The sequence below is a fragment of the Lathyrus oleraceus genome, chromosome 7 (genome assembly GCF_024323335.1).
Source record: "Lathyrus oleraceus cultivar Zhongwan6 chromosome 7, CAAS_Psat_ZW6_1.0, whole genome shotgun sequence".
Taxonomy (NCBI): domain Eukaryota; kingdom Viridiplantae; phylum Streptophyta; class Magnoliopsida; order Fabales; family Fabaceae; genus Lathyrus; species Lathyrus oleraceus.
Window position 1 is genome coordinate 239,645,221 of NC_066585.1, and position 72,089 is coordinate 239,717,309.

General features: G+C 38.0%; 2 non-coding genes across 2 annotated transcripts; both read right to left on the bottom strand.

The window, feature by feature from the left end:
* Positions 1-25,963: 25,963 nt before the first annotated feature.
* Positions 25,964-26,070, bottom strand: LOC127108545 (small nucleolar RNA R71). Its single transcript, XR_007796076.1, has one exon. It is a non-coding gene; the product is annotated as a small nucleolar RNA R71 (small nucleolar RNA).
* An 11,826-nt stretch (positions 26,071-37,896) lies between these two features.
* On the bottom strand, positions 37,897-38,003 carry LOC127108783 (small nucleolar RNA R71). The gene has a single exon (XR_007796296.1). It is a non-coding gene; the product is annotated as a small nucleolar RNA R71 (small nucleolar RNA).
* Between the last annotated feature and the right edge of the window lie 34,086 nt (positions 38,004-72,089).

Below are 72,089 nucleotides of genomic sequence, written 5' to 3' on the forward strand. Positions count from 1 at the left end.
CGGATTCTTTGAAAATTCTGGGTCGATATCGAAAATTTCGAAGCAACTATCAGAAATTTCAAAAACAATATGTTTTATACTGTAAATGTCAAAAATTCCGGGATTTTATACCAGAAATTTTGGAATTTACGGTATTAATTATAACAATTTTACCGGAAATTTCAAAATTACCGGTGCAAAATACCATTTGGTTTCTCGGAAATTTCAGAATTTCCGGTAGTTGTAACCACTTTTTTTTACCTGAATTTCTAAAATTTATAGTGTGGATAAAAGCTTTGTTTTTTTACCGAAAATTCTGAAATTTTCGGTAGTTGCTTTTTTTATTTATAAATTTTCCTTCTTTTGCATTGAAATATAGAGGCAGGGACGCCACTAATGTAGACAAAGTTATCGATATAGCGGCATACCAAACTAGGGCTGTTGGGGCTGAGTCTTCATGGATACGGGTTGGACGAGTGGTTTCAACCGGTTCACATCGGAAATGGTTGGCTGAGTCGGGTCAGTTTTGTGCCACTCGTATTACTCGATGTTGACATGTACAATAAGTTGAGCAGCCCAGAGATGAGGTGGCGTATGAGATGGGAGATGAGGTTATTGGTGGAGATGTTGTTAGAGAGGTTGTTAAGGAGGTAGTTGAAGAGGTTGCTGAAGAGGTTGATGTGGAGGCTGCTGGAGCTAGAAAGGTTGTTGGGGTGGCTACTACGGAGGCTGCTGGAGCTGGAGAGGTTACTGGGGTGGTTGTTGATGAGGTGGATGCTGAGGTGGTATAACTAGATGCTAATGTTGCTGATTCGGTCCCATCTGTTACTGCTGATACTAAGGTTACAACTCTTTCAACCAAGCCCTCTGTGCATGCTGATAGAGGATTCCCTGGCGGACCCATTAACCGTTCGGTGCTTACCAAGTATGTAGGCCATGTAGCATTATGACTATGGCACGAAGAGGTGCATGTATTTTATGTTTAACTTTAATTTGTTTATTATTATGCCATGAAAGCTAACTACAAATGTTTTTTATATTTGTTTGTCACAGGATTGTCCCACACTAAAGGTGACTTCGCACGAGTCAAAGCTGAAGGACTTCCCGAAGATTCCGATGCCTGAGCAAGTTAGCTGGATTGTACAGGATTTAAAGCTACTTAATTTTACCAACTGCTCCCTCATCATGCTTGACACGCCGATAATTATTACTTTTGTTGAGAGATGGAGAAAGGAGACATCTTCAGTTCATCTTCCGTTTGGAGAGATGACTACCACTCTGGATGATGTCTCCTCTTTGTTCTATCTCCCATCGACGACAGATTCTGGACGAATCTTGTTCTTAGCATGCTGCTTACATGTATGACTGCTGCAAGAGATTTAGGAGTTTCTAAGGCGGAAGTGCAGAAGGAGTTTACCTTCAACAGGGACGCTCACCTTCGTATGTCTTTTCTTTGGCAGACGTACGACGAGCTTGTAGAGGCCGAGAATTATGAGCCGCTAAGGTGTACATGCTACATCTAGTAGCATATAGTCTCTTTGAGGATAATTTAGGTGTTTATATATTGATTCCCAGTACGTGTGCCTATTTAGTAGCCTCGACGTTACTAGTTGGGCTCGGGGTTGCACTACACTGACTATCTTTTATACAACACTTGGAGTGGCAGTGATATTTGAGACCAAACAACTTGCTGGTTATTTGAGTCTGTTACAGTTACGGTATCACTTACTATTTATTGTTGATTTCTTATTTAATTGTTATAAATGAAATTTCTTATTTATGATTTGTTATGTCTGTGTTTTGATATCAGTGCTGGATATACGATCATTTTCCTACCATCTGTAGCAGGAGGGTGCAACATTCCCTAGTGGGGCCTCACGGGCGAGGAGATGGAAATGGAGACAGCCACATCCAGGTGGTGTTGCAGAGTATTGGAGGAGGCTCAATACGCTGATTATAGATGATGTCATTTGGACACCATACACTAGTAATATATTCCACCGTGAGTTCGAGTAGTCTTCATTATATTCAGGTTATATGCGATGGGAGATCATGGTTGCTAGACACTTTCCTGAGAAGTGTCTGCGACGATATGGTTATGTTCAGAGTATGCCATGACCAGTTCCATATATATAATATAGTCGCCGCCACCTCCTATGGCTAATGCCGATGACCAGCATCACCTCCTAATGATTGCAGTTATTATGGATAACCTCATGGGTTTGGTGAACCCATATGGCGAGGTTTATAATGGATTAGATCGGGATGCACACATAGCCCGTGAGGGGCCTATTTAAACATCTTTTATATATTATGTATTATTTGTATATTACTCAGACATCTTCATCAGAAACTTTTTTATTAGATAATATTTTTTATCTTCCATTCATGCTACATCAACATAAACTAAGATTTTATAAACGATTACATAACTTAAAAAATGGTGATAAATAAGAAAACCTAGACACTGCCAGATGATTATGGATGTCTCATCATCTTCATTATATCTTCGACAGATCTTGAAATCTTAGCATCTAACTCGATCGACCCCTTTGTTATCCTACGGAGAAATGATTTCCACACATCCTTCACATCATCATCCGTTTTCAACTTAACAAGGTTGTATTTGACCCTCCCATCTGTATCAATTCAATCTTCATGAAACGCAACCTTTCTCACCTTTTTGTTTTCAGTATCATGCAATAATTCATTCAACTTGGACGTTAGACCGGCGAGAGATGTGGTGCCATTTGGAACCGTAACTCTATGGGAGGTGAAGCTTCATTGAACTACACTTCTGCCTTAATCAAAAATTGAGGAAGATACATTTTTTGAGATGTTTTTATCAAACAACAGGTCACCCACTATTGTTACAACTTTTCATTTACTCTGGACCATACAAAACTGTCAGTGCAATCATAACCATCCAAAACTATCGGCAAAATCCCGAGCCTTTAAAATTTTAAACAAATTACACTACCGAAAATTTCACTTTGGTTGAAAATTCCACTATTACCTAGTAAATTTCAAAATTTATGGTATTATTTGGAACATACTTGAAATTTTGAAATTTTCGTTATACCAGAAATTTAGAATACACTATCGAAATTTTGTTCGTACCAGAAATCTCATTTTTGCCTACCAAAAATTTCAAACGTAAATTTCAATTAGGGGAAGTTTTGGCAATATGAAAGTATGGGGGGGGGGGGGGGGGTTGTCAGGTTTAATTGGGGGATTGTCAAGTTTAATCCTCGTCCATGTTAAATTGATCTAACCTAAATGCACTAATATTAGCGAGGTCACCCAAAAGAGGACTTGATCACCCAAATTGGGTCTAGCCTCTCAAACTGATATTCATAACTTGTTTAGTTTAACATGCATGTTTGGTGAGATTCCCAAGGGGAAAAATATGGAAATTTCACTCATAAAGGAGGAAATTATCTCCCTTATAATGAACAAAATGTTGAACGGGTGACTCCAAGAACAAGAGGAGGGGGTGTTGAATTATGGTATTTATAATTTATGGTTAATTTAAAAGGTTTTCTTACTTAAAACAACAATTAGTGTTAGCATGATAAAGTTATAGAGAAAAGCCGCAGAAAAATGAAGGAATTGTAAAGAGTATAAAAATAAATTGGCATAAAATAAATAGAGAGAGTTAGAGAGATGTAACCAGGATTTATAGATGTTTGTCGCAACATTGGCCTATTCCTCTCCTTAAAAATAGCTCCTTGAGAGTTTTAATAATAACTTGAGCTTTTAAAGATTTTGTCCATAAACCTTTTCTACAAATGAATCGATATATTTTACAATGGATTATACCTCTAACCAAACAAGAGCTTTTCCACGGGTTGAGCTCAATAACCGAGTAGATATTTTACCAGCTAATCTCAATAACTAAATAAAACTTTTATTGGGTTGAGTAAAAGAGTTACTCATTGGTTTATCTCTAAAATCAAACATATAACGTTCACGATAATTACACTCTTGAATTAACCAAACAAGCATGACACTAGGACAATTTTTTTCTCACAAGTAGTTTTCACTCACAAGGCACTAAGGCAACTTTTGGTGAGATAAAATTATCAAAGTGAGAGAGGAGGAGAGTAATAATATTGAATGAGATAGAAAAAAATCTGAATTCTGGAGTGTTTTTAAATAAGAGATACCTCTTTTATATAGGAGAAAATGTGTCTTAAAAAGGAAACAATCCATGGGCCATCTTAATATAATAATAGATTATCACAATCGATTAATACATGATAGTAATAGGTTATTCAAGCCACAAATGGAAGATTTTGATATTTAGTTGTTGTCAATGATTAAGATACTTCTCCAATCAATTATAGTCGTTAAAAAAGAAATAATTAATTATTCATATAGGTCTAATCGATTATCTAGTTGTAAAACAACTCCTAATTGATCAGATAGTTTCCTAATCAATTACCCATGCCTTTAAAAAAGGTTTTTGATAGTTTAAACAAATAAGGTGAGGCTCCTTAAAAGTTTTAAGTGTGTGCATGTATGCGCACGTGTGTGTGTGTGTGTGTGTGTGTGTGTGTGTGTGTGTGTGTGCGCGCGCACGCGCGTGAGTTACCTTAGTAGCTTAGGAGTTACTATCCTAATTTAACAATAATCTAGTCACTCATATTGACACAACCATATGAGCTTTCACACTTCCTCTCTTTCACAACTCTAAAGCTTCAAGTTCCTTTTCCAGATACACTGATCATATAAGCACTTCACTGGAATTTTGAATCATTTACTTGACAAGGCTTGAGATATATAAAAGTTTAGACACCATCATCATAGATTTGGAAGGTTGTTACCACCGAATTCAACAAGCATCAATATTATCGTCATCAAAACACCAATATAGTGAACTACAAAAGGATCATTGGTTCAACAATATTTAATATAGCTCCATACGTGCAAACACATAGATCCATATTCTCCCCCTTTTGGATAATGACAATGAATTTCTCCGAGAGGTGGTAAAAGAGAAAACAAAACAATGGGATAAATATTGGAATGTTAAATCCCCCCACACATATGGTAGAGTATACTTTATTCCCATTGAGAGTATATTTTTCTCCCAACTTGGCATTATAAAAAAGGTAGGAAAAATATGCGATAAAAAAAGCGCAAGCACGTAGACCACATGATTTCCCAAGTAATAGAAATGAGTTACATGATAAAGAGATGAACAAGAAAAATTCAGAGTGAGACACAAATAAGCAGGGCTTAAGATCATACTTCTCCCAACGAATAGTAGCATCCAACTTTGAGATCATGAGGTAGGTAGGATTTGGAGAACCTCTTCCCATAGATTCTTTCTAGAACAAAACTCGAATACCTTTGATGCTTTCTAAACTGAGTGTAAATTTTGGAATCTACTTCTTTCTTGCTAAGATTGCTTTCAAGATATAATCATTTTCCCTAAGTAAATATTTAGACAACCTCCTTTCTGCTACCTCGGGCCTTAGAATGATAATGGACTATAGGCTTACTGCGTATGACACCATTTTTCTCCAAAACACTTAAAACTCAACCAAAGTTTTGTAAAAATAAATTCAATTGACTAAAAAAATAATAAACCACTTACTAGAGAGTCAACCCTATTTTTACAATTTTTCAACCTCTATTAAGTATACTACCTAAAAACGTCAAGATAACTTGAGAAATTATCCCCCTTTTGAAGGAACGACAAACCACTGTCAATTTTCCTTTTCTAGAAGTTGTTTGATATGAGAGTTGATCCAAATACATGACTGATGAATCCATTATAAATTTATCACCTCAACCTTCTAAGAGGTTTCATAATCACACCCGTTGAACGATATCATCCACTTGAACACCTTAAATACATTTGTGAAAACCTTGATCACATCTATTGAAAAACACCATCAACATCTTGATAAAAACCTCAGGATTGATAAATGCCACAAGGTAACCATTCTTATTGTATACTCAAGGTATACACATGCTTTTCAAAACTTTATTAAATTTTCAAGGAAGACTCCTTCAAAGCTGCAAAGCATTAATTTTTCATCTTTGTTCATGTAGACCTTCAAATTTCTTTATAAACTCCTTAGGTGAATCTATTTAAGGAAGCCTTCCTAAGATTGATGAATTTGTAATCCTAAAGAGTACATAAGCTCTCTGATGACACTCGGTCATTACGTAATATTTACGAGAAATTTTTGATAAAATAGCTGGAATAATGAGCAAAATTCATACCAAAGTGTGAATAAGTAAGCAAAAAACTAATAGGAAAAAACAAACGACTTGGAGTTCTAAAGCAGGATTTTTAGGGTTTTAGAAGCCATTAAAGACACTAATCTTCCTTGAATTTCATGCACTCTTCATATAAACCCACAGTAATTGTTATAGTCACTATAAGTATCTAGATTACTTTAGATTAGGTCTTTTGAGACAAACCTGCTTGTACCTTGTCAAACCAAATTGTTGTTTGACATTAATTGGATTCTTTTATGTTATTGTTATTATTGAATTGTTCTTGATTTTAATAGTTTTAGTGTATTGACAAATTTATAAATCTATATTAGATGAGTATGGATTATTGACTCTAAGTCTATCGATCCAATCTAGGGCAATTATTCAAATTTATAATTAACTAGGAATAGATAATTATAAGTTGTGGCTTTTGAATTAGCGAACGTAGAACACCTAGTTTAACTTTGAATTAGCCTAAAGAAATAGGGAATTATTGTGTAAATTAGTGAGTTGTACACCAAGGAATTAGGTGCGATGGTCTTGTTAATTTGCTATAGAACTTTAACATATTAGTAATTTAGTTAATACACAATTCATCAACATGTATAAGTAGGGGAGTCGAAATAAAGATCTAATCTCCTTTAATTATTGAATTTTATTATGTATGTTTTCTTGTCTTATTTCCATACCAAATCAATATTGAAAACACCCATTTTTATTTACTTTGATTTGCACTATTATTACCTTGTTAAAATTCGCAATCCCTTTGGAGATTAATTTAATTATTACTTCGACAAGACTAGTACACTTGATATAATTTTTCCATCAAGTTTTTGGTGCCATTGTCGAGGATTGTTGATAACTTTAACAAGGAAATTTAGTGCGACATTTTAATTTTTAATTTTTAATTTTTAATTTTAATTTTATTAGTATTTTTAGTTTTAATATTTTTTAATTTTTAATTTAGTAATTTTGATTTTTATTTCTACTCTTATTCTATTATGTGTAGTGCGGTGCTACAAAGGTATTATTTTTTTGTTTATGCGAGATTCAGATTCGACACTGATACCAATCGACGAAAAAATCAAAAGAACAATGTGCACAATTTATCAAGTAAAATAAGAAGCAATAAAAGTCACAAAATAGCCTAAACAAGAAAGAGAAGAGATGATAGTTCCACTACAACAAACGTTGGGGGACTATTTCAGGAGGACTGATGCTGGACAGATTTTGCCAACCCCTTGAATTTTGACATTAAGAATTATGTACTTTCAGGTTTGAAGGGTAACACGTTCAAGGGGCAACAATCAAAGATCCTTGGGAGTATATCGCAAAATTTTATGAGACATGCTTAATGTGCAAGCCAAGTGATGATATCATAGACGATCAGGTAAAATTGCGCTTGTTTAGTTTTTCCTTGATAGGTTGCGTGAAGGATTAACCACAATGTATCCCAAATATGAATATTCATACCTAGATCAATAATTGGAGGACACGTTCTTGGAGAGGTATTATTCAAATGCTCAGTTTGTGGAGAGAAAACTCACAATTTCCAATGTTGCACAGGAAGAGTCTGAGTCATCATCTGATGCATGAGAATTGTTTAAGTTGTTACTCCTTAAGTGTTCGGATCATAATATGAATTCTATAGAACATATGACACACTTAATAGATGGGTTGAGAACAAAATTAAGAATGCTTCTCGATGCCCCCAACTAGAGGTACATTGAGAGCAAAGGCTAGTGAAGAGTTAAAGACATTGATTGAAAATATGTGCCATAATGAGTATGACTCAAGTGAACGAGGGATGAAACAAAAGGTTATTCATGCAATTGATTTGAACACATCACTATTAGCTCAAATAGAAGCACTTCCAAAACAGTTAGCTGCAACCAAAATAGCCCAAGCTAATGTTAGCCAAATACTCTGTTGTGATTTTTATGGAGAGGGGCATGCAAATGGTAGTTGTACACTAGAGGTCGAGAGTGCCGAAGTTCACTATACTAATTTTTAAAAGAAAAATTCACAGTCTAACACCTATAATCTGGGTTGGAAAGATTATACAAACTTGAAGTGTAGCAACAATCACACCTTAAATGCTAATAAAGGAGTTCAATAGGTTTCGCAAACGCCTCAACACAAACCATCACCTTTAGAAGAAACCTTGGCAAACTTCATGAAAGCAACTCAATCAAGTTTTGAACAGGTGAATAAAACTCAAGAAGACATGTATAAAGCTCAGAGGGAGATGGCACAAGATCATATCATCATGAACAAAAACACTGAAGCATGAATAAAAAACTTAGAGATGCAAATCGGTCAATTGTATTGACAAATGGAAGTGTAGGTGTTTAATTGGCTGCATTATATGGTAAAACACTAATGTCTTGACTGATGTCATGACATGTATGTGTGACTACATTGTAGTTACTGCAGGACTAGCTAACACATGATTATTGAATGCTGTGACATTCATACCTGTCAACAGATACTAAGGAACAGAAGTTCTGTTAGAACTTAGTATTCATTTGCAGTCTGGTTATCAAGGAAGAACCAGACCTGGCATAAGGCCTACTGACTGAATGTCAAACTGGATGTTGTGACATTCATCATTGACAGCAGCTACTGAAGATTAGGCAGAGTGGTGTTCTGCTATACTTCAGCATATTACTTAGTTTGTTCTTCAAGAGAATAACAGAACTAACTTAAGGCCAATTGTGTAAATGTTAAGTTGGACACTTTGACATTTATTAATGTAAGTTGTTACTGTAGTATGGTCATTTTGATCATGTACAGGTCAGCAAATTTGTACAGTCTGTTTTCTGGAAAAACAGACTCAGCATATGGACCTTGATGTCAAGCTGAATGTCGTGACATTCATTCCTGACAGCATATGCTAAATTGTAGGTTGTTCAGTTTTCTGTTTCAGCTTTTTCTCAGGCTATTCTTTAGGGATTCAACAGCTGAGAGAAAATCCAGGAAATCAACAACCAAGCTACATTCAATGAACCTAACAAATAGCCTATTTGTTAGCAACCTAAATGTTGAATTTGAGGGAACTTGTGTGACCAAAAATTCAGGAAAATACAGGTGCAAAAGCCCAGGTGCTGCAATATAAAAAGGAAGGCATTCCTTCATTCAGTTTCGGGGGATTTTGAGGCGTGAAGATTTAGTGTGTCCATCATACTTCACTGCTGTATTTTGTGAGTCTAGTATTAGACGTATCTTGTAAGCCAAGCCATTATCAAGTAGATGATAGCTTTGGCATAGGGTGTTCATTGAGTTGTAAGTGTTGTGTCACTCAAAGCTTTTAAGCGAGAGTGCTGTGTATCTTGATTTAAGCTGTGAAGCATAATCAAGAGTTGTTTTTGAAGTGTGACTTCAAAGTGTCTTTAATATCACTGAGGTGATTGAGGGGGAGTGAGTAGGAACTCTGATCTTAGGTTAAGATTGAAATTGCATTGGGTAGGGATTAAGTGAGAAGTTGTAAACGGGTGAGTTTAGCTTTGAATTGATACTACTAATAGTGGATTTCCTCCCTGGCTTGGTAGCCCCCAGATGTAGGTCATGTTGGACTGAACTGGGTGAACAATTACTTGTGTTATTTACTGCACTTACTGTTAAGTTCTGCATAATCCCTGTCTGTGCAGAATTGGATGTCATAACAACCAGTGTGACATCCAAAGTCTGATAACTAGAATTTCAATTGGCATCAGAGCAGGCACCCTGCCTGTGAAGTTCTGGGTGAGATCTAGGAAAGTTACTTTCTAGTACCATGGACAAGGATTTAGGACACTCAAACAGACCACCCATGTTGGATGGATCTAATTATGATGACTGGAAGCCTCGTATGATAGCCTTCTTAAAGTCTCTAGACAGCAAAGTCTGGAGAGCTGTCAACAAGGGATGGGAACATCCAACGAGGACAGATGAAGATGGAGTCAGTGTGCAGATTCCTGAAGAAGATTGGGACAAGGAACAAGAGGCATTAGCTCTTGGAAATTCCAAAGCCTTGAATGCACTGTTCAATGGAATCACTAAGAACATCTTCAGGCTGGTGCACCATTGTGAACTAGCTAAGGAAGTCTGGGATACCCTCAAGGTAACTCATGAAGGTACTTCCAAGGTGAAGATGTCCAAACTTCAGATCTTGACAACCAAGTTTGAAAATCTGAGGATGAAAGAGGATGAGACTATTCATGACTTTCACATGAATATTATTGAAATTGCAAACACCTCTGGTGGACTAGGTGAGAAAATGACTGAAGAGAAACTTGTAAGAAAGATTCTCAGGTCCTTGCCTAAGAGGTTTGCTATGAAGGTCACAGCCATAGAGGAGGCTCAGAACATCAGCAATATGAAGGTAGATGAGCTCATTGGTTCCCTCCAAACCTTTGAAATGGGCTTAGGTGAGTATGCTGAGAAGAAGAAAAGCATAGCCTTTATATCTAATGCTGAAGAGGAGTCAGAAGAAGGATGTACTGGAGGTGATGAAAGTATATCAGAAGCCTTAGCCATGCTTGGGAGGCAATTCAACAAGTTCATGAAGAAGATTGATCAAAGAGGTAGACCTAATGTCAAGAACATCCCGTCTGACATTAAGAAAAGATCAACTTCTGAGGAGAAGTTCAACCATGGGAAGGGAATCCAGTGTCATGGTTGAGAAGGGTATGGACACGTCAGAGCTGAATGTCCTACTTACCTCAAATTGCAAAATAAGGGGCTAGCTATCACATGGTCTGAAGGAGATTCTGAAAGTGAATCTGAAGGAGAATCTGCCAAACATGTCACTGCACTAACCAGTGTTTGTGTCTCTGAAGATGACACAAGTGCAGATGAGCTGACATTTGATGAACTTGCTGCAGCATATAAGAAGCTGTGTACCACCAGTGCAGAAGTGCGTGCACAAGGAGAAAAGCAGAAGAAACTCATCAAGGAACTGGAAGATGAGAGACAGAAGCAACTGTCTGCCATAGAAGGGCTAAATGGTGAGATAGCCCTGCTGACCTCCAAGCTGAACCAGATGACCAAATCCATCAGAATGATGAATAAGGGAACTGACACCTTGGAAGAGATTCTAAAGGTGGGACAGCAGTCTGGAACCAAATCTGGGCTAGGATTTGGAAAAAGAGCTGAACACAAACGCCCAAAGGCTAGAGTTCAGAAGTTCAAGCGGATGTCAAAGTCAATGTCTCAACATCGAGGAACTAGGATGAATGATCATCAGAAGAGGAAATACCAGGATTGGAGGTGTCATCACTGTGGTAGGCTTGGACATATAAAAGCCTTCTGCTACTGGATTCATGGTTTCCCTAACAGAGCCTCGCATGTCAGACCTAAGCATAAAACACGTAAGCGATGTGTTCCCATTAAGAAGCAACAATGGTATGCTAGGATAGCACACACTGCCCTAAGGGCTTCTTCCAGAGAAGACTGGTACTTTGACAGTGGATGCTCAAGACATATGACTGGTATGGAAAATCTACTGGTAGATATTCAACCTCACATTACCAGCTATGTGACTTTTGGTGATGGTGCCAAAGGAAAAATAAGAGGTGTGGGCAAACTGGACTGTTATGGAGTGCCAAAACTGAACAATGTGTTGTTAGTAAGAGGACTAACTGCAAACCTCATCAGCATAAGTCAGCTGTGTGATCAAGGTTTTCATGTTCAGTTTACTAAGGAGCTGTGCATTGTGACAAATGGTGACAATCAGGAAGTTATGAGAGGAACCAGGTCCAAAGACAACTGTTACCTGTGGGAACCTGAACTCTCTAACTTTTCCACAACATGCTCCTCAGCCAAGGAAGAACAGGAGGTGAAGCTGTGGCATAGAAGACTTGGACATCTCCACTTACGGGGAATGAAGAAGATCATATCCAAGGAAACAGTCAGAGGAATTCCAAAGCTTCTGATTGATGAAGGAAAAGTCTGTGGAGAATGCCAGGTGGGCAAGCAAACCAAGATGTCACACCCGAAGCTGGGACATTCCACAACCTTCAGAGTTCTGGAACTGTTGCACATGGACCTAATGGGACCTATGCAGGTTGAAAGTCTTGGTGGGAAGAAGTATGCTTACGTGGTGGTTGATGACCATTCCAGATACACGTGGATAAGCTTCATCAGAGAGAAGTCAGATACATTTGATGTCTTCAAAGATCTGTGCATAAGACTTCAAAGGGAAAAGGACAGTTGTGTGGTCCGGATTAGAAGTGATCATGGTACTGAATTCAAGAATTCCAAGTTTGATGAGTTTTGCTCGTCTGAAGGAATAAGCCATGAGTTCTCCTCTCCTATAACTCCTCAGCAGAATGGAATAGTTGAAAGAAAAAATAGAACTATCCAAGAATCTGCCAGAGCAATGATTCATGCAAAGAAGCTCCCTATGCACTTTTGGGCTGAAGCAATGAATACCGCGTGCTATGTTCACAACAGAGTCACCTTGAGAAAAGGAACCTCCTCCACTCTGTATGAAATATGGAAGGGCAGAAAACCCACTGTGAAGTACTTTCATATTTTTGGAAATAAATGCTACATTCTCACAGATCGTGAACAGAGAAGGAAGCTAGATCCCAAAAGTGATGAAGGCATATTTCTGGGATACTCCACTAACAGCAGAGCCTACAGAGTGTTCAACTACATGACCAATGTCCTGATGGAATCCATAAATGTCATTGTGGATGATAAAGAGGAAGGAACCAATGTCATGGAGGATGTTGAAACATTCCTTGACAGTCCAACTGACAGTCCAGTCAAGTCTGAAGAAGTAAAGGAACCTCCTCCTGAATGTGAAGTAGAGGCACCCTCCAAAGTGCCATCTATCAGGATTCAGAAAGACCACCCTAAGGATCTTATCATAGGGGATCCCACCAGTGGTGTAACTACCAGGTCAAGAGGAATAAACTCAAATTCCTGCTTTGTTTCCAAGGTTGAACCAAAGAATGTGAAAGAAGCCCTGACTGATGAAAACTGGATCATTGCCATGCAAGAGGAACTCGAGCAGTTCACAAGGCATGAAGTATGGGAGCTAGTTCCAAGACCTGAAGGGTCCAACATCATTGGTACCAAGTGGATCTACAAAAACAAATCTGATGAGAAAGGAGTAATTACTAGAAATAAAGCAAGACTAGTAGCTCAAGGATACACTCAAGTAGAAGGGGTAGACTTTGATGAGACATTTGCTCCTGTGGCTAGACTTGAGTCCATCAGATTGCTGTTGGGGGTAGCATGCATCCTGAAGTTTAAGCTATTCCAAATGGATGTGAAGAGTGCATTCTTGAATGGCTACCTGAATGAAGAAGTTTATGTGGAACAACCCAAAGGGTTCTGTGATCCTAACCAACCTGAGCATGTATACAAGTTGAAGAAAGCCTTGTATCGGTTGAAGCAAGCACCCAGAGCTTGGTATGAAAGGTTAACCGAATTTCTGACCTCAAATGGATACAGAAAGGGTGGCATTGATAAAACCTTGTTTGTAAAGGATGAAGAAGGCAAAATCATGATAGCTCAAATCTATGTTGATGATATAGTCTTTGGTGGAATGTCAGAACAAATGGTTAAACAATTTGTTCACCAGATGCAGTCTGAGTTTGAAATGAGTCTAGTGGGAGAACTGGCCTATTTCCTTGGAATGCAAGTAAACCAAATGGAGGACTCTATGTTTCTCTCCCAAAGCAAGTATGCCAAGAACATAGTTAAGAAGTTTGGTATGGATAATGCCAGGCACAAGAGGACTCCTGCTCCTACTCATCTGAAGTTAACCAAAGATGATGGAGGGCCTAGTGTCGATCAATGCCTGTACAGAAGCATGATAGGTAGTCTACTGTATCTAACTGCAAGTAGACCTGATATTTCTTATGCAGTTGGAGTATGTGCCAGATACCAAGCAGAGCCCAAGGTGAGCCACTTGAATCAAGTCAAAAGGATTCTCAAGTACATCAATGGGACGTGTGACTATGGGATGTTGTATTCACATGGGTCTGAGCCTGTCCTATCTGGGTACTGTGATGGTGATTGGGCTGGAAGTGCTGATGACAGAAAAAGCACATCAGGTGGATGTTTCTTCTTAGGAGAAAACCTCATATCGTGGTTCAGCAAGAAGCAGAATTGTGTCTCTCTGTCCACTGCAGAGGCTGAATACATAGCTGCAGGAAGCAGTTGCTCCCAACTGGTCTGGATGAAACAGATGCTCACTGAGTACAATGTCTCTCAAAATGTCATGACATTATTCTGTGATAATCTCAGTGCCATCAATATCTCCAAGAATCCCATCCAACACAGCAGGACCAAACATATTGACATTAGGCACCACTTCATCAGAGATCTGGTGGAAGACAAGGTGATCACTTTGGAACATGTAGCCACGGATCTTCAACTGGCTGACATATTTACAAAGGCTCTGGATGATACTCAGTTTGAAAACTTAAGGAGCAAACTGGGAATATGTCTCTCTGAGACCTTATAGCAACCACTGATGTTTGGGATAAATTGTTTAATATCTCTGCCTATTAAACAATTTGTACTAGGCTATGATGGGTCAACAGATCATAGCTATGCTGCTTACAACAAGGGTGGATACAAGAGGGTAAGGAGACACCCTACAGAGAGAAGGCCAATGTACCTGCAGGAGTTCAAGGATGCTGTTCATGCAGGAGTGGTTCTGGATGTCAGAAACAAAATCATGGCATCTGATATGGTGGTACCTACTGTAAAGCAAAAGTGGGTGATCACTTGATCGAAGCTGTGAAGCAAGATCAAGTGGATGTTAACTTGGTTAAAATTGTGAAGTAAAACCAAGTCTGGAACTCTGTCATTGTGCTCTGGCTATGTTGTTGGCTTTGGCAACATTTGTGACAAAAAGGGGGAGTAATAACCACCAATACCCCTGACAAACAGAGTGGGTCTCTACAACAGACTCTCATGACAGATCTGAAGATTCCCCCCCTGCAGCTGATGTTGAAGTTTAGGTGCAACTTCTCATAAGTGTGTGCTGCTATGTGAAGTTCTTTCTTAACTTCCATGTGTGTGAGTGTGCTGCCACTCTAAGTGTATTAGCTAGTATTATTCCGCTGCTATGAACTCTGTTATGGGGATCAAAGTGTTTTAGCCAAAAATTTGCCAAAGGGGGAGTTTGTAGGTGTTTAATTGGCTGCATTATATGGTAAAACACTAATGTCTTGACTGATGTCATGACATGTATGTGTGACTACATTGTAGTTACTGCAGGACTAGCTAACACAGGATTATTGAATGCTGTGACATTCATACCTGTCAACAGATACTAAGGAACAGAAGTTCTGTTAGAACTTAGTATTCATTTGCAGTCTGGTTATCAAGGAAGAACTAGACCTGGCATAAGGCCTACTGACTGAATGTCAAACTGGATGTTGTGACATTCATCATTGACAGCAGCTACTGAAGATTAGGCAGAGTGGTGTTCTGCTATACTTCAGCATATTACTTAGTTTGTTCTTCAAGAGAATAACAGAACTAACTTAAGGCCAATTGTGTAAATGTTAAGTTGGACACTTTGACATTTATTAATGTAAGCTGTTACTGTAGTATGGTCATTTTGATCATGTACAGGTCAACAAATTTGTACAGTCTATTTTCTGGAAAAACAGACTCAGCATATGGACCTTGATGTCAAGCTGAATGTCGTGACATTCATTCCTGACAGCATATGCTAAATTGTAGGTTGTTCAGTTTTCTGTTTCAGGTTTTTCTCAGGCTATTCTTTAGGGATTCAACAGCTGAGAGAAAATCCAGGAAATCAACAACCAAGCTACATTCAATGAACCTAACAAATAGCCTATTTGTTAGCAACCTAAATGTTGAATTTGAGGGAACTTGTGTGACCAAAAATTCAGGAAAATACAAGTGCAAAAGCCCAGGTGCTGCAACATAAAAAGGAAGGCATTCCTTCATTCAGTTTCGGGGGATTTTGAGGCGTGAAGATTTAGTGTGTCCATCATACTTCACTGCTGTATTTTGTGAGTCTAGTATTAGACGTATCTTGTAAGTCAAGCCATTATCAAGTAGATAATAGCTTTGGCATAGGGTGTTCATTGAGTTGTAAGTGTTGTGTCACTCAAAGCTTTTAAGCGAGAGTGCTGTGTATCTTGATTTAAGTTGTGAAGCATAATCAAGAGTTGTTTTTGAAGTGTGACTTCAAAGTGTCTTTAATATCACTGAGGTGATTGAGGGGGAGTGAGTAGGAACTTTGATCTTAGGTTAAGATTGAAATTGCATTGGGTAGGGATTAAGTGAGAAGTTGTAAACGGGTGAGTTTAGCTTTGAATTGATACTACTAATAGTGGATTTCCTCCCTGGCTTGGTAGCCCCCAGATGTAGGTCATGTTGGACTGAACTGGGTGAACAATTACTTGTGTTATTTACTGCACTTACTGTTAAGTTCTGCATAATCCCTGTCTGTGCAGACTTGGATGTCATAACAACCAGTGTGACATCCAAAGTCTGATAACTAGAATTTCAGGAAGCCCAAGCTAGTTCAAGTGGGAGATTTATAGGTAACCCAAAAAATGAATCGTGCAAGGAAATTGAGTTAAGAAATAGAGTGGTACCTTCTGAACCAAAAGTGAGTGAAGAAAAGAATGAATATAGTGAAGTTGAAAAAAAGAGTGGAAAAGAAGTGGTAGTCGAAAATGAAGTTGAGACAAATTCTGAGGGAGAAAACGTGAAAATAATAGTGGTGATGAAGTTAAAGGTTACACCCCTTACCAATACATTGATAAAAATTCACCCTTTAGGAGAACCAAGAAACAAATCTTGACTGAACCCAATTCTGAGCTACCCGATTATATCAAGCCATCCTACCCAATTCAGAAGAAGAAGACGAAGAAAGAGATGGAAGTGGGTCAGTTTAAAAGGTTCATAGCGATGTTGAACAAAATACAGGTCGATATTCCATTTTAAGAAGCTCTCAAGTAGATGTATGTTTATGCTAAATTCATGAAAGATCTCTTATTAGGAAAACGTAAGTTGAAGCATGATAAAAATATCACTTTGGCGGAAGAGTGTAACGCTATCATTCAGAGAAAGCTTCCACAAAAACTCACTGATCCATGTAGGTTTACTATTTGGTTTTCCATTGGTTCACTAATTATTGGCCATGTTTTACGTGACTTAGGAGCTAGCATCAATCTGATGTCGCTATCTATGATGAGGAAGTTAAATTGTGGTTAGCCGAAAACAACAAAAATGGCTCTCACACGTACTAATCGATCAATCACATTCTAGTATGGAATTCTCGAAGTTGTCATTGTCATAGTAGGTGGGTTACTGTTGCTTGCATATTTTGTGATCTTAGACATTCCGGAAGATTATGAGACACCACTACTTCTTGGAAGGACATTTTTGGAAACCAATAAAGGTCTAATTAATGTTGAATTGGGTGAGTTAACTTTGGGGTTTAACAAAGAGAAAGTTGTCTTTAACATTTTTGAAGTAATGAAGCATCAAAAGGAAAGCCCAAAATGTTATCAGATAGACATGATGGACGAGTTTGTCAATGAGGTAAATTCTACAAATACACCTACACCACCAATGGATTGAGTCATTCTTAATTCAATTGAACATGTCGAGGATGAGTTTGATATAGAAGTATCTGAATGCTTACTTCAACTTCAAGCAACACAGGTTAAAGATGAAATAAGAAAGATTGGGGAATGAAGGGGGACTGGGCAAAAAAATAAACTAATAGTCCAAAAGGATCCCGAAATTAAGGAACTTACAAAGCACTTGAAATATGTATTTTTAGGTGAGAATCCATTACAACCGGTGATAATCAGAACCTCTTTGTCAGAATTGGAAGAAGAAAAGTTATTGAGAGTGCTAAAGTACAAAAAGAAAACACTCGGTTGGAGTACGAGTGATTCGTAAGGCACCAACCCAATTTATTGCATGCATACGATAAAATTGGAAGAAGAAATCAAGCATGTAGTTCAACCACAAATGATATTGAATCCGACCATGAAAGAAGTGGTTAGAAAAGAAGTATTAAAATGGCTTAAAGCATGTATAATTTATCCGATTTATGATAGTTCTTGGGTGAGTCCAATACATGCAGTACCTAATAAGGGAGGTATGGCAGTCATTAGAAATGAAAATAACGGGTTAATCCCAACTAGAATTGTGACTAGATGGAGAATGGGTATTGATTATAGGAGGTTGAACCAAGCAACACGAAAAGATCATTTTCCATTACCTTTTATGGATCAAATGTTAGATAGGTTACCAGGTCAAGCTTACTATTATTTCTTAGATGGATATTTGGGAAGCAATCAAATTGTTGTAGATCCCATAGACCAGGAATATACCACTTTCACATGCATGTTTGGAGTATTGGCATATGGCAGAATGCCATTTAGCTTATGCAACGCTCCCACTTACTTTCAAAGGTGCATGCTTTTTATCTTTTCGGATATGATCGAATTGTCTATTGAGGTATTTATGGATGACATTTCTATTTTTGGTAATAATTTTGATAATTGTCTTCCCCACCTCAATGTTTTTCTTGAGAGATGTTGATCCGCTGTCGCGCGCGGGTCAAAACGAGTGTTTTTCAAAAACGTAGTACAGCGACAATTTTAACTTGGATATCGTTCTCTCAAGGATTCTTGATTATTATTATCCAAAGGTAAATCGAATTAAGGGTGTGTGTGTTTGGTTTGGTGTTCGATTAAGAAAAAGTGATTATTAAAAGCAATTCTTGAAATAAGCTGTTATGAAATAAGTGATTATGAAATAATTCAATCTACCGATTCAGTTCCTACTATCAGCGATTAATATAATTTTAATACCCTAAGCGGATTGTCTATTCCTATTTGGATACAAACTCAATGACAAGCGTGGTGAAGTTTGTGAGATGTATGATCCTATTGTCCGAATTAAGAAAACGAGATAAGTTTTCATGGATTAAGCAAACATGATTGATCAGACACAAAAACGAATTAAGCAAACGTGACGTGTCTATGTTAGGATCATACAATCAACCAAATTGAATCAATATATTTCATGCAATCGAATTAAGCATACAAGAACACAAAATATCATTGAAAGGAATTAAACTAAAATTAACATTATAATAATCTCAAGTTTTGGAACCTGAATAACGGCATATCGAATCAGAGAGATTAGTTCTCCATGGAATTCGTACAAGCTTTCAAATTTTCGTGAATAGTGATACCGTCTACTGTTTTCGGCTGGTTAGGTCATAGGAAAAGTAGAATAAACCTAATTTGGTCAAAACATAACCCAGACCCAAACTAAATAACCCAACACAAAATATAAATCTAGTGCTGAAGGCTTCAACGGATTTTTCAACCATTCTACAGTCTGAATTAGCTTCTGACTTCTTCATGAAAATCGTAGCTCCTTCTGACTTATTCGTGCAGACTGTTAATGCTGAAAATAAACTGTGAAAAATAAATAAATGTAAAAATAAGATAAATTATAAAAACACATTAAAAGGGAAAAATAACCAAACTAAAACATGGAAATGCATAAGTATAAATATAGAAGAATGTGCATCAAAATGCACTGATCAAATGCACTGAAATAAATCTTGTTTTAAACTGGGAAAATGCCATTTTATTGTAACTGAAGGTATCGTTATGGGGCATAAAATCTCAGCGAAAGGCATAGGTGCAGATCAAGCCAAAACTGTGGTGATTGAAAAATTACACCCTCTAGTGAATGTAAAAGGAGCGAGAAATTTCTTTAGACATGTTGATTTTTACCGAAGATTTATAAAGGACTTCTCCAAGATTACGAAACCACTTTACAATTTTCTATTCAAGGAAATTGATTTTGTTTTTGATGATGATTGTATTAAATACTTCTCTATTATTAAATAAAAGCTTGTAACTACATCTGTAATCGTTACACCAAATTGGGAAATGCCCTTTGAAATGATGCGTGATTCAAGCGATTACGTGGTAGGCGCAGTTCTTGGTCAATGCCATGAGAAATTTTTTCATAAAATTTACTATGCTAGTAAAGTTTTAAACGAAAATAAGGTGAATTATACCACCATTGAAAAATAATTACTAGTAGTAGTATTCGCCTTGGAAAAGTTTTGGGCATATCTTATTGGTTCGAAAGTGGTTGTTTTTATAGATCATGCAGTGTTGAAATACCTTTTCAACAAAAGATATTCTAAGTTGAGGCTACTCCAATGGATATTATTGCTACATGAGTTTGACTTAGAACTAAGAGATAAAAAAAGGTGTTGAAAATTTTGTAGCTGATCACTTATCCAGGTTGGAGAATGGGGAAGTCACTAAGAAGGAAAAAAGTATCAATGAAGAATTCCCGAATGAACAGTTGATGGGAATTACTGAACGACATTGGTTTGCTGATATGGATAATTATAAAGCCAAAAAAAGTGTTATGGAAGAAAATACTTGGCAGCAGAAAAAACATTTCTAAAAAGAGACTAACCACTATTTGTGGGATGTGCCTTATCTGTTTAAAGTTAATGTTGACATTTTAATCTGCAAGTGTGTTGCAAGTAAATAAGCTATAGACATTATGTGGCACAACTATAGCTCAGCTTATGGAGGCTATCATAATGGTGAAAGAACATCAACAAATATACTCCAAAGTGGCTTTTGTTTGCCAACACTATTCAAGGATTGTAAGTCATATGTGCAAGAATGTCTCGAGTGCTAGAAAATAGGTAACATTTTAGAGTGAGATGAGATGCCACTTAAAGGTATAATCGAGGTTGAACCCTTTGAATGCTGTAAAATCAACTTTATCGGTACATTTCCTCCATCAAACTCTAATGTTTACATTCTGGTTTGTGTTGATTATGCCACCAAATGGGTTAAAGCAATAACTTGTATTTCATCCTCTTTTCCTTCTATACCACATCATTCCAACAAACCATTCTATACAAATATATTTCATCCTCTTTTCCTTCTTTCTACCTACCTATCAATATGGCGGAGAACCAACATCAAGAAGCGCAATTCGGAAATATTATTTTCCGAGCTGAAGATGACAACTATCAACGGGAGCAGTTCGTTCGGTTCCAACAACGCGGTGTCATATCTACCAGGTATCCAGATTTAAATTGCTTACAAGAATTAGGATTACTTCAAGGTGTGTAATGGCTACTTAGGCTTTCTGATTTAACCTTTCTTTGCACACAAAATCACCCTACTTACCCATCACTCACCTTAGAGTTTTTAAGTTCTTATTCCTACACCACTCCACCCGGTGAGAACGAATACTTAACCGGTACCGCAAATTTCTGCATGTTCAACACCGAGTACTCACTATCTCAGGAACAGTTGAGTGCCATGCTACGCTTTCCTGTAGGAGACCAAGTCCACCCAAGAATCCCTCCAAACTCAGAATGGTACACGAACGCATTCGACCTCTTTGGAAAAATATCCGGTGTGGAAACCACTAATTGGGATGCATTACTTGCTTCGCACATACACAACCCCACTATCCGGTATTTTATCCGTATTTTGCAAAACACCATTTTTGGAAGACCCAACAACAACAAAGTCAACGCAAAAGAATTATTCTTCCTCCACTGCATCTTTTCAGCCGACACAAAGGTAAACACCGCCTCTTTCTTACTTCACCATATTCGTACCCTTTGTGCTCGAGGCCGCCAACCTTTTGTGATTGGAGGATTAATAACCACCATCGCACTCGGCTTAAATCTAGGGGACCGACTTCAGAATTTGCAATCTTTGCCACCCCTGTTTATGGATATAAGCTATTGTCGCTCCAGCCGCTTAATCAAAAATAGGGTAGGCGGGAAGTATTATCTTATGGTGAATAACCAAGAAGTCCCAAGCGTTGTTTTGCCCAACATTACCCTCACCGATGTCACTAACCCCAACCGATTCATCTACGATCTGAATGCTCCCGAAGCTACCGAGCCTACACAAGCAAACTCGCCCCCAAACGAGTTTGATGAAATGGAGCAAGGTGATCAAGATCCTGAGCAACATTCGGCCCCACATAATCCTTCCGATAATGTGGCTGGTCCATCCTCCCAACGTCGTCGAAGAAGAAGGCCCGCAACAAATGATGACATCATGGATGCTATTGAACATCAAGCCCAACGACTTGATGCCATGCATGCGCAGAATAACGAAGTAATGCAACTGATGCGCCAGATGCAACAACAACAAGAAGAGAGGAATGCAATAACCGACCAGCGGTTCACCGACTTGCTTAACGGGTTTGATGACTTGGAAGTACGTCAACGATCACCGGGTCTGAGAACAAGAAGTCGCAGGCAGAATTGAGTTTGGTTTTCAATTTTTTTCCTTTTCTTTCGTTTTCTTTAAAACATTGGCGACAATGTTTCATTTAAGTGTAGGGGGAAAACTTTGTTTCAGTTATGATTATTTCTCTTTCAACATTTCCCTTTCAAGTATGTTATTTCCCTTTCATTCATATACAAAAAAAAAATATTTATTTTAAGTCGAGTCCCTAGTGTGAAAATTTTTTATTATCTACTCCCCTCAATTTTCTTGAGCCATAACAAAATTCAACACACTCGATAAGTATAAAGGTTGCTTATTTTATAAAACTTGAGTGAAATCAAGACAAAATTATTACCGCCCCAACGCTCTAAAAACCTCAACATGTTAGATCAGGCTAAGTACCTATTATACCAATTCCTCGAACTTTTAGTTTTATAGTAACCCCGAGTAGTTTATACGAGAAGTCGGCACCATCTTAATAGCAAACTACGTGGAGAGCCGATGAATATAAGTGAATGATTCCCAAAACAACATATTAAAAATTAGGAAATGCACTAATTAAGTTAGGTGATCCTTACCCGATCATTTAATCCAAAGGTTGCGGACCCTACAAAAACATAGTATGAACGATCCATTATGAGTTGGTTCAGCGGTTTCTGGTGCTGAACTTGGTAGGCCGGACTACAGTCCGATCCCCCGCAATTTGCAATGGACAAAATAACGAAGTTATCCAACTTATGTACCAGAACTTCCAGCTAAAAAGGGGATCAGAATCGCTAACCGGTTACTCCACTATGTGCGCGAAAAGATAAAGGGCTTAATATGATTTCACTAGAATGAAAACGGGTGAAATAAGAGTAAAAGAACTAGGCTAGCTATAATAGCATGACTCGAACTGGTTTGCATAAGGCGGGGTTATCTAGTGTTGTTACAGTAATTTTTAATGTCAAGATTAAGCTCAGGTTATTTCTAAATAAGATTTACTTTCAACATATTACGAATTGATGTGTGTTTGGAAATTTTATCTGGCTAATATTTTAAATCGATTTCCACATTGTATCTTGCTTGAGGACAAGCAAAAGTCTAAGTGTGGGGGAGTTTGATAACATGAAATAATATCACATTTTTGGACTTGATTTAATTAAATTATATTGTTATTTGATTCGATTTATTTTATATTATTCGATATTACTCGGTATTTTCTTTTTATTTATTTCAGGTGTCATTGTTTAAAGCATGGGTGAAAAAGAAAGAAGAGGGGTGCAAAAAGAAGACTTTGTAGGAAAGCATCTCACTAAAGCCCAGCCCACGCCAACTACAAGGAAAATGGCTTTGACGACCGCCACACTCACGTGCCGAGTGTCACGCCCTTCTACTTAGTGTTACGACCGTAACACATGGTGTGACGGACGTCACACACCCCACTCCTATTTTTTTGCTTTGACGTGCGTAACAGAAGGACGTTCTCCCCTATTTTTCCTCTTGACTCGTTGACGCTTTAGAAACCCTACTGAAGATACCTTTGAGAAAACGGTTACTTTATGGATGAATATAAATAGACCTCAAAGGATCCAATTGACGAAGGGGCTACGCCGTGCAATATTTTCCCTGCTTTCTAATTTTCCAGCATTCTATTTTCTTAGCACTTTATTTTCTTTTCTTTGGTAGCTTAATTTACTAAGTATTCAATTTATTTTCTCACAATAGTTTCTACACCGGAAACTATTGTGTAATTTTTACTGGATCTAACCTTACGTTAGATCATAGTATTTTATTTCCTTGTTTTTATTTACCTGTCTGATCAAGAATTGTGAAGAACAAATCCAACCGACTTGTGGTGGAGTGTTCGAGCATCGAAGCTAGGAACAAAACCAAGATTTCTAGTCATTTTCCAGGTTCATTAATTAATTGATTTATCGTTTTAATTTACATATGCTCTGTGCTGCTGTTTATATATACTGTCTGTTTGATATGGTCGTATTTATGCATAATTATTGTTTAGGCATGTTTAGCATGTCCGGCTAATCAACTTAGATATCGGTATGTAAAGTAAGCGGAATAAAGGAATCAAAACTGAGTTGGTTTAAATTTATTTAAAAATATAGTCACTCCTTTTTTGGTCTCAATTTACAGAGTTAATACCAAAGTTTTTGTACGAGAGTAAAAGACATAAAGAAGTTAAAATCAATAGAACGATAGTTTGAGCTTTTAACTGGACAGTGTAAATTGGACATTAACTTTAAATCAGGGCGAGAGCAATTTTTAAGGTTAATTAAATTCTAATCATTTTCAAAAACTATTTTTAAAAGTTAAATGTGAGGACGAGAGTTAAGCATTTAAGTTTAATCATATAGTCTAAGTCAACAGAGCGAGAGTTTGAGACGAGGGCGTTTAAACGGTTAGTGTTTTCTTAAAAAGAGTTTCTATAGATTCTATTGCTTTCAAAAAGTGATTTTAGATTTAACTAAATAGTGAGAGCGTACGTTAATATAAAGTCATAGTGATTCAACAGAGCGAGAGTTTGAGGAAAAGACTTTTAATTGATAGTGTCTACTGAAAGGACTTATTTTAAAATTAAGAAAAAGACCAACGAAGATTTGATTCCCTAATTACGATGAACTACATACCGATATCCGTGTTATTTGATATTTAATCTAGATCCAATTTAGTTTTACTATTCCCCCTAATCATCAAAGTATCATCCGCCTTAGCTTTACGCAGTAACCCTAGAAAAACGGTATATCGATTCATTAAGTCCCTGTGGGATCGATATCTTTTAAAACTACGCGATTAGACTGTGCACTTGCAGTTAATACCCCGATAGACTCACAAAGTCGCGATCAAGTTTTTGGCGCCGTTGTCGGGGACTTTTATTTAGTCGATATCGTAACTCTTCTGTTACGCTGTAGAGACTAAGGCAATTTTTATTTTTCCCTTGTCTTTCGTTGATTTGTATGCCACACACTCGCTCACAAGGCGAACCGTACTACTTACGAATCAACGACGTTGAACGATATCTCCGAGTCTTACGCCGAATTCGGGAGTATCGTGCTGCAAACAATCTTCCTCCAATCGAAATTCCTGATCTCAAAAATCTCCTTCCTTCGACGATACCAGAAATGGCTCGTGCTCTTCGAGATTACGCTGCTCCATCGCAAGATGAGCCGCATTCGAGTATTGCTCCACCCACAATCGAAGCAAACAACTTCGAACTTAAACCTTCGTTGTTGCAGGCAGTACAACAGAACCAATTTTCTGGAAATCCTACCAAGGATCCAAACCTTCATTTATCCGTATTTGTCCAATACGCTGATACTGTTAAAACTAATGGTGTCACTTCAGAGGCAATTCGACTTCGTCTCTTTCCTTTCTCGTTAAGAGATAAAGCTAGAAGATGGCTTCAGTCTCTTCCTTCTAACTCAGTCACCACACGAAATGAGTTGAAGAAAGTCTTTCTTGCCCGATATTTTCCTCCAAGCAAAACAGCTATGTTGAGAGCCCAGATAAATGGATTTAAGCAGAAAGATAACGAGTCTCTTTTCGAAGCATGGGAAAGATACAAGGACATGATGAGACTTTGTCCACACCATGGTTTAGAGGACTGGTTAGTAATTCATACCTTCTACAATGGTCTGTTGTACAACACAAGGTTAACAATAGACGCCGCCGCCGGTGGTGCGCTTATGGATAAACCTTACGCTGACGCTTATCAACTTATCGAGAGCATGGCCCAAAATCATTATCAGTGGGGAAGCGACCGAACAATGGTAGAGAAACCTCAAACAAAAGGGGGCATGTACGAGATAAGTAGCCTTGATCATGTTAATGCAAAAGTGGATGCTCTTGCCCAGAAAATTGAAAGTTTAAATGTATCACCTCCAGCCATTGTGGTTGCCGTAACTCAAAATTGCGAAGTCTGTGGAATTCAAGGTCACACGCCTACTGATTGTCAACTCCTAACAGGAATCCAAGCAGAGAAGGTGAACTATGCTCAAGGAAATCCTTACTCGTATACTTATAACTCAAACTGGAAGAACCATCCTAATTTTTCATATAAAAGTAACAACGCTTTATACGCACCAGGTCAAGCTCCCAGTCAAGCCCCAGCTATACCTCTTGGATATCAAAAGCCGACCCCATCTACACCTAACAATAACGTTCCTAGGAAATCCAATTTGGAAATCATGATGGAGAACTTCATAGCTTCTCAACAGCAGACCAATAAAGAGTTCTTAAACCAGAATGTACACACTAGCGAACAGATTAAACAACTAGCAAGTAAAGTGGATGCCCTGGCTACCCATAACAAAATGCTGGAAACACAAATCTCGCAAGTAGCTCAACAACAAGCGCCTACTGCTGCCCCAACTGGTACATTTCCTGGACAGCCCCAACCTAATCCGAAAGGCCACGCTCATGCAATTATATTAAGAAGTGGAACAGAGGTAGAAGGACCGTCTAACCCAAGGATTGAGAACCAAAACTCTAAAAAGTCAACTGAGGAAGATGGTAGACCTAAGGAAAAGGAAGAATGTAATAAGGAAACCTTAGAAACAAAGAACCTTATGTACCTCCTCCACCTTACAAACCACCTATCCCTTATCCTCAAAGGCTAATTAAAACCAAAGACGCGGGCCAATTTAAGAAATTTGTTGACCTACTGAAACAATTAAACGTCACCATTCCTTTTACAGAAGCTATTACACAGATGCCATCATATGCTAAGTTCTTAAAAGAAATTTTATCTGATAAAAGGAAACTTGAAGATAGTGAAACCGTTACACTCACTGCTGAGTGTAGCGCAATAATCCAGAATATGCCTCATAAACTTAAAGATCCTAGTAGTTTTTCTACACCCTGTCATATAGGAAAATTTGTCATAGATAAAGCTTTATGCGATTTAGGAGCCAGTATCAGTGTTATGCCCTTGTCCATATGCAAGAAACTTGAAATGGGAGAATTAAGACCAACTAAAATGTCTGTGCAATTAGCAGATCGTTCCGTTAGATATCCCGTAGGAATTCTTGAAAACGTTCCCGTGCGCATAGGTCAATTCTACATTCCCACCGATTTTATCATTATGGACATAAGAGAAGATGAAGTTACCCCCATTATATTGGGAAGACCATTCTTAGCAACCGCCGGTGCTATCATAGACGTAAAACAAGGACGACTCACTTTCGAAGTAGGAGAAGAGAAAATTGAGTTTATTCTTTCCAAATTCTTGAAAGCACCTGCAATAGAAGACACATGTTACTTCACGGATATCATCGATGAATGCATAAAAGAAACAGAATTAGAAAATGACGATTTGTCCGACTATCGTGTAGAAGACAGACTGAACCAATGTTTAGCAATAACATCGGATCCTACGCAATGCCTTAAGAAACCAACCCTCGACCTGAAAACACTTCCCAAAAATCTGAGATATGAATTCCTAGACTTAGAACTTGAACGACCAGTGATAGTCAATGCAGAACTAGGAGAACTTGAAACCGAAAAACTCCTGCATATCTTAAGAAAATATCCAACCGCATTAGGATACAACATCACCGATCTTAAAGGGATAAGTCCTTCTATTTGTATGCACCGCATCATGCTAGAAGAAGACTGTAAGACTTCTAGGGAACATCAGAGGAGACTAAACCCGATCCTGAGTGAGGTAGTGAAGAAGGAAGTAATGAAGTTATTAGAGGCATGTATCATATATCCTATATCCGATAGCAAATGGGTTAGTCCTGTACACGTAGTACCAAAGAAAGGAGGTATAACAGTGATCGAAAATGAAAAAGGAGAAACTATAACCAAACGAATTGAATCGGGATGGAGAATGTGCATTGACTATAGGAAGCTAAACAAAGCAACCCGAAAAGATCATTTTCCTTTACTATTCATAGACCAGATGTTAGAGCGACTAGCCAAGCATTCTCATTTCTGCTATCTAGACGGTTACTCAGGCTTCTTCCAAATACCAATTCATCCTGATGACCAAGAAAAGACAATGTTCACATGTCCTTTTGGTACCTTCGCTTATCGACGAATGCCGTTTGGCTTGTGCAATGCTCCTGCAACCTTCCAAAGGTGCATGATGGCAATATTCGCCGATTTTCTCGAAAACATCATGGAAGTCTTTATGGATGACTTTTCTATATGCGGGCAAAGTTTCGAAGAATGTCTTGAAAACCTAGAGAGAGTTCTAGAATGATGTATAAAAGTAAACCTAGTACTTAATTGGGAAAAATGTCACTTTATGGTACAAGAAGGAATTGTGTTAGGACACATCATATCAAATAGAGGAATTGAAGTAGACAAAGCCAAAATAGAAGTAATCGAAAACCTTCAACCTCCGAAAACTGTGAGAGAAATACGAAGCTTCTTAGGACATGCCGGTTTTTATCGACGATTCATTAAAGATTTCTCTAAAATAACTAAACCTTTAACCGGATTATTAATGAAAGACGTTGAATTCATCTTCGACAATAAATGTTTAGAAGCATTTCAAACACTTAAACAAGCATTGATCTCCGCGCCCATAATGCAGACCCCGGATTGGAATGAACCTTTCGAAATAATGTGTGACGCAAGTGACTACGCCGTAGGCGCTGTTTTAGGACAACGAAAGGATAAAAAACTCCACGTCATATATTATGCGAGTAGAACTCTAGATGAAGCGCAAATGAATTACGCCACGACCGAGAAAGAACTTTTAGCAGTAGTATTTGCACTAGATAAATTTTGTTCCTACCTGGTCGGAGCTAAAATAATCGTTTACACTGATCACGCTGCCATTAAGTACCTCTTAACAAAAAAGGATGCTAAACCTAGACTCCTAAGGTGGATCTTGTTGCTACAAGAATTTGATTTGGAAATCAAAGATAAAAAAGGAACTGAAAACGTAGTAGCAGATCACCTCTCTAGACTTGAAAACCTGGAACCGGAAAGAACATCGATCAACGATGATTTCTCGTACGATAAACTTATAGCTAATTTGGAAGAAAATAGAGCTGATGAACAGGTAGAGACCACATTGGCGGTATGCGTTACACCATGGTACGCCGATTTTGTCAATTATTTAGCCGCCAGAGTGGTTCCACTTGATTTATCATACCAACAAAAGAAACGATTCTTCCATGACAAAAAACATTATTACTGGGACGACCCTTTACTTTTCAAAAGAGGCCCCGATGGTATTTTCCGTCGCTGTATACCTGAAGAAGAGGTAGAAAGTATAATCCAACATTGTCATTCCGCTCCTTATGGTGGACATGCAAGTACATCCAAAATCTGCTCCAAAATCCTACAAGTCGGTCTTTATTGGCCAAACATATGGAAGGATGTGCATGCCGCTGTCAAGAAATGCGATAGGTGTCAACACACAGGAAACATATCTAGACGTGACGAGATTCCACAAAAAGGCATTTTGGAAGTAGAAATTTTCGATGTGTGGGGGATAGATTTCATGGGACCTTTTCCACCTTCTTTCGGTAACAAGTACATACTCGTAGCGGTTGATTACGTATCAAAATGGATTGAGGCTATAGCTTCTCCAACAAACGACACACGAGTAGTAATTAAACTCTTTAAGAATATAATCTTTCCAAGATTTGGTGTCCCAAGAATAGTCGTCAGTGACGGTGGATCTCATTTCATATCTAAGATAATCGAAAAATTATTATTTAAGTATGGTGTAAAACATCGAGTAGCAACACCTTACCATCCTCAAAACAGTGGACAAGTGGAAGTGTCTAACAGAGAAATTAAACAGATATTGGAAAAAACAGTCGCTACATCGAGGAAAGACTGGTCATCAAAATTACCCGAAGCTTTATGGGCATATCGAACCTCTTACAAAACTCCCATAGGAACAACCCCATTTAAGCTTATTTATGGTAAATCTTGCCACCTCCCGGTGGAGTTAGAACATAAGGCCTATTGGGCTATTAAAAATTTAAATTTGAACAATAAGGCCGCCGGTGAAAAGCGAATTCTTGATATAAACGAATTAGAGGAACTTAGACAAGACGCATACGAAAATGCCAGAATCTACAAGGAACGAACGAAAAAATGGCATGATAAACGTATATCAAGGAAAACTTTCAAACAAGGCGATGTAGTCCTATTGTTTAACTCTAGATTTAAGTTATTTCCAGGAAAGCTACGATCTAGATGGTCAGGCCCTTTCCAAGTCACTAATGTCTTTCCTAGTGGGGCTGTAGAAATTAAAGGAAAATCTATTGAATCATTTATCGTAAACGGGCAGCGTCTAAAACATTATCACTATGATGAAAACAATGAAGACTCGCAAGTCCTGCACTTAGACGTATTGTCTCCAAAATTAATAGATTAACATTTAATAGTTTTGTGTTAAGCTTGCGACATTAAACAATCGTGGGAGACAACCCACAAATTTTTATTTTTTTCTTTGATTATTCTTTTTGAAGTTTATTCAGTTTTCATTCTTCATATTCTTTACTTTAATTAAATTTTTCTTCTTTTCTTCTTTCGGCATCTGGCCAAATCCTGACTAAATTCTTGTTTTTCTTTTCTTTAGTTAACACTAACCTGATGGGACATATTGATCGCATGGGTATCAAATTCCGAGGGAGAGCTCAGAGACAAAAATTTGAAGAACTAGCTGAGAGAGAGAGAGATGCACCCAAGTTTTTATGCTGATGATTGTGCAATGACCGTTCTTGGGCTAAGAGATAGTGTCTTATATCTGCTGAGTCAAATAGGGTGGGAAACCACTCCTATTTGGAGACAATTTGTTACTTACCGAAGACTAACTCTAGAATTCCTTAGCTCCCTGATTTAATTACCAAACCATGGAAAAGGAATAAACCGAGGTTTCATTCAGTTCAGGATGTTCAATATGGAGTATCAGTATAACATTCAAGAATTTACTAACCTCTTAGGGTTCCCTACTTCTTTTGACACATTCACCATGAGCCAAGAAGACCTTTTTGAATATAGAGAGCTTAAGCATTTTTGGGGAAGTTTGACGGGAAATGACGACCCTGAGGAACATGAGTTTCTTTCTGGAAACATACATAACCCGGCTTTTTGTTATTTCCACAAGATCCTAGCACACACTCTTTTTGGGAAAAGATCAAACATTACCACAGTATCACGTGATGAACTCTTCATAATATTTTGTGCTTCCTAGAACCGTCCAGTGAATGGTGCCACTTATATGTTGGCGAGTTTTGACCTCCTTATTCAAGATGACCGTGCACCGATTCACATAGGAGGATTGATAACTATGATTGCTAATGCTATTGGATTACGCCAACCCATGCTTGATTTGAATCCTTTTTGTGGCATTGAGCCTATGAATATACTTTTCCTCTTCAACACTATGTTTATCGGAAACCTTGGACCTGAAGAGTTTTAACTATTAATTAATAACCAAGCTTTTTACCTATTCACCATGCCTAGCCCGATGACTAGTGTCCATAACCGAAATAATTGGCTTTACAACCTGGATGGAATACCTTCTCCTGTTAGATCTGTTGAAACCATCCAAGATTATGAGATTTTTGGCAACCAGATTCCTTATGCTGAGTCTGATCCATAAACACCAACTGGTTACCATGATGTTGCCTCTCCACCTCATCCTATCCCGTCCGCAGAATCGGCAGTACCTAATCTTAGACATCATATGCCCGGAATTGATTATAATACCGCTATTCAAGCCTTGATGTCAGAACAAGATGCCATTAGAGAAGAGTTAACTAAGATGGGACATGAATTTCTGGAATACATGAGTGGAATGACAAATCAATTCCACGAGTTGCTACACCGTGTCAATTCCTTTGCTCCTCCGACGAGAGATTCTACAAGTGTCAATTCCTTTGCTCCTCCGACGAGAGATTCTACAAGTGGCTAGAAGAATTAGAGTTAACTAGTTTTAGTTTTAGTTTTAGGAAATTTATAGTTTCGTTTCACATTATTTTTATCTTAGTATTTACTTTTCGCATGTTTTATTTTATTTTCAAATATTACATTATGTTTATTTTTATGAAGCTATTGGCATTAATGGTTAAATTAAATTTTATTTTGATTTATGCACTATCTAAAATTACCAGTAATGATATTTACTGTATGCTACTACTTACATGGCCTATTAGAAAAAAAATATATACACTATGGTGTAGTAGAGTAGCATTCATGGCAAATCAAACATAAAATAATAGCAAATATCATAACCAAACTAAAAAATTAAATAAATAATAAAAAGAATTAATGAAGCACCAGCATGTTGTCACGAGCGTAGTGATCGTTGCATGCCCACCAGCGTGACGAGCGTCACACAAGCTGTCACGGTCGCCACGCAACCCATGACGCCCGTAACACACTCTGTCACGAGCGTGACATCGTGTTTCCTCGTAAACGTTGTTGACCGTTAAGGTCATGACCGTTACTCCATCTCCCCATTCATCTCACCTCTTTACTCCATTCCACTCACATTCATCCACATTTATTTTTCTCTCACCCACTCCTCTTCCCAATTCCAAAACTTTTCCTATAAATACCTACAATCCATTTCTTCCTACACCACATCATTCCAACAAACCATTCTATACAAATATATTTCATCCTCTTTTCCTTCTTTCTACCTACCTATCAATATGGCGGAGAACCAACATCAAGAAGCGCAATTCGTAAATATTATTTTCCGAGCTGAAGATGACAACTATCAACGGGAGCAGTTCGTTCGGTTCCAACAACGCGGTGTCATATCTACCAGGTATCCAAATTTAAATTGCTTACAAGAATTAGGATTACTTCAAGGTGTGCAATGGCTACTTAGGCTTTCTGATTTAACCTTTCTTTGCACACAAAATCACCCTACTTACCCATCACTCACCTTAGAGTTTTTAAGTTCTTATTCCTACACCACTCCACCCGGTGAGAACGAATACTTAACCGGTACCGCAAATTTCCGCATGTTCAACACCGAGTACTCACTATCTCAGGAACAGTTGAGTGCCATGCTACGCTTTCCTGTAGGAGACCAAGTCCACCCAAGAATCCCTCCAAACTCAGAATGGAACACGAACGCATTCGACCTCTTTGGAAAAATATCCGGTGTGGAAACCACTAATTGGGATGCACTACTTGCTTCGCACATACACAACCCCATTATCCGATATTTTATCCGTATTTTGCAAAACACCATTTTTGGAAGACCCAACAACAACAAAGTCAACGCAAAAAAATTATTCTTCCTCCACTGCATCTTTTCAGTCGACACAAAGGTAAACGCCGCCTCTTTCTTACTTCACCATATTCGTACCCTTTGTGCTCGAGGCCGCCAACCTTTTGTGATTGGAGGATTAATAACCACCATCGCACTCGGCTTAAATCTAGGGGACCGACTTCAGAATTTGCAATCTTTGCCACCCCTGTTTATGGATATAAGCTATTGTCGCTCCAGCCGCTTAATCAAAAATAGGGTAGGCGGGAAGTATTATCTTATGGTGAATAACCAAGAAGTCCCAAGCGTTGTTTTGCCCAACATTGCCCTCACCGATGTCACCAACCCCAACCGATTCATTTACGATCTGAATGCTCCCGAAGCTACCGAGCCTACACAAGCAAACCCGCCCCCAGACGAGTTTGATGAAATGGAGCAAGGTGATCAAGATCCTGAGCAACATTCGGCCCCACATAATCCTTCCGATAATGTGGCTGGTCCATCCTCCCAACGTCGTCGAAGAAGAAGGCCCGCAACAAATGATGACATCATGGATGCTATTGAACATCAAGCCCAACGGCTTGATGCCATGCATGCGCAGAATAACGAAGTAATGCAACTGATGCGCCAGATGCAACAACAACAAGAAGAGAGGAATGCAATAACCGACCAGCGGTTCACCGACTTGCTTAACGGGTTTGATGACTTGGAAGTACGTCAACGATCACCGGGTCTGAGAACAAGAGGACGCAGGCAGAATTGAGTTTGGTTTCCAATTTTTTTCCTTTTCTTTCGTTTTCTTTAAAACATTGGGGACAATGTTTCATTTAAGTGTAGGGGGAAAACTTTGTTTCAGTTATGATTATTTCTCTTTCAACATTTCCCTTTCAAGTATGTTATTTCCCTTTCATTCATATACAAAAAAAAAATATTTATTTTAAGTCGAGTCCCTAGTGTGAAATTTTTTTATTATCTACTCCCCTCAATTTTCTTGAGCCATAACAAAATTCAACACACTCGATAAGTATAAAGGTTGCTTATTTTATAAAACTTGAGTGAAATCAAGACAAAATTATTACCGCCCCAACGCTCTAAAAACCTCAACATGTTAGATCAGGTTAAGTACCTATTATACCAATTCCTCGAACTTTTAGTTTTATAGTAACCCCGAGTAGTTTATACGAGAAGTCGGCACCATCTTAATAGCAAACTACGTGGAGAGCCGATGAATATAAGTGAATGATTCCCAAAACAACATATTAAAAATTAGGAAATGCACTAATTAAGTTAGGTGATCCTTACCCGATCATTTAATCCAAAGGTTGCGAACCCTACAAAAACATAGTATGAACGATCCATTATGAGTTGGTTCAGCGGTTTCTGGTGCTGAACTTGGTAGGCCGGACTACAGTCCGATCCCCCGCAATTTGCAATGGACAAAATAACGAAGTTATCCAACTTATGTACCAGAACTTCCAGCTAAAAAGGGGATCAGAATCGCTAACCGGTTACTCCACTATGTACGCGAAAAGATAAAGGGCTTAATATGATTTCACTAGAATGAAAACGGGTGAAATAAGAGTAAAAGAACTAGGCTAGCTATAATAGCATGACTCGAACTGGTTTGCATAAGGCGGGGTTATCTAGTGTTGTTACAGTAATTTTTAATGTCAAGATTAAGCTCAGGTTATTTCTAAATAAGATTTACTTTCAACATATTACGAATTGATGTGTGTTTGGAAATTTTATCTGGCTAATATTTTAAATCGATTTCCACATTGTATCTTGCTTGAGGACAAGCAAAAGTCTAAGTGTGGGGGAGTTTGATAACATGAAATAATATCACATTTTTGGACTTGATTTAATTAAATTATATTGTTATTTGATTCGATTTATTTTATATTATTCGATATTACTCGGTATTTTCTTTTTATTTATTTCAGGTGTCATTGTTTAAAGCATGGGTGAAAAAGAAAGAAGAGGGGTGCAAAAAGAAGACTTTGTAGGAAAGCATCTCACTAAAGCCCAGCCCACGCCAACTACAAGGAAAATGGCTTTGACGACCGCCACACTCACGTGCCGAGTGTCACGCCCTTCTACGTAGTGTTACGACCGTAACACATGGTGTGACGGACGTCACACACCCCACTCCTATTTTTTTGCTTTGACGTGCGTAATAGAAGGACGTTCTCCCCTATTTTTCCTCTTGACTAGTTGACGCTTTAGAAACTCTACTGAAGATACCTTTGAGAAAACGGTTACTTTATGGATGAATATAAATAGACCTCAAAGGATCCAATTGACGAAGGGGCTACGCCGTGCAATATTTTCCCTGCTTTATAATTTTCCAACATTCTATTTTCTTAGCACTATATTTTCTTTTCTTTGCTAGCTTAATTTACTAAGTATTCAATTTATTTTCTCACAATAGTTTCTACACCGGAAACTATTGTGTAATTATTACTGGATCTAACCTTACGTTAGATCATAGTATTTTATTTCCTTATTTTTATTTACCTGTCTGATCAAGAATTGTGAAGAACAAATCCAACCGACTTGTGGTGGAGTGTTCGAGCATCGAAGCTAGGAACAAAACCAAGATTTCTAGTCATTTTCCAGGTTCATTAATTAATTGATTTATCGTTTTAATTTACATATGCTCTGTGCTGCTGTTTATATATACTGTCTGTTTGATATGGTCGTATTTATGCATAATTATTGTTTAGGCATGTTTAGCATGTCCGGCTAATCAACTTAGATATCGGTATGTAAAGTAAGCGGAATAAAGGAATCAAAACTGAGTTGGTTTAAATTTATTTAAAAATATAGTCACTCCTTTTTTGGTCTCAATTTACAGAGTTAATACCAAAGTTTTTGTACGAGAGTAAAAGACATAAAGAAGTTAAAATCAATAGAACGACAGTTTGAGCTTTTAACTGGACAGTGTAAATTGGACATTAACTTTAAATCAGGGCGAGAGCAATTTTTAAGGTTAATTAAATTCTAATCATTTTCAAAAACTATTTTTAAAAGTTAAATGTGAGGACGAGAGTTAAGCATTTAAGTTTAATCATATAGTCTAAGTCAACAGAGCGAGAGTTTGAGACGAGGGCGTTTAAACGGTTAGTGTTTTCTTAAAAAGAGTTTCTATAGATTCTATTGCTTTCAAAAAGTGATTTTAGATTTAACTAAATAGTGAGAGCGTACGTTAATATAAAGTCATAGTGATTCAACAGAGCGAGAGTTTGAGGAAAAGACTTTTAATTGATAGTGTCTACTGAAAGGACTTATTTTAAAATTAAGAAAAAGACCAACGAAGATTTGATTCCCTAATTACGACGAACTACATACCGATATCCGTGTTATTTGATATTTAATCTAGATCCAATTTAGTTTTACTATTCCCCCTAATCATCAAAGTATCATCCGCCTTAGCTTTACGCAGTAACCCTAGAAAAACGGTATATCGATTCATTAAGTCCCTGTGGGATCGATATCTTTTAAAACTACGCGATTAGACTGTGCACTTGCAGTTAATACCCCGATAGACTCACAAAGTCGCGATCAAGTTTTTGGCGCCGTTGCCGGGGACTTTTATTTAGTCGATATCGTAACTCTTCTGTTACGCTGTAGAGAGTAAGGCAATTTTTATTTTTCCCTTGTCTTTCGTTGATTTGTATGCCACACACTCACTCACAAGGCGAACCGTACTACTTACGAATCAACGACGTTGAACGATATCTCCGAGTCTTACGCCGAATTCGGGAGTATCGTGCTGCAAACAATCTTCCTCCAATCGAAATTCCTGATCTCAAAAATCTCCTTCCTTCGACGATACCAGAAATGGCAGAACCAGCTCGTGCTCTTCGAGATTACGCTGCTCCATCGCAAGATGAGCCGCATTCGAGTATTGCTCCACTCGCAATCGAAGCAAACAACTTCGAACTTAAACCTTCGCTGTTGCAGGCAGTGCAACAGAACCAATTTTCTGGAAATCCTACCGAGGATCCAAACCTTCATTTATCCGTATTTGTCCAATACGCTGATACTGTTAAAGCTAATGGTGTCACTTCAGAGGCAATTCGACTTCGTCTCTTTCCTTTCTCGTTAAGAGATAAAGCTAGAAGATGGCTTCAGTCTCTTCCTTCCAACTCATTCACCACATGGAATGAGTTGAAGAAAGTCTTTCTTGCCCGATATTTTCCTCCAAGAAAAACAGCTATGTTGAGAGCCCAGATAAATGAATTTAAGCAGAAAGATAACGAGTCTCTTTTCGAAGCATGGGAAAGATACAAGGACATGATGAGACTTTGTCCACACCATGGTTTAGAGGACTGGTTAGTAATTCATACCTTCTACAATGGTCTGTTGTACAACACAAGGTTAACAATAGACGCCGCCGCCGGTGGTGCGCTTATGGATAAACCTTACGCTGACGCTTATCAACTTATCGAGAGCATGGCCCAAAATCATTATCAGTGGGGAAGCGACCGAACAATGGTAGAGAAACCTCAAACAAAAGGGGTCATGTGTGAGATAAGTAGCCTTGATCATGTTAATGCAAAAGTGGATGCTCTTGCCCAGAAAATTGAAAGTTTAAATGTATCACCTCCAGCCACTGTGGTTGCCGTAACTCAAAATTGTGAAGTCTGTGGAATTCAAGGTCACACACCTACAGATTGTCAACTCCTAACAGGAATCCAAGCAGAGCAGGTGAACTATGCTCAAGGAAATCCTTACTCGTATACCTATAACTCAAACTAGAAGAACCATCCTAATTTTTCATATAAAAGTAACATTGCTTTATACGCACCAGGTCAAGCTCCCAGTCAAGCCCCAGCTATACCTCCTGGATATCAAAAGCCGACCCTATCTACACCTAACAATAACGTTCCATGAAAGGTCTTCCTGTTGTACTTCTCTTTGCTTAAAATTAATGAATTTGTTTGCTTATGTTGTTTCTTTCATTTATTATTTTCTACCTTACCAATGACATTATGAAAAAGAATAGAAAAAGTCATTAGTAAAAGAATGAAAAAAATGGATCAACACCGAAGTTCCCTTGCAGATTGAAAGTTGATAAAGAAAATATAAGCCAACTACTTGTACTAAATCTCTAGATACCAACGGTAGTAAGGTTTGAGCTAAACATTTCCATTGTTCACTTTTCCTTTTTATAACAGTATCTGTGCATTAGTTATTTTCAAGAATTTGCATTATTTCTATTTAGTTTATTGGTATGATAAACATACACTGAGGCAATTGTTTGTGAATACTTTGAGCCTTTCTAAACCATCCTGTTTTAATATGAGTAGATCCCTTTCTAACAACTAAGCCTAAGCCTTTCTTTTGGTAACATAGCCATAATATATATCCATTTGACTTGAAAGATTATATCTTTTCACCCTCTTTGGAGTTAGGTAGAAAATTTTGTTTTCCTTATTTGATGCAAAAGAATAAGTTTGGGGTTTCTCTTGGAAATTAGCAACTTTTAATTTTGGGGTTGGAGTACTAGATAAATTGGTCAAAAAGAAAGAAAAATAAGAAGTTAAAAATGACTTATTAAAAAAACTGTTTTTGGTGAAAAAGAAATATAAATAGGACCAAAAAAATGCATTCTCTAGTACCGATTGAACAAGAAAAGAGTGATATGAAACAAATCAGGTAATATCATGAAAACTAGTTTCCTAACTCCAAAGATTTAAGCCTACTATCCTAAATTATCCTACCATGCATAAGCCACGTTAATACCTTAAAAAGACCTCAAAAGTGTGTGTTTAAATATGACATTGATTGAATTTGATAGAAGCTCTACAAACTCATTGCTTAATACTTTTGTTTATTGATTGCATGATTACCTTGTCAAATAGAGTGAATATATATGTGAGTTGAGAGATAGGTTGAGTACTTGTATGTTTGGAAGAACTTTTCAGAGTTAATTAGATTGAAGTAGAGAATGCAAATGTTGATCAACATAATAAAGGTGACCTTAATTGGTAAAGATAAGCATTTTAATTCTGATGAAATGTTCTGTTTGAAAACAAGTTACCTGAGGATAAGTAATATAGTAAGTTTGGGGTTGTGATGACACTCGATCATTACGTAATATTTACGAGTAATTTCATATGAAATTGTTGGAATAATGAGCAAAAGTCATGCCAAAGTGTGAAGAAGTAAGCAAAAAACTACTAAGAGGAAGAAAGTTGGGACTTAGTGAAAATTTGAAGAAAATAGAGGATTATGCCACTAGTTTTTATTGCGCCGTGAAAAATACTTGAGCGTATCGCACGCTCAAAGATAGAATAGAGTCGCCACCGAACTTTATTTATTCCAAAGGGAAGGGAAAATATCAATAAAACCCAAAGGGAAGAGAAACAGGTAAGGGAGTTAGTTATACAAGGGAAAGGTATTAACACCCTTCACATCCGTTGTACTCAATGGAAAGCATTTTAATTGTTCTTTACGTGGATGGGTGTTACTATCTAAAGGTTACTTGAAAAAAGGAAAAATAAGTTTATTAATTAGTGTGTTCGCCAAGGATTCAAACCCTTATGTCTACATATTCTCATAGTGCAATGAGAAAATCAGAGCTCCGTAGTTCATGGTAGAAAATACAGATTTGTTGGTTGATTTTAGGGATTAGTCATAATCGTATCCTAGAAGTATGTAGATGTTAGTTGATTCTGATCCTTGTCGGATGCTCTAAGCTTTTAGTCTGACTACTAAGGAACAAATTATAACAGTTCTTTTATGAAAAGAAAGAAAATTGTTTTGCAAACATTTGTATGATAAAAGAAAAGAAAAGAAAAGAGTTAATTGAATAGAAAAAAAGAAGAGAAACTAGCTTGAATTGTAGAAGAGTTGTGAAATGAGGAAAGTGATGTGGGTTGGACGTAGTGAAAGCATGATTTGAACCAAGATTGTGTTATTTAAAACCATATATAGGTATGTCTGAACCAAACATTGTATTCCGTTAACTAATAGATGGTGTGGCCAATGCATAATTGAAGGATTTTGCCTAGATCCAAGGATCAAGACCTACAAGAAGGGGGTTGCCAGAGCATGAAAATCCACAAGGCAGTGCAAGATGGTTTCCAGAGCATGAGGCTCCATAAGGAAATGCATGAGATTTTCCAGAGCATGAGGCTCCATAGGGCAATGCATGAGAATCGCCAGAGCATGAAGCTCCACAAGGAAATGCATTAAGGTTGCCAGAGCATGAGGCTCCACATGGAAATGCATGAAGTTTTCTAAAGCATGAGGCTCCATAGGGAAATGCATTAAGGTTTCCAGAGTATGAGGCTCCACAGGTCAATGCATGAGAGTTTCTAGAGCATGAGGCTCCACAAGGTAAAATAAAAGAAAAGGGTTTGTCAGAGCATGTGGATCCATAGGGAAATGCATGAGAGTTTCTAGAGCATGAGGCTCCACAAGGAAATTCATGAAGGTTTATAGAGCACGAGGCTCCATATGGAAACGCATGAAGGTTGCCAGAGCATGAAGCTCCATAGGGAAATGCATGAAGGGTATTATTTTAGAGATGGGTGTTTGACCATGAGGTGATTAACCCAATGAATGTCCAAAGAAAGTAGTGTTTGGTCCAAAGAGACAATTATTTTTTATGTTGATTGTTGAAATATTGATATATTTTATATGGAGAAGAAGACTTGGCAATCATTTGATTTGAACTGCACTAAAGTCTATGAACTTGTATAATCCCACAGTCTAAGTTGAGTGACCAAAAGACCCTTGGTCACTTAATAAGAATTTTCTTCCAAGCTGTGGAGCTCGAGGCCTCAAGACAAGATCTTCAATCAAGGCATCCTCAGTTATATCAAGCAGAGGATTATTCAATCACATCAAAGGTGGCGTCTTCAAGCACATCAAAGGTGACGTCTTCACCACTCGTTAACTCAAAGTTAGAAGAGTGTGACATGAGCCTTAAGCAATAGAGAAGGAGTAGGACTGGAGTATTCCTACCCCCATTCTGAGTATCTTTGGGTATGGGACGTATGACCCAGCGCTCATCGTATTCACCTCTATTCACAAACTTTAGCACAATTCTAACCATACGATTAACAAGTCTATCTTCACAAAGCAAAAACAACAAAAGCAACGACTACATCAATAACTTATCAATCATGAATCAAGTTGTACGATACGAGCCTTAAGTAATGGAGAAGGAGTGGACTGGAGTATCCCTACCCCCATTCTGAGTATCTTTGGGTATGGGACGTATGACCCAGCGCTCATCGTATTCACCTCTATTCATAGACTTTAGTACGATTTGAATCGAGCGATTAATAAGGTCTTCATCTTCCATGCAAGAACAACTACAAAGACTCTTCTCCTTCCACTTGAAAGTTAGTGCAATTCTCATCCAGTAACTATCAAGTCTGTCCATTATATTCAATTCTCTCAATCATCACCATTCATATCACTTCAATCTCAATCATCCATTTCTTCTCACCTCCAATCAATTTCTTTTTAGCCCTAATGAGCTGAATTACGAAAGCTCTGATTTCCTCATTGCACAATGAGGGTACGTAGGCAGGAGAATTCAGATTCTTCGCGAGCTACCTTATTTATCATCCGTCCTTCATTTCAATTAATTCTACTTCTTTTGCCTTATCAATCATCTTGTTTTTAGCCCTAGTGGGTTGAACTATGAAAGCTCTGATTTCCTTATTGCACAATAATGATACGTAGGTAGGAGAACCCAATTTCTTCGCGAGCTATCTTATCTATCAATCTACCCTATTTATTAACCAATCACTCTTTCATCAATCAATTCCATATTTTTGAGATCAAATATCATTGTTCCTTGGATTCCATTCACATCCTCTCAGGACACCTAATGAACAGCCTGTCTTGTGAATTGAGAGTTGTTTGGCTTGTACCCAGGCATTTAATTCCTTTGTTTTTGGTTATTCCACTACAGTGATACCATGCTTCGGGCCCCTCATTTGTTGGTTTACCTTTACTCTTTGGTTTAAAGTTTATTCCTTCATGGATCCAAGATACTTCTTCTCTATGATCTCAAATTGTTTGTTCCCCAGCAAGTGATATATGTTTCCTTGTGTCAATCAATACTTCCTTTTGGATTCCATATTCACCCTTTTAGGACGACCTAATGAAATATCCATCTTTGTATCAAGAGTTGTTTGGCTTATTGTCATACAATTATTTCTCTTTGTTTCCAGTCATTCAACGATAGTGGTACCATGCCTTGGGCCCCTCACTCGTCGGTCTGTCTGTTTACTCCTTGATATAAAGTCAATTTTCCTTTATGGATTCCCATGTTACCATTCTGTTGGTACGAGTTATAATTGTTCATCACTTCAATCATACTCCTTTAGTTGTTTGTCCTGTCAGTCCTTGGTGCTTAGACAAACACCTTTTTTATTCCTTTCCTTTCTGTTTGTAGTTCCGAACTACGATTGCTCTGACTTTCTCATTGCACGATGAGAATACGTAGGCACGAGGATGCGAATCCTTGGCGAGCATACTTCCAATTATTCTTCCTTCGCCTTAGGGCGCCATCCATATCTTTCACAATTTATTACCTACCTTCGGTCATAAATCGTCCACCTAGTGACATATTATACATTTGACATCGAGATACACTTTCTTTGTAACTCCATATATACCCTTTTAGGACGCCTAATGAAAAGTCCACTTTTGTACCTAGAGTTGTTTGGGCTTATTGCTAGACATTTAATTCCTTCTTTTTCGGTCGACCATATAGTGATACCATGTCTTAGACCCCTCACTTGTGGTTCATGCCACCATTCCCTCTATGGTACATATTCTATTTCTCCTATGGATTCCAATATACCTTGACTTTCGATTTCAAACTAAATCTTTTCAGTCACTTGTCACCAAATACTCTATTCTGTGACTTCGGTCACTTCACTCCGTTCATCCCATGATACATTCGCATACCACCTTCTTTCACTCCATGTGATATACCTACTCTTTGAGCCAAATACACTATACCTTTGTGCTCCATCTTATACCCCTTTTTAGTGAACCAAAAGCCGATTTGTTTGTCTTGCCAGACCTTGTAGCTTAGACAAACATCTCCTTACGTACTTTGCAGTCGTATTTAGGCGACCCTTTCTTTTCGGTTATTCCAATACAATGACACCATGTCTTAGACCCCTCACTTGTTGGTTCATACCAGTTTTACTCTTGGGTTCATATTTTCACCCCCTGTTGGAGTCAAATCATACAATTCTTTGGTTCAAACCATACTTTTGATCACTCTTCTTCTCTTCTCCCCCCATTAGGTCCTTGAACTACGATTGCTCTGACTTTCTCATTGCATGATGAGAATACGTAGGCATGAGGGCCCTAATCCTCACCGATCACTTTATCTATTTCTTTCCTTTTCCCATTATTTTGTGAGTAATCTTAGATATCACACCTATTCGAGCGAGAACAATCAAAACGGTTCCCATGGAGTACCATGGATGTTTGGGGTGCTAATACCTTCCCCTTGCATAACCGACTTCCTTACCCAGTATATCTCTTTTCCCCAGGTTTTATCGATGTTTTCCCTTCCCTCTGGGATAAATAAAGTTCGATGGCGACCCTGTTGTATGTTCGAGCGTGCGATACGTTCGGGTATATTTTCGCTAGCTTCAGGAACTAAAGATGAGAGTAATAAGATTGAATGGGATAGATAAAAATATAAATTTTGGTGTATTTTCAAATAAGGAGAGGCCTCATTATATATGAGAAAATGTGGCTTAAAAAAGAAACAGTTCATGGGCCATTTTAATGTTATAATCGATTATCACATAAGAATAGTCGATTATTCAAGCCACATGTGTGTGTGTGTGTGTGTGTGAGAGAGAGAGAGAGAGAGAGAGAGAAAACATAACATAAAAAACATAAGTTAGAAAATTTTACAAGTTTGGAATTTTCAGACAGCATGCGTCAACCTCAAATTTGAATGTGTTGACCCATAGAAGCATTTTTGTTTCTACGTGTCGATCTGAAGAGCCATATGTGTCAACCTCAAATGGGAAGTGTCTTTGGTTTTGCCAAAGGCTCATCATGCGTCAACTTATAGGACATATGTGTCAACCTGAAAGTCATATGCATCGACCTGGAGAGCTTATGTGTCGACACATAATAGACACAAACTTGGTTTTACAAAACCTTCAGTATGTGTCGACCTCTCGCTAGAATGTGTCAACCTATAGACTAGTTTTTCACACAAAATCTTCAGCATATGTCGACCTCTAGCTAGAATGTGTAAATTGATTTTAAGACACAAATTAGAAAATTTTACAAGTTTAGAATTTTCAGACAACATGCTTCAACCTCAAATTTGAATGTGTCGACCCATAAAAGCATTTTTGTTTTTATGTGTCGATCTGAAGAGCCATATGTTTCAACCTCAAATGGTCAGCGACTTTGGTTTTGGCAAAGGCTCAGCATGCATCAACTTATAGGACATATGTGTCGACCTGAAAGTCCTATGCATCGACCTGAAAAGCTTATGCATCGACACATACTGGACATAAACTTTGGTTTTACAAAACCTTCAGTATGTGGCAACCTCTCACTAGAATGTGTCGACCTATAGACTAGTTTTTCACACAAAATATTCAGTATGTGTCGACCTCTAGCTAGAATGTGTCAACTAATTTTAAGTTATCTAAGGTTAAAATGCACATCTAAACATGGAGGATAGGATTTGATACACACAAATACTAAGTATCCTTTGTGAAGTCATGGCTTCTTGATGATTTTGATGATTACAACATCTCTCAACAATTCTCTTGTGAAAAGATCAAAAAGTTGTCAAAGACTTGAAGTGAATTGAAGTGGAGTAAAGATTCAAGTGAAGTATATCATTTCAAAGGATCAAGTATCATCATTGGTATATCTAAAAATTTCACTAATATGATATACAAGTGTTCAAATATTTATTCCATGATATCTTGGTTCATATAGAAAATTAGGATGTATTGCATTTCATTTTTCACATTCTGCCAAATTCTAATTTTCAAAATTGGGCTTCAGTAACCGGTTACCCACCGAGCAGTAACCGGTTACCACTGTTGTTTTTCAAATGTTTTTTGGACGTTGGAAGCAAGTAACCGGTTACCCACCGAGCAGTAACCGGTTACCACTGACGAATTTTGACAGATTGGTGCATTTCTTCATTCAAATGTTTTCTTTGCATTCCTTTGAATCATGGCATCCTTTCATTCATCATACTCTTTCAAAAAGGTGTTTGTAGCAATATATAAACATCATTACTCATTTTTTATGACCACCTCCTTTCTTGCAAACACTTTCAATTAATCATTCTTATAAAAACTCAGATCTTTATCAAGTGTCCAAAAACTTTCTTAAAAAAGTATTCTTTGCATTAAACTTTCATATACCTTGCTAAGAATACATATCATTTGATTTGAACACTTGTATACTACATTGAGTGATTGATATCCAAAGGGGAAGATTAATCCAAGTGATTAACGTATTCAAGATTCATCATCAACTTTTTAATTAAGTTCAGATTTTTGTATCATACCTTGTTGTCCAGGATTGTTGGAAACAAGTGAAGTGTTGAAGAGGATTGTTCTTCATACACTTGATTACCTATAGGTTAGATAGTAAGCATCACCATTGGTGTGAGTAGGCTGTACAATAATTCTAACTATAGTGAAATCTCTTTCGAGTCGAAAGGGGAGTGGAGTACCTTCGGAGTGTGAAGGGAACCACTATAATTTCCGGTGTCCTTTTACTTTCCGTAATTTATTTTTCAGCACTTAAACGAAAAATAACCAAGAACCGAAAACAAGATCGAAGAAATTTTTTACCACCTAATTCACCCCCCTCCCCCCTCTTAGGCGCATTTACAACTTACATCCTTATTTTGATATCATTCAAAATATTTATAAAAGGAAAAATGCACTCACACCGAGGACAATATCATATTAGATGGAGACAATGATGAGTACGATGATACAAAATTTGAATAGATCGTTTTTGTTATTTTACTTAATGTAATATGTATATATTTTGTTGATTTAGTAATTGTATTGTGTTAATTTATTACTTGTATCTATATTCTGTTGATTTATTAATTGTATATTCCCCCAAAATAGATAAAATGCCACCCCAACATGATAAGGGTAAGGGTAAGGCCCAACACACGAGGATAAGGGTACATGAGGCACCTCTATCGTCCATGTATTGTCCTCCCCCCAAAGTTAGGTGGATCTTGTGTCCATGACCACTTCTAAACTTCCTACACCTTTTATGACATTACTCTCCTCCCATGATTATCCTATGGTCCCATATGAGAATCCAACTTTTATCATCCCATCTGGGCATATGCCCTTATCATACCAGCAGTCTGAGGGATCTAGCTTTTCATATCCCACACAGGTACCATCATCATACCAGCAGCCTGAGAGATCTATTTTTCCTCATTCCACACAGGTACCCTCATTCTTCCATCATCCTGGAGGATCTAGCTTTTATGTCCCACACAATTACCCTCACAATACCAACAGCCTGGGGGATCTAGCTTTCTATATCCCACACAAGTACCCTTATCCTTCATGCAGTATTGGGGATCTAGCTTTCCACATCCTACACAGGTAGCCTCATCATCCAGGCAATATAAGGGATCCGACATATCACACACATACATTCATCATTCATGTTGTCTAGGGAATCCTACATCCCACATCCCACACTCATACCCTTATCATCCATTCATTTTGGGGGATCTCACACCCACCCACCACACATATATTTACGCATGACGGGTATAAGGACCCTATTTTGGACAACCATCAGGAACAAGATGACCCTAATTTGAAGGATAACTTTCAAGTGAGGGACGCTGAGTATGTGAAAATTAATGGAAGATTTCTTATTGAGCCCATGGGAATCTCTTAAGTTTCTATTTTATAATTTTTTTTATTTAAGTATACATGTTACCATTTTTAGATTTAATACTTATTTAAATTGTTGTTGTTTAGTTTCTTGCCAAGTAGGCATGCTTCCAAATGTATAAATCATGTCATTCAAAAAATGTATAAAAAATCTTGAAAGACATTTGGATACCTTTCCGATGATGATAAAGATGCTTGGTTTGGTGAATTTAAGGAATAATGGTTTTATTTTAAGTTATTGTTATTTTAATTAATTTTTTGTTATGATTATCTAACAATTTATTTGAATGTCATACAACATTGCGGGAAGAGTGTATGTGGAACGTAATGGATGAATATAGGATTAGAGCATTGAATCAGGAGGCTGTCATACTTCAGTAGGAAGTATCAGTACCGCCGAACATGCTCGACGGATGTTAATTATAATTACTACTTTTAAAAGTTATATTTTGATTTATTATATAATTTTAATTAAAGTTAATTATATTAATTAAGTTAAGGTAAGGCGAGACCCCCACTACTTAATGAGCTTCATGCGAAGACTCATACCAAAATATCGAGGGAGTATGTTGACGACCGTTCTAGAAGAACTCAAGTAAGTTGTTTATATTTCATTATTTTATTTAATTCTTGTATATAACTAATTGTTTAAATTCTATTTAATTTAAATTTTTTTATGTACGTGTAGGAAATGTATCAGAGACGGCCCACATAATTTCTATCTGAACATCTTGAGTATATTCCGATGGGCTCATATTCGGTTGATCCAAGTGTGGACCTTTATATTTGGAGTTTAGTGATTGGTAGGAAGGAAGTTAATGAATGCTTTTATGGTGTTGGACCTTTGACCGATAACTATAGAAAAGAGGATAGAAATTTATTGACGAGAATTGCAGATGGGGAATGATCAACATGTTCACCAGAATTGACACACGAAATGATGACAACATTGAGACAGTTAGCTCTAACCGAGACGAGACACAAGGCGGCGTTAAAATCTGAATTGAAGAAAATGAAGAAGAGACAAATTGAGTTGGAGGAGAAAATGTGAGAATATATGTTCTCACAAAGGAACCAAACATATGATACAATGGGTGATCTATGTAGAAATTAGTGACGAAAAGTTTTGCAACGTGAATACCACGTGACAAAGTTGCGACGTGTTATTCACATAGCAAATGAGTTGTCATTAATGATGATGCAACGTATTCGTTTATTCTGTTAATTTTGGGTGTTGTGACGTATTTTTTATGTGATAAATAAATATTTTGTTATAATAATTTATTTTCACTAATTTATCCTTATTTATTATATTTTAATTTATATAATTACTCCACTATCTATCATTATCTATCATTAAAATCATTTTAATAAATAATTTTTATTTTATCTTTAAAATCAACACAACTATTTTTCAAAGAAGACCTCTAATAATGAAAGAAGCAGTTTATAATTCATCCAGTATTTACTTTTTACCAATCAAATCTTTAATTGTGTGTTCGATACCTCAATTAATAATGGAAGAAGTAGTTTATAAGTCATCCATTATTTTCTTTTTACCAATCAACTTCTTGAGAAATCAATACTAATTCAAAAGCTATGTAAATTGATATTTTTTCAAGTATAATTGGTTTTATTTGTAGAATTGATATTTCTAAATATACAAATTAAAAATTTTGATTCTAAAATTTATTATTAAACTTTCTTTTATGTAAATGTACACCGTCACTATTTAAAAAATCAAATTATTTAAGTAATTTTATCAATTAATTACTGCAGAAACAAAGTCACATCGGTTTCTTCCTATCCTCAATTTTCAATAGAGTTATGCCCAAACTGTTAACGAGGGTTTCTTCCTATCCTCATTTTCAATGTTTGTTCCCTAAGTTACTTGTCTTCCTCGATTTTCTTCGTGTCCTTTCATCTTCTAACTAGCTAACAAGTGTTAAATCCAACAATTATTAACACTTAACACAAGGGCCAAAATTAATAAAGCCCCATGAAAGCAATTCTAAATGGACCAATAATGTTAAAGAGTAACGCCCTCTCAACCAAGTAACACCAAACACATTTAATTTATGCCATTGACAGTTACCAAAACTGGATATTTTTCATTCCAACCGCTAGGTGTCACCAAATTTGGACAAAGAAAACCGTTCTTAAATGCGATTTCGTTTCACAGCGGCTTCAACTTTATCTGAATGTAAGACAAAATTTTGTTGTGCAAAACATGTCACTGTTCTTCCCGGAGAAGTGGACAAGAGAAGAAAGAAACAAGAGAGACAAAGAAAGATTCAGCATATATGTGTTGTGGCAGGAAATAGATTCTAGTATACATGTTAGCTCTTTTAATTGTTGCGTCTTTGACAGGGAAATGTTAATGAGAATGGAATCTCAGTTCAAGTATGAAGAGATATCGTCTTAAATTCGGTTGTCTATTTGTGTGGAGTGTCATTTTAGCTAAAGGAATTCATTGTGTAATCTTCACAAAGAGATATGAAGCTAAGAATAGTCAGCCGACTCAACCCCAATAAATAATATTTGAACTTTAAATTATTTTATAAAATAAATATTGCATAAATGAATAAATGAAAGAAAAATATATTAAGAAAAATATTGTTTGGCAAGTACGAATTATGCTTGCAGATAGGGAAAAAATTGTGTCAAAAGATCTGCGGATGTTATTCGACTATTATTTAAGAGTGGTTCGATGGACTCTAGGCTTTGCATTTCTTCTCACAAAGATGAAGAAGACTCTAGTTTGGATTCGATTTTCAGAGTTTAACTTATTATAATATGATGAAAGTGTCTTTATTGATTTAACACTTGTTGTGGGTATTTCTGTTAAGGTAGATACTAACACCCTAAATATAGCGGAGAAGGTCTGTGAGAATTTGCGTGAAGATTGATCTAACCTTGTGTTTTACCTATGAATTTGGAAAATAACCGATAGTCCTCCCAAACAAGGTCACTCGCAGGATCGACTAAATTCATCCCAAGACACACGTGCAAAAATTATGATTTTTATTGTGTAGTGTTTGCATAAACACTCAAAAGTTTTGTTTTGAAAATAACTCTTAGAACAAATGAAGAACAAGACGTAGAACGTTTGTTATGTTTCGACTAAGCATTGGAAAAAAATAAGTAAAAACATATATGAGTAAAAGACTTTGATAAATAAAATGAAGTATGAACATACATTTGCACTCAAATTCACTTTTTTCTCTCTTTAACACAGATACTTTGAGTAAGTGAGTTCTGCAGTAGTTTTAACACACGGATTTTCCTAAATTACAATCCTTATTTATAGTAAAACTAAATAACCACTTCTTAACGGGTCTTTCTTCCCCACTTACCACGTTCCGCCTACATGCAAAACTGTCTCCAGATGTGCTTCCACGTGTCTCTTGTCATGGATAAGGCTGAAAGACAGTTATTTCACCTCACTTTATTCCTCAACTGCCTTTGGTCGAGCGAAATCGTCTTCTATTCCCAAAAAACCTTTTCTTCTTTTTGCATTCTCGCTTCTTTCCTTCTATCGAAGTGTCTCCTTTGCAGCAGCCAACTCATCTTCGATTCATTGACTCATCATCCATGTCATCACGTCGAACCCCAGTTAACAGATTGCCCCCCGAAAACGTTATCTTTTGATTTAAAGAAAGGCACGTTTTTGTTTGACTCATTTCGACGTGTAGGGTGTAGGATTGTCACTGTACTAACGTCACTATAATCATTTCTCTTTACCAAATCCTCATATCGGGACGTACGATACTGACATGTGATCATGACTTTACTTCTCTAGAAGATCATGGGGATTTGGAGAGAGAAAACGTTTCGTTACCCTGTAAATGGTTGTCACGTGTCCGACGTTGATGTACACTCGTTCCTCTTAGAAACTGAAGAGTTTCTTCTTCCACTATAAATCTTCTTCCTTTCTTTCATTTCTCCTTTTCACTCCTCAGAACTTCTTCATCTCTTCCGCTTTTATGCAAATTTCTTTTCAGACAACTTTCTTAAATCACTTCAACTTTTTCAACTAAAGGTTCTTCAATCTCCAAGATTCCACTACCCATTTGTCACAGAATTCTAGGATCCAATGCTTCAGAGAATCAGAAATATGATATTGACCCTCGTCTTGAAGAAGAAAAATGACGTATCTTTCAATTTCAGGTACTTATTCCTATTAGTATTTCTGGAAAAACTTGTGCGTTCAAGGGTCCACTCCCTGAATTGAATCAAAACTCTGAAAAAGTAAGGGACTACTTCCCTGCTTACTATCATACATAACCTTTAATTAGTGTTAAAAAGTGTTTGGCCAAATTAACTAGTAAGGCCAAAACTGACGTCTCGACTAAAGCTGATTCTGCAGTCGAAATCCCTACTCCCTTCGTTGACCGCTGTTGTCGAAGCTGACAAACCAATTAACCTTATCTATATGAGCAACACCCTTAGGGTGTTTTGCTCTTGTCCCATCTTCAAGCACCCTGAACTTTATATTTCATGGCTAGAGAAAGTGGAAAAGAAGAAGTCTCTGTTCTGGGGGGAAATGGGCATTAATGATTTGATCCAATTATCGATGGTAGGGCCTTTGTATTGCCAAATTTTTTTGGTTGTATCCCTCTACTTCTGGGAGAGTACTACCAATACCTTTCATCTATCTTGCAGAATGGTTACTCCCACTCTATTCTACTTAGCCGCCATTGCGGACTTACGACCAACTAGTGAGGCCTTCGACCCTCATGTCAGTATGTTGTACCCCAAAATTTGCCCTCCCCTTTTCCTAATTAGTCATCCAACTACTTGGCCTGGAGGTCACTTGCATACATTCATAATTCATCCACATGCATCATTCCTTCACTATTGGATCATCATGGATTCAAAAACCTTGGGCTTGTAAAGCTAGGGTTTGTGTGGAGATCAAGCTTCAAAAGCATGGCTTGATTACCCCATCAAGCATAGGGGATGTGAAACCCTAATTGTGATGGTGAAGGTATGGATTCAACAAATATTTGGCTAGAAAATCCTCTTGGGTCTTCAAAACCCTAATTCCTTAGGGCATGATCTCATGAAGCTCCCCTAGGCCTTGTCTTGGCCTCCCAAACCCTAATGCAGGTTCACACACTAAAAGATTAATGCTTGGAGCATTTGGCTTGACTCAAGAAATTTGCTTGAGGGGTAAGCCTCAGGGAAGCCCTAATCAAGGAGATGGTGAAACAGATGGACTTGGTGGCCTGACTGTGCATCCATGACCCCCAATCTTCATCTATTATCAATGTACTTGGTCTAACCCTACTTTGGTCTCCTATGGGCATTAGTCTTAGTCTCAAGGTCGCGGTGTTGTTCATGTGATTGTTGGTACACCTATAGCCTTGGTCATCCAAATAACCAAACCTCTTATGTAACAAGCCAATTACAAGTCATGCTCATTGATTCATGGATATTCCATTCAAACCCTAATCTTATGCCCTCAGTTCATGGCCTTGTTAACACATACTACCAGTCAAGTCATGTTCTTTTCAAAGTCAAGCATTCAAGTCATAAAATAAACCAATTGTAAAACAAATTTCAAACCATTTCAATTCATTTCACATCATTCTAAACCATCACATTTGATTTTACATAAAAAAAGTACAAGTCTTGGCAATTTTGACCAATTGTTGACTTTGGTCAACAGTTGACTTTTTGGTCAACGTTGACCAACGTCAACCTTCCCATTTTTGACCCTCTCAAACCTAATCTAACCTACTTGGCCTTGACACATCATCCAAAGATCTTGATTTGATATGCTTTGCTTAGTTTCTTCATTTTCAAGTAACTTGGCCCATTTTCAAGACCACACTTACCATGCCATGACTTGGTCACTTTTGCCTTGCCAAGCATGACTCTCCTTTGATGGACATAGTCCTGCTTTCACCATCAATCAAATACCACAATCACATGACATCCACATTAACCATTTGGGCATAATAATACACATGCATTTGGCTTTGAACTCACAATGAGGAGAAATGCTCATGAAGGTTGTAGCAGCTAGAATCAAACCTGCAAAAACTAGTTGGCAGCATCAGCATACACACTAAACCCAACATGTGTGAACTCTGCAGAAAATGCCAACTCATGACCAAAAGGCTAGCCAAATGATGAAGCAAAAACCATGGTCTGCATCCAACACAAAAGAAACCAAGTTCAAACTCTTATAATGCAGTAAGTGTCAAACCAAAATCTAAACCATGCCACATCAAACTGAATGGCTAACAAGGATGCAAATCTAATTGCATACCTGAGTGCAAAACATGAGCATTGAGACAACCTTGCGAGTGTTTTGCACCAATCTGCATCAAGTCAAATTACCAAGACTTGTCCCAAGCAACATCAGCTAGCAGACCTAATTTGTAACAATATCAAGATCACAAGTGAGCCATAACATCATTAGCCAAAATACACACCTGGGCAGGCCCTGTATTACCAGCATTGTGGTAGCTCATGAAACATGCTAACAACCTACACCAAATCCTGCAACAAGCCTACAATGAGACACAAGCAAGATCCATAAATGGATATTCAGCAGACTTGGAGTTGGACAGGTTGTCCATTTGTCATTCTACACTCGAGCTAACTGAATAAATAGACCAACATCAATGATGAAGTTGCAGCCAATCCTTGATTCTATACATCACATATTTGAAGTCATGGGTTGCAGAACATGCCTAATACGACCATAAGACTTGCATCATAACAAAACCCTGTTCAAAAAGAATCAAAATAATTAAATTGCAAGGCAATAGAGACCTAAACATGTTTACCTGCTTTCAACATCAAAAAATAGCACTGGAAGTTCAATGAGCAAACAACAATAGGCCATGGTAAGTCATCAGCAAGCCATCATCATTGAACTATCAAGCTATGCACATACCAGCTCTTAAGCCTGCTAACTGCATTACACCAACAAAACCAGTTCAGACATGTTACAAAATATAACTATCATGGTCATTGATACCTACTGCATGCCCATAAACTGAACTCATGCCCTTGCAATCCATCAAGGTCTTGGCCCTATACAACATTACATTAGGCTGCAACAATCTAGATGGAACCACTAATGCATTGGGTTTGCAGGACTTGTCACCATGTTGCATTGGCCATGAAATCTGTAGAAACCTACAGAGCTGCAAGTCCTTGATGCATGAGTTTGGAAGTGAGATACAAGGGAAGATACATTGGTCATGCATCCTGCAAGCCATAAGCAAGATCACAATATGAGCTCACAAGCAGGACATAACCAATCAATGCCAACCTATTTCTAACTCAAGCACATGGTTGTTACCTTGCATTTCAATAAGAAAACCAGGCTTAGCTACTCACCACCTGCTGAACTGGAAGAAGGATCCAACATAGCATGCATTTCAAGGCTAGGTGTGAAGCAGTAGTGCATCTTTATCACAATGAAACACACACCTTAAAACCAAACATATTCCAAGCCTGCATCAAAAAGCTACCATGGCTAAATATTAATTTGAACATGATATGCCAAGTCCATTCAAACATGTTGCAGCAAAAGAAACAAGTGAGGGCAAGGGGATGAATGGAAGCAGTGGGATTAAAACATGTGAAGCATTGAACCAAATCATGAGCAAAGTATAACATTCACCTATCAAGCCAATCATCAATCCAAAGTAAAAAGCCAAAGTCACTTAAAAGTTCAACCTGCAACATGAGCAACAGGTCACTAAAGCCAATTCCATATAACTTCAATCTAATCCTAACCTACAATAGCCAGTCAATTTTCAGGTTCACTCATTCACCAACCTCATACTAATCAACATAAAACTAACATAACTAACTGAGTTTCAGCTTCACTAACTACCTGAGTTTTCAGTTAACTCAGTGAGTCAGGTCCAACTAACTCCAAACCATATCTAGCGGACCCCAGACCTAAGTCCAAACCTCCAAAGTTCAAAACCTCACTTCTATTTAAGAAATTCATCACTCACATTCTCACACCTTTGGATTTTTGCTCGAATCTGCACTCTCTCTCTCTCTCTCTCTCTATTGCAATCTCTCTTCCCTCACCTCACTCAAATCTCTCTTTCCTAGAAGCCATTGAAGCTTCACCTTGAAGCTTCAATCTGCTTAAGCTAAGCCACTGCATTCTCATCTCACTGTTTCCTAGTTCATAAGAAGAAGAAGACGAAAGATGAAGAAGAAGAAGGAAAATCAAGTGCAAGAACTCACCGGTGGAATTTTCCGATCGTCTTCTCCGGTAAGTCGTTTCCCTTTTTGTGATGTTTTCTTGCTTTGAGCGTACCAAAGTGTATTATCTTTAGTAGGAAAGTAAAGCCCCATAGTGGTAGAGGTTGATTTGAGCCATGCACCATTTAATTTAAAGTTAGAAGACTAGGGTTCTTCCATAGTTCTGTTCGATTCAACTGATCCCATGTTTGTTTCCCAAATCCAATCCCATATTCGTGCTTAGCATACATTTATGCGTCCAGTGGTGGTAACATTTTAGTGGTAGGCCACCACCGGCGCCGGCGCCAGACGCCGGCGCGGTGGGTCATGGTGAACGGATTGTGGAACTCAGGGAGAAGATTAGCATGCATTAAAAATCATTTTGAATCTGTTGACTTAGACAAGTCAACATAGGTAAGGGTGATTGGGCTTAATTCGTTTAGGCCCACTGATTTCCTTTTCATACCTTGTCAATTGCTAATACACCCCATGTGGTTGATGAAGGAATTGAAACTGGGTTAGCTAAGCCCATTGGTCTCTCTGATGTTGCACACGCCTTTCTAGCGTACACCCCTAGGAAATAGGAATTAGCACTGGGCTCAGGCACATCCCATGCGTTGTTTACACCAACTCATTTTTGGAAAGTGTTTCCTGTACCAAAAACTATTTTAGGCTCATTTGCAACCCATTAGCCAAATCCAGTTCTGCACCTCCATTCCCAATTCAAACCTCCCATTTAATTGCTTTTTCTTTTATTTTCTTAATTATTTTTTTGCAATTTGATTAAATAATTAGGACAATGTTAGATTAATTAAATTGATAATTGACAATTAGGATTAAAATCTTGACATTAGGATATTAGGATTAAAATCTTGACATTAGGATATTAGGATTTTAATTAGGATTTTTTGAGATTTAATTAGAATTTCACTTAGGACTTTTGATTATATTTTAATTAGGGATAGTTAACCTTTGATTAAATCTAGAATAATGTCATTTTCAACATTAGGTTAAAATCAATCTCAACTTTAGGCCATAGATTTTTGATTTGTGGTATTTTGACATATTTTACAAATGACCATTTTGCCCTTGTGGGCTTTATTTTGTTATTTTAGTGATAGAATGACATGGTCCCATTAGAATTAGAATGTGGCATAGGACTTTAATCATTTCCTTACAATTGTAGGACTTATACATAGGGTTTTTGACCAATATGTACATGCTCCCTTAGGACCTCTAACTTAGAATTTTCAATCAACTTTTAATAAATCAATGCATGATCCCTTAGGATAGCTCCTAACAATTACTAACTTCTAGATTAGGATTAACTAAATTCCCTAAAACCAAAACAAAACCCATGATTAAATTGATCAAAAGAAATTTTGATCAATTAAATCCTTTGAACTTGTATAATCCCACAGTCTAAATTGAGTGACCAAAAGACCCTTGGTCACTTAATAAGACTTTTCTTCCAAGCTGTGGAGTTCAAGGCCTCAAGACAAGATCTTCAATCAAGGCATCCTCAGCCATACCAAGCAGCGGATTATTCAAGCGCGTCAAAGGTGGCATCTTCAAGAACTTGTTAAATCAAAGTTAGAAGAGTGTGAGACGGGCCTTAAGCAATAGAGAAGGAGTGGGACTGGAGTATCCCTACCCCCATTCTGAGTATCTTTGGGTATGGGACGTATGACCCAGCGCTCATCGTATTCGCCTCTATTCATAGACTTTAGCACAATGCTTATCATATGATTGACAAGTATCTCTCTCTCTCTCTCTCTCTCTCTCTATTTGTAAAGCAAATACAACAAATCAGGGACTACATCAACAACTTATCAATCATGAATCAAGTGGTACGATACGAGCCTTAAGTAATAGAGAAGAAGTGGGACTGAAGTATTCCTACCCCCATTCTAAGTATCTTTGGGTATGGGACGTATGACCCAACGCTCATCGTATTCACCTCTATTCATAGACTTTAGTACAATTCTAATCAACGATTGATAAGGGCTTCATCATCAACACAAGAAACAACTATAAAGATTCTCCTCTCCCATTCTATTCACTTCTATCCAATCATTCAATTTTTATTTTTCCTCCATCATCTTGCTTTTAGCTCTAGTGGGCTGAACTACGAAAGCTCTGATTCTCTTATTGCACTATAAGGATACGTAGGTAGGAGAACCCAGTTTCTTCGCGAGCTACCCTATTTATCAATCGTTAATTCTCCATCCACTCAATCAATACCATTTTTTTTGAGATCAAACAATACTCCTTGGACTCCTTGTCTATCCTTTTAGGACGTCCTAACGACAGTCCACCTCCTCAATCGAAATTTGTTTGGGATACAACCCCAAACACTTAATTCAATATTTATTTTTGGCTTTACCTTATAGTGGCGGCCTACTGGTCCATGTATTGGTAAATGCCTACCTTGCTCTTCGATTAAGAGTCCATCTCCTTCTTGGATTCAAGATATTATCCTTAATTGATCTCGAACTGTTTGTTTCCCCAGCAAGTGATATACTCGTACCATCCTCCAGTATACAATCATTCCTTGAAGCGGTGTTTGTCTTGTGAGCCCCCGTTGCTTAGACAAATCTCTCTCTCTCTCTCTCTCTCTCTCTCTCTCTCTCTCTCTCTCTCTCTATTCTTGTAGTTCTGAACTAAGATTGCTCTGACTTTCTCACTGCACAATGAGAATAGGTAGGCACGAGGATATGAATCCTTGGCGAGTATACTTCTAATTATTCCTCCTTCGCCTTAGGACATTATTGATATCTTTCACTATTCATTATCTACCTTCGATCATAAATCGTTCGCCCAGTGACATATTATTCCTTTGACATCGAAATACACTTTCTTTGAAATTCCATGTACATCCTTTTAGGACACCTAATGTAGTCCGAATTTCTACCTAGAGTTGTTTGGGCTACAACCCCAAACATTTAATTCCTTCTTTTTTTGCTAAACATCTTATAATGGCGCCCTGCCGGTCCACGTAGCGGTTAGAGTTATTTCCCTCTATGGTAGAAATCTCATTTCTCTTATGGATTCCAATACAGTTTAACCTTTCGATCTCAAATAATACTTCTTCAGTCACTTATACCAAATATTCAATTTCTTTGACTTCGGTCACTTCTTTCCGTTCACCTCCATGATGCATCCATATTCTACCTTCCTTAACTCCATGTGATATACCAATTATCTTTGACCCAAAAACACTACCTATTTGTGCTCCTTCTTGTGTCACCTTGTGAACCAAGATATGTTTGGGCTACAATCTCAAACACTTAATTCCTTCCTTTTCGGAATTACCTTATAGTGGCGGCCTGCTGGTCCACGTATTGGTAATGGCCACCTTACTCTTGGGTTCATCTTTTCACACTTGTTGGAGTTTAAAACACTAGCCTTTGGTTCTGACCATATTTCTATCACACTTCTTTCCATCTTCTGCCTCTAGTTCCTCGAACTACGAAGCTCTGAATTCCTCATTGCACTATGAAGATACGTAGGCATGAGGGCCCCAATCCTTACCGAGCACTTTATCTATTTCTTTCCTTTCCCTTCATTCTTTTCTAGTAATCTTAGATAACACCTATTCGAGCGAGAACAATCAAAATGGTTCCCATGGAGTACCATGGATATTTGGGGTGCTAATACCTTCCCCTTGCATAACCGACTTCCTTAACCAACATATCTCTTTCCCCCGGGTTTTATCGATGTTTTCCCTTCCCTTTGGGGATAAATAAAGTTCGATGGCGACTCTGTTGTATGTTCGAGCATGCGATACGTTCGGGTATATTTTCGCTAGCTTCATAGTAATGAAGACACCATTAATTTTGACCATAATCGGGCAAGTTTTGGTCATTATATCAAGGACTATCATGACAAGGCTAACGAAGAAGTGTTTGACACCGAACACATTGATTTCTTGGCTTTGTGGTTGTCACGCTGTGTGTTCTGTTTCAGATCTCTGATGGTGGCGAAGAAGTTCATAACCATCGATAATCAACTGCATGAGGGTCAAAACCTATGTCTGAGCCAGATGATCCTAGGCTCTTTGTACAAAAATCTAGGGATGGCAGTGGCTACCCTTAACAACATTACTCCCGAAACTAACTTCCTGCTGGTGGGTCCTTTCTTGTTACTTCAATTGTGTCTAAATGCCACTTTTGAGTCTTCTCTTGACAGACCTAAGCCAAATGAAGAAGGTGAGCTAATTAAGAATCGAAAGGTTGAAGGGATGCGACTAGCTTTGATGACTTCGATTGATGTTGGGCGTTTCTTGCAAGAAAGCTTTACCAAGTATGTCCTGATGTTTACTAAGTGTTACATGTTCTACTCTTAGATGGCTCCTTTTCCCAATCGAAAAGATGATCCCTCTTGGTTTACTAAGGATTTCCCTGCTTCTAACACTGATCAAGACACTTAATTTGTAGCCACTTGGGCAACTTTTCTTACTCCACTACTACTGGTGGATCATGTAGGTGATCCTAAGGCGCACATCAAGATTCTTGGGTATCATTCAAACTTAGTATCCTGACAATTTGGACTGAGTCAGCTTCTTCCAAGATATTTGTATATTCGAAAGAGTGACATGTGTCTCTGCACCATTCCCCATACTGAAAGCAGTTGTGTCAAACATATGTCTCGATAATCTACTGTTGTCGCAAATCTTTAGCTCTTTTCATTTCACCCTTATTACTACTGCACCCTGGATTTCGAAACTTGGTGGAAGAGCTACTACAAAGAACTTCTTGACATTTCAGCTTTGACGAAACATCTGATTACTCATTTTGCTTTCGTGCACGCCAGGTTCAAAAAAGTTAGAGATACTCACATAAAGGAGATCCATGATTTTTAACGCTACTTCGAAATTATGTATAGGCTCGATGATCTTAGGCGAACCATCCATGAAGATGCGGTTTCTTTGAAACACAAGTTCATGGTAAAACTCCCCGGTCTTGACATTCCTTCGTATGTTAGTAGTAAAGATATATATGAGTTTGCTTTAATTTTTATCCACCCAAGTTCCCACGTTTGCCAAGTGCCGAGATAGCTTTGGAATTTCGACCTCCCTTTCGAAGGTGGTTCATTTGTGGGTCAGACTCGTCTAACATCAAACTCTAATAATCTTCACACAGAATTTCATGTTGCCTCTGAATCCTTGTTGATTGTAAATATATCTCGACATGGAGGAATGCATCATGTCCATAGGTCATACGAAAAGGAGTAGTATTTGTCGCCTCATTAGGAGAGGTTCAGCAAGCCCACAAAATATGGTTCAACATCTTGTGTCAATTTTTTGGTTTCTGCCCCCACATGTTTTTTAATCAAACTAATGATCATTTTATTAGCCGCTTCAACTTGGCCATTTGCTTGAGCATAATAAAGCATCGACTTCAGTAACTTAATCCCCACTTCGTATGTAAACTCTCACATCTTTCAACCAGTAAATACAGACCATTGGTCAGTTGTAATGGTCTCATGAATCTCGAATCTATATAAAATATGCTTTAGGATAAAATCTATGATAGTATCTTGGTCCATATTAACCAAAGGTATCACTTATATCCACTTAGTAAAATAATCAATTCCCACTAAAATGTACCTCTATTGTTTCGACGAAGTTGGGTGAATTTCACCCACTAAGTCCAAAGCACATCCTCGAAATGGCCAAGGCTTCACGATATCATTTAACTCGCTTGCAGGAACATGCTGAATTCCTACATGTACTTGGAATTCTTGGAACCCTTAGCGAAATTGATACAGTCTTTCAGCATCGTAGGCCAATAAACTCCTTATCAAACCAATAACCATTTCATCATATGTCCAGCCTAGTGGGCACCACAGGATCCAGTATGGACGTTCTACACACCTAAAAACACATAATTCTCACCAAGGCATTTGAGCAAAACTCCTCCTGGTGCCTTCTTGAATAATTTTTTCACTATCAAGACATAACTTAAAGAACAATTCTTAATTTTACTGTTAATCGACCCAATTGGGTTTTCCAAATAGTCAACTATCGGCTTTCGCCAATCCGTATTAGTCAGATGCTCTATGGTAAAAACTTCAAAGTTTTCGGAGTCTACAAAACCCAATTTTGTTCTTGACATGTCCGATGGAGATAACCTCGTCGCTAAGACTCTTCCTCTTACTTTGATCAAGTCTTCCAATTTCCTTTTAGGCACCTTGTAACCGAAAGCAATTTATGCCAAATCATTGGCCTCTCCATTTTCTACTTGAGGCACATGACTAATATTTATGAAATCAAACTACTTTAATAATCGATTAATAATGACGAAGTACATTACCAAATTCTCTTTTATACATTTGTACTCTTTAGTTATTTGTTTAACAACCAATTTAGAGTCACCTTATATTTCGACTCTTCTTGCCCCCAAGTCCAACAAGATCTCGAGACCATCTATCAGAGCTTCATACTCAGTTTCATTATTAGAGCAGAAACAATCTATTTTACTTGAACTTAGTAGGAATCCTTTTGGGAGAAATTATTAGGACTCCGATACCAGTTCCATTTTGATGACTATAACCGTCAAAGTACAACTTCCAAGGTTCTGATTCTAGATAGTTTTGAGGTGCCTCGACTATCGCATGATCAATGATAAAGTCTACGACCACCTGCCCCTTCATTTCCTTTAAAGGCATATATGTTAGGGAATATTTCGTCAATGCAAGTGCCCGTTTACCAATTCGACTATGTAGGATTGGTTAATAACATCCCAATGAGAAGAAACGTAAACATCGACAGGCTTTATATAGTGCTTCAGTTTCATACAAGAGAAGTACAAGCAAACACACAACTTTTCTATAGTGTTATACCTAGTTCCTGCATTATTTAAGACTCGACTAAGGTGATAAGTGGATCTTTCGACTCCCTTATCATCCTCTTGCGCTAACATACTTCATATCGTTAAGTTCGATGCATATATGTACAATCTCATATATCTATTTCTATAAGGGGGTGACAAAATTGGAGGTTATTCCAGGTACTCCTTGACCTTATCGAACGCTACCTGATGCTTTGGCTGCCACTCTAATTTCTCCTTCTTCAACCGGAGCAACGGTGAGAAAGACTGAGTTTTTCCACTTAGGTTCGAGATAAACCATCGCAAGAATTTTATCTTGCCTACCAGGGATTGAAATTCTTTGACAGTTGAAGGCGGCTTCGGTTCATGATGGCCTTGGTCTTATTTTGATTAATCTATATTTCTTTTTTATGGACCACAAACCCAAGGAAGTCACCTGCCTGCACACAAAAAGAACACTTCAGAGGATTCATTTTTAAACCATGCTTCCTCATTTTCTCAAATGACCGTCGAAGATGATCTAGATGACCCCCTCCTGATGCAGACTTTATGACTAGGTCATCGATATACACCTGCATAAATTTTTCTATGAAATCATGAAAGATTGAGTTCATTATCCTCTGGTACGTCGCACCAACATTTTTTAAGCCAAAAGGAATTACGACCCACTCATAGGTGTCTAAGGCTCCGGGACTCAAAACTCTATTTTTGGCACGACCTCATCTACAATAAAAATTTGGTTATAACTAGAATAACCATCTAACATGCTAATATAATTGAAACCCGCTGCCGAATAGACTAGAATTTCTGCCACAAGAATTAGATATTCGTCCTTTGGGGTGGCAGTATTTAAATCTCTAAAATCTATGCACACCCTCAAAATTTCATTCTTTTTTATTACAAGAACTATATTGGCAAGCCACTCGGCATACCTTGTAGTTCCGATGAACTTGCTTCTTAGGAGTCTTTCGATCTCCGTCTTGATTTTTGACATAATGTCTAGCGCAAACCTTCGAGGTGTCTATTTAATTGGTTTACTCCCAGATTTTATTGACAACTTCAATTCTACCAAGTCTCTACTCAACCAAGTGTAGCACCTCAAATTTGCACCTATCATTGTACATACATTTTCATATTAGGTCATAGCATATCATGGTCCATTGCATAGCATTGCATTGCCTCTTTTGCCTCAAGTGCAAGCCAATCAAGGAATTAGGTCAAACTGATCAGGAGATCAGTCAACCAAGCAAGCAAGTGCATTTCTCAAGAAGCCAAGGCCCTAGGGTTGGTCCAACATGTTCACATGACTTGGGGGTCCATTTGAAGTGTTTTAGTCAAGGATTGAAGGCTCAGAGGTCATCAGTTCATGCACAGACAGTCAAAAACCCTAAAAGTCAACTGTTGGTCAACTGTTCATTTAATCAGTGATTTGATGAATGGAAATGGTTTGGGAGATCTTATTCATGTCCAAATAGTCTTCATATATCAGGTCAAACACCATCATGGAAGAATTTGAAGCCAGATCAAAAATTTCCAAAAATGGAAACTGGACCTGTAACTGAAACTTACCAAAAATGGAAAGTCTTGATCCTCAAAATTACATCATGATACAAGCTTCAAATGAATTTTTGCCCAACATGAAAGTTGAAGATCTTGTTCTCCCATTTCCAAAAAGTCCAAGAACTCTCAATTCCCATGTGTGGTTGGCAAGTTATGATCGAATCGATTTCAGAAAATCTTGAACTTCAAAAGGCCATATCTCTCAAACCATTTGGCCAATTTTGGTGGGGTTTTTTCCTACAAGTCACATTTGATCCCCTCTTTCCAAAAATATAAATTTCATGAGCCAAAACCTTGCCAATCAAAATGGCATTTTTTGACTTGTCTCATTTAAATTCAAGTTTGACCAAGGGTTGACTTTTTGATATAATCATTTTTTTACCACTTGGCCATTGGAATATGTTCAGAAATGTCATTTAAAATATGTTTGCCAAGTCAAATTATGCAGTACACATGGCCATGCTTAACTTGCTTGGAATTTGGCCAAAAGTACAATTTCACACATTCTATTCCATACTTTCATGAACCATGCCTTGTACTATGAAAACAGAAAATTGGAAGATCATTTTCTGTCAATTAAAACCTCATTTGCAGCCTAAAAACCAACAGAAAGAAGGCTATGCCAAGTTGCTTGAAATGTGGCCAAAAGTACACTTTTTCAACAAATCTATCCCACCATTTCATGGACCATACTTTACACCATCAAAACAGCAGGTTTTGTGTTGATTTTCTGTCAAGTGAAATGAGTAATAGCAGCCCCAAGCCACATTTGACAGCAGACACAAAAACCAACTTCACTCATTCTCTCAAACTTCATCTTTTGTGCATTTCTAAAAATCTGTCAACATGGGCCAAAGAACAAAATCTGGCCTTGCTTAATACAATATCCAACATCATTTTCTGTCATATTGCAAACCCCTAGCACACTACACAAAAACAGAAGGAAATGACATTCTCTCAAAAATCTCTCATTTGGCTCCATTTGAATTTTTGCTAAGAATCCTCATAGAACTTGCCTTGATTTCTTTTGTTCCAATATACATAAACTTTCTGGAGGTGAATTGAAGCTAGCAAACCACCATTTTCGAGCTGTGTTCTTTAAACTTTCACATTGAGCATTTCCATGACAGTTGGGATTTTTAGAAGAACCAAGCATCATTGAACTCCATTCCTTCGTCCATGCGTCTCCTGGGGTACTAAAGAAATTCTGTTTTTACCTTTCAAGGCCAAAAGACCACAAACTCATCACTGCCATAGCCAAAGCTTCAGAATAAGGTCAGAATTCGCGCGGCTCAGTTCTTGTTTTTAAACATATAATCATAAAGTTCATTTCACCCTGATTCTATTGATATAAATTTTGTGGAAAATGGTTGCATATTGAGAGAAATACATGGATTTAAAGTTTCACACTCGAATATGTTTTTGTTTGGTTCTTGGTTGTTAGCTTGATTTAGTGAACATGAAGGTTGGATTATTAATGTACATGATGAGGTGAACACATTGATATATTAATTTTTGATTTTGGCCACCATTTGTTCTTGCTAGAATTTTTTTCATGATGAGCATGTGGATACTGCATATTTTCTTTTTTCTGCAAATGCTGGAACTGTTTTTTTCTTTCTGCTGCCCAGATTGTTTTTCTTTTCCTTCGTGTTACTGTAGCAAAGCCATTAAATAAATGCAAAAAAAAGGCCTGGGGCGAGGGGGATTCGAACCCCAGACCTTTGCCTCAAAGCTTCAAATACCAAGTGTTTTACCACTGGGGCGCGATGTCAATTCATTTATTTAACGCCTTCTAAAATATATATTAAAAAGGAGCGCTGCCTTTGGTTGACTGGGGGCGTTGACCCCACCCTTTAATGAAACGCTGAGTTTCATACTCAGCGGAGGGTACATCAGTCTTTTGCTTTTTCGTTTTTTTCAATTAATCCTCTCATAATCATTTAACTCATTTTATTTGGCAATATTTATTTCATTTAATTACTCAAACTTTGAAAAATCATAAGTTCCTCATTTTAACTCCAAATTCATTGGGAATTTTTGCATCATGTCCATCTTAATCTCTAGTTTTTTGTCATACATTTTCCAGAATTTTTGCATGTTCGAATTTTAAATGGCCTTAGGGTTTGTGACATGTGACCAATTTTTGTACATCTTGCCAAAACATTTGTGAAATGGTGATACTTTATCCAATGGCTCCCAAATTTTTTGTGCTTAAACTAGACACACTCATGGTGATTTTGGTGTAGAGTTTGTGAATTTATCATTGCTGGTTTGTGAGATATGATTTTTTGAATTAGGGTGTGACAATTTGTGTCACACCATTGATGTCCAACTTCATGATTTTCATTACCATGCTTCTTGACCTCCAATTGATCTGATTTTTTGCATGAACCTACTCTTGTATGTCTAGTTTACATGTGAATTTTCTTGGAATTATTTGTGGCATTTCCTAATTGTTTGAGATTTTCTCCCCTGTTGACCAAAATGTTGACCTTGTGTGACACATGTTCCCATTTCATTTGTGAAATTCTCATACTTTATTAGATGGACATGAAATTTTACATGAGATAACTAGACATCCTCATCTTTTCCATGGTTTTAGTCCCATTCATTTATCATATGCCATCTCTGATTTATGAATTTTCTAAGTTTATGCATGTATGGTTGACTTCTTTGAGCATGTTCAAAATTGCTTTGACTTTCTGATTTTCATTGACTGCCTTCCACTTGTCCAAATGAGATGAAATTTGACATGCTTATCTTTCTGTGGGTTGTGATTGATAATGATTTATTTGGTGATTTTTGGAAATGTTTGAGATTGGTTTTGATGCAAGTCTTTCTGTTGGCTTCTATGAGCTTCTGTTTGCTATACCTTGACCTAATTTGTTCATGAAATGATGATGATGATTGATATGAATGTGAACCCAATTGGTTGTGTTTCTTAATGGTTTGAACATGATTTTGGATGCTTGCCCTTTGCTGTTTTGACTTTCTCATTCATTTCTGACCCTAGGCTTGCCCTAGTGGTCCTGTTACTCACCTTTGAGCTCATGTTTTCAGGTTGACCAACAAATGACCAATGAGACCATTTCTTTTTGATTGAGCTTGCTTAAATATCATTGACTAACATGTTTTTTTTTGTAGGTGGCTTGGCTCACATGCCTTAAGCCTTGTGCCTTGCACATTTCACTTGCTTGTGTTGACTGGTTGATATCTGTTTCATTTTGATTTAACTTTGACTTGCATACTAACATCTGCTTGACTATTTCAGGTGCTTTTAGTTGCTTAGTTCCTTGTGAACTTTTGCTTTGCTTTGCTTGTATAAGCAATTTGCATTGAGGTATATTTCTAATCTTCATGTAGTCTGGAAGACCTGGTCTGTTACTTGGCCAGGCAACTGTCTGAAGTCCTCCTTAAGAGGCAATGTTTGTGGATGTTTAATTTTGTCCTTGCATAGAGTCAAAGACCTCCTAAGTGAAGAGGCAATTGGCAGAACCAAGGGATAAGCAACCTATCCCCTGCTATTCAGTGTGTCTTCTGTTTTGCTCACACCACTGTGTTGATGCATTACAGATAAAAACCCAAGATCTTGTACAATTGTACAGTTGAGTCAGTATCAAATGTGTAGAAGGGTTCCCACTTTCTGAACCCACACATTCTTGTCTTGAGCTCTCCCAGGCCAGGGATAAGAGTTGTGAAGTCTTATCTTCACTCACCTTTCATCTGCTTCACCTTAGTCTCTCAATGGCAAGGTTAAGAGCAACATTTCACCCAGTTCCAGAGGTTTGTTTGTTGAGGTTGATATGACCCCTCGACTAAAACCTAACCCTTGTTTGAGCCACTTGCTTGTGTATAGTGTGTGCTATCTGTGCTTGTAGGATTGTTTGACTTGCTTCCTGTGCAAGTTAGGTTTGTTTGACTTGCTTCCTGTGCAAGTTAGGTTTAGTTTAGACTTGCTTCCTGTGCAAGTAGGTTTTGCTTGACTTGCTTCCTGTGCAAGTTAAGTGTGTGTGTGGCTTGCTTCCTGTGCAAGTCATGTCTAGGATAGGCTGGCTCCCTGTGCCAGTTAGCTAGAAACCTTAACTTAGGGATGATTTTGCATGATAACATCTAGGCTCGAGTCGTAGTCTCCCTAGTTGTGTCTCCCTCTGTTATCTGGTTAGGCTAGTCCTTTATCCCTGCGTAGGGGAACTACATCGCCCTGATCTTCACACTGGATGAAGTATGTAGGCAGGAGATTGAGCTGATCTCTCCGGGCGCCTTTTCTTTCTTTTGTGTGTGTTGTCTGACCTTTGCTAGGCTCGAGTCTGTGACTCCTTAGCATTTGCTGTCTGTCTGTTTGTGTGTGTTTGACAGTTATAGGCTCGAGTCCCCGACTCCCTATTAACCTGTTGTGTTGTTGTGTGCTTGGAAGCTGATGTAAGTCCATCGAGTGGCATTTGGGTTCCAGTGTGCGTGCGTTTGGTTCGGATGCTGATGTAAGTCCAGTGATTGGCATTCAGGCTCCACGTTTGCCTCTTTGTGTGAGTTTAGGTTCGGATGCTGACATAAGTCCAGTGATTGGCAGTCGGGCTCCACGTTTGCCTGTGTTTGTGTTTGTTTGTGTGCGTGTCAGCCGAGCTACGAATGCTCTGATTCTTCTCTCGTCCGAGAAGATACGTATGCATAGGATGCGATATCCTAGCGAGCATGTGTCGTTTCCCCAGTCCGAACTACTTCGACTCTGATGTCTATGCCTGATAGACTAAGTAGGCCCAGGATGCGACATCCTGCCGAGTTCAGTTTCAGTCAGTCTCTTGCGTTTCTTTCAGCCAGTGTGCGTGAGTGTGAGCAGTGTTTAGCAACCAATTTTCCTTTCTAGTGTGCGTGGATCCCGTAGAGTACTACGGATGCGTAGGGGTGCTAATACCTTCCCTTCGCATAACCGACTCCCGAACCCATTCTTTTTGGTCGCGAGACCATGTTCTTTCCTAGGTTTACTCTGAGCGTTTCCTTTCCCTCTTTTGGGATAAATAACGCACGGTGGCGGCTCTGTTGTGTCTTCTTTTCCCGCCGGTTTTTCGCGTGATGCGACACCAAGCATCTCACGGTAATCCCAAGCAAAACAATCTTTGTAATCCTTTAACAATTGGATTACTTCAAAATTAAGGTCGGGGTCAATATTGGCTCTTATGTAAGTTCTTCTTTTGACTTCCCCATTACCCAAGTCTATTTCCTCTAAAGGGTCATGTGCTAGCATCTTTGTAGTTGATGCCATTGGATCCTTCTCGAATCCCAAAGGCTCGTTGTCGTAAATACAGTCGAGCCTCCGACTCTCTAGACCCAAGTGTTGCGGCTTATCCAGTGGTTCTGGTTTGAACTCAACACACATATTGGATTCCCATGTTTGTGGCTTCGACAACCATATTATGGACTTCGGCTTCCAAGGCCTCTTTTAATCTATGTTCGGCCACATAAGCCGAAATCATTCGTAATGTCTCAAACTCGAACATGATCTAGGGTCATATCCACCTATAGGTCGGACTCCTAGCATACCTTCTATCTTTTCATCCTCCACTTCTATATCCCCCATAAAACCATATAGTAGGTGTAAGTTAAGGGAATATAAGGCTTTATCTGAGGGGTTTTTGCTTTTTTCTTTGGAACCCTCTCTATTACGTCCTAGTCATGGGTTTTTCCCCAGATAGGTATCAGGGACGTGGGTTTTTCTCTAGGAGGATTGGAAATCCTTTTGATAAGAGATTGAGGAACCCCTACTCATCTCCCAAGTTTTTCATTTTTGACGGCTCGAGCCATCTTTCTCCACGGGTTTCGATCATTTTATTTAAGATACATTTGGATTTGGTCGATAAGTGGTGGGTTTTCTCCCCCGATTCATGTGTGCGCCCTGTTGCCGATGAGGGTCGACAACCAACTGTGGTTTGGAGGCATCCCTCCAATTTCCTTTTCTCTTTGTAAGTTGCACGACTTCCACTTATTACACCGCCTTTTTGTCAAAAGTGGCACTGCATCTTCAACATAGCATTGCCTCTAATTTCTTGGCCTTGCACCGGCCCAGAAACTCAGCCAAACTTTCTTCAGCCTTTGGGTAATCCACCTCTATAGAGTCAGGTTCTGGGATGGCTTCTTTGTCACCTTTTGTGTCGACACCCTTGTCGACTTCCACCATGTTTATTCCACACCCGATATTCTAAGTAATATCAATCACTTGAAACTTTTCCCTAAGGCCTTAAGTAGCCTTAGTCATGTCTACATCATTGTCGAGGCTTTAAGCAACCTTTATTCTTCAAGCTCAGAAGATAAATCCTTGGTTATAACACCTTTGTTGTTGGAGCCTTCAACAACAGCTTCTAACATGTTGATTTGCAAAGGCTCTGAGTAATGAGCCTCCATCTGTAATGGGTCAGTGTCGATTTGTACCTGCGCCTTTCCCTTATCGGCAAACTTAAGTCGGCTATCCTTGATTACATTCTGTACGAGATCCCTGAAAAGAAAACATTGTGAGGTTTTGTGTCCCAAGAAATTCTGATATTTACAAAACCCTATTTTCTTTCGTTGCTCTAAAGGCGGTGTCTTAGCGCCTGGGGGCACTATTATTTGGCCATCTGCAACGAGTAAGTCAAAAATCGCATCGCATTTAGTCACATTGAAAGTGTAAGTTCTCTTAGGGAACTTATTATTTTTCTCTATTTCAACATGATTTTTTCCATTTGACGACTTAAGTAGTTTGCATACATACGATGACCCTTATTTTAATTCGGCCACATTAATGTCATTCTCTTCGAAACATTTGGCGTCCGAACCTTGGTCATTTTCGTCTATGTCTATAAATGCTACCCTATCAGCCAACTGGGCCATATCCCTCAAACATTATGTATCTAGTTTTTTCCTAATAGAGTAGTCTAAACCTTTGGCCACTATTTCAAGAAGCTCATGCTCAGGCACTTGTGTGAAACACCTCACCTTCAGTCGTTGGAATCTATTTAGATAGTCACCTATCGATTCAGCGAACTTTTGCTTTACACTCGCTAGTTCTTTCAAACTAATTTTGGAGCGCCCCATATAGAACTGCTCGTCGAACAACCTCTCTAACTATGTCCAATCATTAATCAAACTAGGTGGAAGCATAGTAAACCACGTAAATGAATATTTGGTTAAAGAATTAGGGAAGTATATCGTCCTAAGGTTCTTATTATTTTTTATGTCCCCGGCCTCAGTCATACCGAGCGATATGTTCGACTGGGAATCTATCATGTCACCCACAAATTTGGTGAACTTAGGGATTTTACATCCTCTAGGGAGTTCCGTTTGTAAGACGTACTCTATTAAAGGGGAAGTATAGTTAGGTCGATTCAAACCCATATTTATCCCGTTTTGGGCCATGATTCGTTCGACTATGGTTGCAATGTTATTTTTCCCTGCCAAGTTCTCTTATCGAACTTGTTGTATTACTTTATCTGCATCTTGGTCCCTTTGAAATATACGAACTTGTGGCTAGGTTTGTTCACTTCGATAACCCTGGGTATATATTGTTGGCCCATATTTGCCATGTTTCCCTCATTGACTCCTCCTAAGTTTTTGGGTGGCGCCATTGGTCGAACTTGTGCATGTAGGGCGCTAAAAAGTATGTTATTCGAGACATTTGGGCAGCCAATTGTTGGTAGCTTTGATGGGTGTCTCGAATCAAGGGGTTGAATACAATCACAATATGTCTAGTTAATGTGTTAAACATTTCATGGTTACTTTCATCCATTTGTTGCCTTATAACCATCATCGAGTTGGAAGTTATAGGTGGCAATGCTTAAGAGCCAAACCCATTTTCTAACTGAGATTGAAAGTTTCGACTATGGTCACTTATAGC